Source organism: Neolamprologus brichardi, chromosome 17, assembly GCF_056152115.1.
Source record: "Neolamprologus brichardi isolate AB-2024 chromosome 17, ASM5615211v1, whole genome shotgun sequence".
NCBI classification, from domain to species: Eukaryota; Metazoa; Chordata; class Actinopteri; order Cichliformes; family Cichlidae; genus Neolamprologus; species Neolamprologus brichardi.
In genome coordinates, this window is record NC_142120.1 from 8,881,697 (window position 1) to 8,942,644 (window position 60,948).

General features: G+C 40.0%; 2 protein-coding genes across 3 annotated transcripts; one reads left to right on the forward strand and one right to left on the reverse strand.

Moving 5' to 3' along the window:
• The first annotated feature begins 8,050 nt into the window (after positions 1–8,050).
• Positions 8,051–60,571, forward strand: ccdc146 (coiled-coil domain containing 146). 2 transcript variants are annotated; one of them, XM_087830507.1, is made up of 23 exons: positions 8,051–8,143; positions 9,178–9,371; positions 26,233–26,315; positions 28,034–28,249; positions 30,720–30,777; positions 32,164–32,246; positions 32,394–32,487; positions 32,584–32,657; positions 33,421–33,648; positions 33,921–34,010; positions 35,229–35,325; positions 36,337–36,429; positions 37,306–37,473; positions 38,016–38,104; positions 39,429–39,593; positions 39,755–39,830; positions 41,336–41,484; positions 41,581–41,809; positions 52,548–52,658; positions 52,750–52,887; positions 54,369–54,494; positions 56,858–56,980; positions 59,897–60,571. In XM_087830507.1, coding segments are annotated over exons 1-23 (2,883 nt in total). In that variant the 5' UTR covers positions 8,051–8,142; the 3' UTR covers positions 60,095–60,571. The 2 variants fall into 2 exon arrangements, with proteins under 2 accessions (XP_087686633.1, XP_087686634.1); XM_087830508.1 differs by lacking the exons at positions 8,051–8,143; positions 26,233–26,315 and having other exon boundaries at positions 9,293–9,371.
• fgl2a (fibrinogen-like 2a) lies at positions 9,691–21,029 on the reverse strand. The gene is made up of 5 exons (XM_006780641.2): positions 20,228–21,029; positions 19,350–19,554; positions 14,558–14,777; positions 11,804–11,974; positions 9,691–11,698 (listed from the first exon to the last, which is right to left on the reverse strand). The coding sequence occupies exons 1-5, from the start codon at positions 20,801–20,803 to the stop codon at positions 11,383–11,385; spliced, it is 1,488 nt and encodes a 495-aa protein (XP_006780704.2). The 5' UTR covers positions 20,804–21,029; the 3' UTR covers positions 9,691–11,382.
• Positions 60,572–60,948: the final 377 nt, after the last annotated feature.

Below are 60,948 nucleotides of genomic sequence, written 5' to 3' on the forward strand. Positions count from 1 at the left end.
CAGACACCAATCTGGCCAATGAGTAGACCCAACATTCTCAGATGGTTTTTAGTGATGCATTTTGGTTTCCTTGGAGTTCAGTTGGATTTTTTTTTCTATGTGAAAACAAAACAAATGACAGGGAAAAGCTACAAGTTCTCAAATTCATCGACTGATTTGGACCAGAGTAAGTGAAGTATAGGTGTGAAAAATCATCTGAACCTGGAGGTGAATTTGGTGGGACCTCCTCTTCGGGGAATGCCTTGTGTTAACACACACCTTAAGACTGTAGACCGGCAAGCTGCCAAAACTTCTGCTTTTATAAGGATTTACTGACACAATTACTGATGATCAGTTAATCAAGTGCATTTGATTAGCAAAACCTGGCTGCTACTTCTTAATTCCTATTGAAGCAGTGCTTTGTTTTTCAAAGGACTGCATGGAGTCCTGTGAAAATTCTCTTTTTCACATGACTGCATATAATGGCATGAATTACTTTGATCTCCTGTTGTTGATAGCAGGGTTTTTTGCTACACCGTTCTCCTCTATAAAGACTTGTGACACACACAGCTCCGGTTTGTGTGAACAAAAACAGTGAGTCACTAGACTCCAGTTTTATATATAATTAGAGTGGGCATTTAAAGTGAAAGGCAATAACTGAAGTAGATTCAGCCTTTCAATTAGTGGCGAGCTAGGCCGGCATTCTTTACCCTTTCTTTACCAGAAAGATGTGTAATTATCGTTTAAACAATGCTTTTTCCATCGATTTGCTCCAGGAATTAACATTTATATGCACCAAGTACAAATACAGTCATTGTTTGATGCATTAACGGGGTAAATGAGCTGGATTATCTAATTGATGGAATTTATGTGGCGGGAGAAGGCATTTATTTATGAGTAGACACAATAGAAATCCAAAACACACAATTGCTGATGTAAAAAACAAAAAAAGTGAAAACAAATTCCAAAGTATATCAGCAAAGTGTCTAATGATAGAAGTGCATAAAAAAATTCCTACCAAGTATAAACTAACATGATGGTACGAATATATACTACAAATAACTATTTTGTTTTTCTTTGTTTTCTTGTGATATAAAATTTATACTCTTAGAACGGTGGATGCTCGATCCAAAAGGTTCCAAAAATAGGATCAGTGTATGGAATTCTTAATTGTCTCTAAAGGCTCTGTTTCAGATTTTCTTTCTAATCTAGGATATGCATCATATCATTGAGAAAGATTGTCCTACGTACAGCCATCTCTGGCACAAACGTCTGGATATTTGCCTGAAACGTCCCTCCCACTTCCTGTTCAAATCTGTTTGTTGCACAAGATCTGAGGGGCTCCACCAGGCCTGAGTAGAAGAAATATAAATGCATGTGCAAAGCGTCTCCATCCGATTCCAAGTACAAAAGTATGGCTAAAGACAGATGAGTTGATATTTGTTATACAGTGGGGCAAAAAAGTATTTAGTCAGCCACCGATTGTGCAAGTTCCCCCACTTAAAATGATGACAGAGGTCAGTAATTTGCACCAGAGGTACACTTCAACTGTGAGAGACAGAATGTGAAAAAAAAATCCATGAATTCACATGGTAGGATTTGTAAAGAATTTATTCGTAAATCAGGGTGGAAAATAAGTATTTGGTCAATAACAAAAATACAACTCAATACTTTGTAACATAACCTTTGTTGTCAATAACAGAGGTCAAACGTTTACTATAGGTCTTTACCAGGTTTGCACACACAGTAGCTGGTATTTTGGCCCATTCCTCCATGCAGATCTTCTCAAGAGCAGTGATGTTTTGGGGCTGTCGCCGAGCAACACGGACTTTCAACTCCCGCCACAGATTTTCTATGGGGTTGAGGTCTGGAGACTGGCTAGGCCACTCCAGGACTTTCAAATGCTTCTTACGGAGCCACTCCTTTGTTGCCCGGGCGGTGTGTTTTGGATCATTGTCATGTTGGAAGACCCAGCCTCGTTTCATCTTCAAAGTTCTCACTGATGGAAGGAGGTTTTGGCTCAAAATCTCACGATACTTGGCCCCATTCATTCTGTCCTTAACACGGATCAGTCGTCCTGTCCCCTTGGCAGAAAAACAGCCCCATAGCATGATGTTTCCACCCCCATGCTTCACAGTAGGTATGGTGTTCTTGGGATGCAACTCAGTATTCTTCTTCCTCCAAACACGACGAGTTGAGTTTATACCAAAAAGTTCTACTTTGGTTTCATCTGACCACATGACAGTCTCCCAATCCTCTGCTGTATCATCCATGTGCTCTCTGGCAAACTTCAGACGGGCCTGGACATGCACTGGCTTCAGCAGCGGAACACGTCTGGCACTGCGGGATTTGATTCCCTGCCGTTGTAGTGGGTTACTGATGGTGACCTTTGTTACTTTGGTCCCAGCTCTCTGCAGGTCATTCACCAGGTCCCCCCGTGTGGTTCTGGGATCTTTGCTCACCGTTCTCATGATCATTTTGACCCCACGGGACGATATCTTGTGTGGAGCCCCAGATCGAGGGAGATTATCAGTGGTCTTGTATGTCTTCCATTTTCTGATGATTGCTCCCACAGTTGATTTTTTCACACCAAGCTGCTTGCCTATTGTAGATTCACTCTTCCCAGTCTGGTGCAGGTCTACAATTCTTTTCCTGGTGTCCTTCGAAAGCTCTTTGGTCTTGGCCATGGTGGAGTTTGGAGTCTGACTGGTTGAGGCTGTGGACAGGTGTCTTTTATACAGATGATGAGGTCAAACAGGTGCCATTCATACAGGTAACGAGTGGGGGACAGAAAAGCTTCTTACAGAAGACGTTACAGGTCTGTGAGAGCCAGGGATTTTCCTTGTTTGAGGTGACCAAATACTTATTTTCCACCCTGATTTACGAATAAATTCTTTACAAATCCTACCATGTGAATTCATGGATTTTTTTTTCACATTCTGTGTCTCACAGTTGAAGTGTACCTCTGGTGCAAATTACTGACCTCTGTCATCATTTTAAGTGGGGGAACTTGCACAATCGGTGGCTGACTAAATACTTTTTTGCCCCACTGTATGCGCACCAGCAAACGTTAGCTAATTCTCTTAGAAGTGGAACAGGCTTTCTGAGGAACAGCAGCCTAAAATGGCAAAAAAAAAGACATCAAAGTAAGGAACAGACTCATACCATTAAAATTTTACTTTAACAATACCACAAAATGACCCTAAAACATGTTAAAACTAATATAATTCTATTTATAACATGTCTTTGCTTGTAGACTTTCTAAATGAGTGAATCTATGAAGACATTACTTCATCCAAAAAGCCTGCAATGGCAAGTCTCAGCAATCAAAGACCTTAAATATTTGTGATCACAAACACCAGATGTTGGTTAGTAGTATTAATAACTGAAGTATTCTATTTAAAATGAACAAGTAAAGCACTTTGACAGGTTTTAATGGTGAATGTTTTGAATATTTCGACAGCCATACAGATCCAAGTAAAGATCCAGTGCATCCTGTAAGGCAGGGGTGGGCGATTCATTTCCCCACTGGGCCACATGATAAACTGGAACTGTTGTGATGGGTTGCACCAGTAAGCTTATGAATACATCAAATTAATACTGAGCAGACTTAAGGTCAGTTTATTGGTGCGGTCCTCAACAACTGTCCAAGTTTCTCATGTGGCCCAATAGGACAATTAATGGGTGTGGTAAACTGTATTGTGTAATCCAGCATAGAAAGGTAAAGCTGTAAATGAAAAGTGGATATCTAATTGATTTGACACGATAAGGACACCACATGTAAATCTTTTGATATATTATACTTCAGAGGCTACATTTCAAAGATGCAAATGATAAAATACAAATGAATGATTAAACATTCTTTAAAGATCGTGCTTGTGTCCTAAAATGTACACAGATACTGACTCACACATATGGCCCCAATTGCCAGTTCCTGTAGACATACTGAAAACACATTTATGGTTGTACAATATAGCTGATTTTCTTTTCTTTTTTCCCCCTTTTTTATGAGAGCCAGTGGTTCAAGCTGAAGGGGGTCTTACGGTTTGCATTACAGCAGAACAGTTTTCCTTTGAGCCTTCTCTCTGTCCACTGACTCACTATGGAACAATATCCCGGAATCTCCACAGAAATCCCACCAAGACTCTGAATAATGACATCAGCCTCACCGTGTGCCAACAGCAGTTCTGAGTTCCTCAGTGATTTATGTTTTAAGTAGTCTGCTCAACCGAGATTTGATGCTGCAAAAATAGTTACACCGAATGCCAGCTCAGCAGTATGAAGTTTGATCCAACATTAAAGACAAAAGGAAGCTGGATTAAGTTTCCATCCCGGGAGTGAAGCAAATTACAGTAATCACAACATCACGTATCATCTTGTGCAATATTGTTGCATCTTATTCTATCATTAAAATTCAGGTAAAGATCTCTCATGGACACAAACTTTATTTTAAAAACGACTGTGCACAAAAGCTGGTTTCACCATCTGTTCAAAAACTGTCTCCGGTCGTTGTCTACAAGGTTATTGGACAAGAAAAAGCTAACAGCACACTAAATGTACAGACGACACACGTTGAGTCTGTGTGTGTGTGTTAATTAAGTTATTTAGAAGCTGTTTTCCAACAAGGAAAGCGAGGGTCGTGGTGGTGAAGGGTTTTGTAAGATTACACCAAATCCCCAAGTTGCATTTGTTGTGACTACAGTACTGCAATAAAACAGGGGTCTGGAGTCTGCATGTTGCATAAAAGTCACTTTTTCCTATGACCTGATTTGTACGTGAGCCCTGGAGCAAACAAACACAGATGGGACATGCATGCACATTGCGCGACACCCACGGTAACATTGGTTTTTCACCTGTTTTACAAAACGCAAGAGAGGAGAAGGAAATGCCCCCGGCACCCCGACTGTGCTCGGATTTGCTGTCAGCGTAGATTTTGTTTGAGTATTTCACATCCTAATAAGGTGGATGTTTATTTTCCTTCGCACAAGACTAGCATCGATATCCATAATCCGATCTTGATCACTTGCACGTAGTGTGTAATCCTTGTTTCTGCCTTGCTAAGTCCCCCGTGTTGCCTGACACAACATGCATCATCAACATCTGTTGTAGATTGTCGAACTTTACAGGAGTTACTTTGAACTGTGGTGAAAAAAAAAAATCTAACTCATAAATCCTCAGCCAGCAATTATGGTTAGGTTGATGAGAAGACATGGTGGAACAGACTTTTATAACATATGTAGTCAGCATATTTTGACACTTGAAAAGTTAGTTACATCAGAAAAATATGAACAAAGTCAAAGGAGCCCCCCACCCCAATGTAAAGCACTGACTTGCTCAACAACTAAAGAAATGTCAGCTTTATGCACAAATTCCCACAATACATGGCAATCCTGACTTATTCACCCGAGAACAGATTATTTTAGGGTCATGTTTTATTTACCCAAATATGGTGTACCTAGGGAGATTTTTTTAATACCAAAATAAACTAAATCCTGCCAGGACTGGAGAGATAACATATCCAGACTGTTGGAAGCTTTTCAGGGTTAATTTGGAAATGTGACTGTGTCAAACACGTTTATTCCAAAGCACTAGAAGATTTATTTAGATTTAACGAGGGGGTGGTTATTAAGTTATTGACATGTTTGCTTAGCAAGTAAGCTAAAAAGTGAATTTTGTTCTTTAAGGGGGTGTGGGTGCAATTATCCTTCCATTCTCCAGCTTTTTACTTATATGGGCTATGCTGTTGTCACTGATCCTTTCCCCTGTTTTGTTACATCTGTAGCAGAAAATAAATAAATGTCACAAATTGGAAAGATCTCATTTTAGCTGATGACTTTGAGGACAAAAAAACCTTTGAATAACCAACTTTCTATCAGTTGGTGGGACATCATGTGGAAATGAGTAACAGGCAAATTTGTTGCTGTATTGATGCCAGTGAAAAGTCTAGTACATATCTGAATGTAAGTATTACTGCACATTTGAAGGGGCAGCTTTTGTTTGTGTGCATTCACTAACCAACACTTACGGGCTGCTTCATGAGTTAGGCCTGTTCAACTGCATGTCATACCAGATATCTAATCAGCTCTGTCACATGGCAGCAACTCAGTGTGTTTGGATATGCTCAGGACAACCTGCTGAATTTCAAACTGAGCATCAGAATATGGAAGAAAGCTGATTTAAGTGACTTTGAATGTGGAATGGTTGTTGGTGCCAGATGCTGGTCTGAGGATTTCAAAAACTGCTGATCTACTGTCAATTACCTGCACAGTCCCCCCTAGGGTTTACAGAGAATGGTCTGGAAAAAAGGAAATAGCCACTGAGCAGCAGTTCTCTGGCAGAAAATCCCATTTGACTGCCAGAGATCAGAGGAGATTGCACAGACTACTTTGAGCTTGATAGGATGGCAATCAGCCAGGCTGTACTTTAGGACCAGCTCAGTTCTCGACATTCTGGCAGATTGTTAGCTGATGGTGTCATCTTTGGCCTTGGATCAGCAGTCACACTCTTCAATCATTCTCCTGATTTCCTCTGACACTGGTCTTCCTTGCCTACTGGATAACTCTCAAGCACTCTAGGCTCAAGGCTTCTGCTGCTCACTCTTCCTCGGCTGTTGGGAGCAAAAAGAAAAGGTAAGATACCTCACCTGCCTGCCCTCATGCTCACCGCCACACCCCATCAGTCTGAGAAAGAAAAGGAAATGTTGGACACTCATTCAGTCACACTCTCTGACACTCACCTGGAAAACCACACCACCCTTCAATGAAGTGTTGCTAATAAGAAAGAAACAGTCTATTAAGTCTGCTTTTGGGTTCTCTTTTGTATTCCTGCTGTCTGCCTGACACTCAGAAGTTCGCTGTACTCAAATGGTGTCCACAGTCACCAGATCTCAATCAAATATAGCACCTTTGAGATTTGAGAGATTAGCATTATGGTTATGTAGCCCACAAATCTACAGCATGTACATAATGCTATCATGTGAATTATGGACCAAAATATCTAAAGGAATGTTTCCAGCATTGAATCTGAAAGCAAAATTATGTCCAACCCTACTAGCAACATTTACCTAATAAAGTATATGTGTGTGTTGTCAGGGCTTTGATGTATGAATCTGCATCTCCACTGGGTGCACACATGGCATTGTGAATGCACATGACTGCATTACTATTCACAATTTATGACTTTTCTAGACAAAAAAAGAACTCACACTTAGAAGATGAGTTGGTTTTTGTTTTTTTTGTGGTGTGTGTGTGTGTGTGTGTGTGTGTGTGTGTGTGTGTGTGTGTGTGTAGCCAATAGACATATTGGACATGCCAAGTAAGTGTAAAATAAAATTCAACAAATAACAAATTTTTGAGGATTGCCAAGCCCCTAAAGAAATGAAGTCCAAGAAGGTTTCTCTTTCCTGGTGCCAGTAAACTCACAACTTTTGTAGTAATATCACATCCTTTCCTAATGGGACATCTTGAACGGATCACATACCAGCATGCACTGCTGAGACAACACATCTCAGCAGCTGTTGCGGGGAATAAGTTATAGGTCATGCCACCTCCCACAGTCCACTGTGGGAAAATATTTTAAACACAGGAGAACATGTCTGCCATCTTTCACCCTGGATATCATTATAAGGTTTTCAACACTCACCAGTTCAGGGTGTTCAGCCAACTGGCTGTTGTTCCATGGAGCCAGTTTCATTACACATGGCGATTAAGCGCTAGAGATAAAAAAGAAAAAGAAAAAAAATTAACCTGTAATTTAACGCCATCTGCAGGACATGCGCTGCAAGTGTAAAATGACTTTTGTTTTTTGTTTTCAATTCAAGTCCGTTGGGATTTTTGTGTATTAACAAAACAGGAGAAAACGGTAGATAAGTAGAAAAAAAAAACCATAGCTTGCGCATTACTCTTCAGTAAAGGTGAAATAATTCAAGGCTTTCTCCTTATATTAAGGTGGACGTATAGCGTCGTTGTTATGGTAACCACAACACACCACGAAAGTGAAAAGTCGGTGATTGGGTTTTGCTGAGATTGGCTGTGAAATTATTATTATTATTTTTTAAATTTTAAAGGCCTGCGAAGACTCCAGAAATATAACAGTAAGGAATGTGTTTCCTTGTTTATCTAACAAACACCAAAAAACCGGACACAGCAAGTAAACTGGCTAATAAGTAAGTTTCTGCATACTTTAAATGAACAACACACTTGCTGTACACTTGTGCTGTATTGTTATGTTGTATACACCTTTTTGTATCACATTAGCTCATTTTTTTTCCTATTTTTATGGCCTTCTCGTGTGCCTTAACAGAACTTAGAAGCAGAAACTAAGCTGGAGCCGCTTAGCACCAGTTATAGCCGATAAGTTGTCATAATTTGGTCTTTTTGCGTTTTTCGAAAAAGTACGCTTTCTGTGTGACGTTTACAGGTCTAATAATATACATGATCTTAAAATTTTCTGAATATGTTTAGGACAGTGCTCACGAATTACTTTGTGGGATCTACGTTTAAAAAGAATATTTATTGATTTTGATTTCCGGTGTTCTGGGAATCCATCCTACCTGAAAAAACATCCTACCCAATGTTTCTGCGCAGTGGAGGCGCATGCGCACAAAACCAACGCCGAATTAGCTTCTTTTTCTGTCACCCATCCGGAATACTTCTTAGGGTTATGGTTAGGGGTAGGGTTAGGTTTAGGTTTAGTCGCCAGCTGTCATAGGGCAAGAGGCGGGGTACACCCTGGACAGGTCGCCAGTGTGTCGCAGGGCTAACACACAGATAGACAACCATTCTCACCTACAGGCAATTTAGAATTACCAATTAACCTAACCCCGCTAATTGCATGTCTTTGAACTGTGGAAGGAAGTCGGAGTACCCGGAGAGAACTCACGCAAACACGGGGTGAAAACATATATAATCCACACAGAAAGGCCCCGGCCATATAGTGGAGTCAAACTCAGGACCTTTTTACTGTGAGACAACAGTGCTAGCCACTGCACCGCTGTGTTGCCCACTTTTAGTCTTATGTTTTATTTATTGGTAAGCAAGCATAGGGAAGGCCATTAAATGTTGAAACTGTGTGCCAGGACTTTGGTGTAACAAATATTTACATATTTTCGGATTCCTGTCCCACGCAGCCTGTAGGATACTAATGTTTGTTTAGTGTGTTTCTGTCCTAAATATTATTATGTTTTGATCCAATCACTAGTGAATCCATCCGAGGAGGAGACAGAATGCAGGCCTCAGAGTGCAGAAGTTGAAGTGGAAGAGCAAGATGAGGATAAGGGAATGGAGGAGGACACCCCTCTAGTGGCCGTTGCACCCGATGCTTCACTCCCAGAAAAGCAGCCCTCAGCCTCCATTGTGGTCTCTGCTAGTCCTGCATCCCAGTGTTTAGATGAGGTAACAAATCATGTGCATTGGTATGTTGTTATTTTGTGAATGGCATTTTTAAATTGTTTTCAGAAAGACAAACATCCCTATTTGATAGTTATAGTGGCAGATTTAACTGTCATGACTCAAAAGAAAAGAAAATAGTATCAAATATGATATAGATGCATTATTTGCACAAGGCTAATGTTCAGGACTATTATTTCCTCCATTCTTTTGCAGTTTAATTTCTGATATCAAAGCATTGCACATACATAATGTGCGTTAAAGTGTTTGTCATAAACATTAAGTGTGGAAAAAAAGTGACTATTTAGGACTTGAAGTCATCCTGTGAATGAGCACAACACTTTTATTAACTTTATCATCACAGACAGTAAACAGACAGTAAAGTCACAGTCCCACAGTTTTATCATCTTCTGCGAAGCCAATATGAAATCTGCCATTTATTTAGCAGCTTTATTGGTTCAACACCTCATAAACCCATTTGTTATGGGCATGCAGCACCTCATCCTGCCTTTTTTACAAGCCTCATTAAGCCTCGGACACTAGACGGCAGACACTTTCAAAGACACTCATGCGAAACTTGTACACATTTTTTGTATACATTCGTTTGAAAGGCAATGCCAGGACACAAGTGGAGCAGGCATGAAAAGGATTTTAAACCGACCGAACACTGAAATGTGCAACACAGCCATGGAATATTAATTTCATTTTTTCCCCCAATATAAAAATTGCATATCTATTGGCACAACAGCTGAATATGAATGATAGAAAAGATCAATCTGATACACACAAAGAATTCCAATTTTACACAGATATTTACTATGAATGATCACAATTATGCCTAGTCCTTGTCATTACTCAAATGTCATCAATCATTAGACTCTGTACTGCATGACCATTGTATCATATAAAAGCTATCATACCTCTCAAAGTAAAATAAATACTGTACACATCCTCATAGTCAAGCATTTCTTTCCCCAATCCTTCCCATTTACAGTGTGTATAAAATGAAATAAATGGTGCTATACAGTTTCCTAACATTAGATAGCAGTATTGTACAAGAAGAGGATTTTACAGATTATGGCATAGAGAAGTGTGCAGTAATTCGGTGCATCCAAAGCTTGGAAACACTTTTTTTTCCCTCACTGCAATGTCCTGCTTCGTGGCTGCTCTCAAGAAGAATCTAGTAAAACATCAATAATGCAGAATGCACACACATACATGACTGAATAGAAATTTATTGGATGCTGCGTATTTATACTGGGATGTCTTCTGTGGTATGGGGTAATGATATATCGGCAAGCTGCCCGAGAGCAGTGAGATAAATGCCAGAGAAGGGCCAAGTAAAGCTATGCATTTATTACTGACTGTAATTTTTCTAACAGTTTGACTCTCCAGCTTGAAGTCTTTCGTAACGATTATCGGACCCACTCAAAACTGTATCATCAGCTCTCGTATACCTCACTTGGGTGGCTGCTGTTAATTACAAAATCATTTACAGCAGAGAAAGTGATAGCTCATTAGTTTTTACTACTAGTATGTGCTGTGCTGTGTTTCTATGCTGGGTTTATGGCAGGAGGCAGCAGGACAGAAAGAGAAAAAAAATGTCAAAGACCAGTGAAAAAATCGTTTCTGGTAACCCTCAATTTAATGTTATGGCCCACGTAGGAGGCTCGCCTACACTGCATGGGAGGTTTTTTTAAAAAAAAAAAAAAAAAATTTATTAGTCCATCATTGTTCATAGTCCATTGTTCTTTATTATCATCATTTTAATCCAACATTTTGAAGGCCACACTCACTAGAGTGGAAAAGTAATAGCACACTTAAATTTTTTGCAATTATTGTTATCATTAATGCACCAAACTACTTATAGTCCTATCAGTGCACACGTATGCATGTGTAAATGTGTAAATGCATGACTACTAGTGAGTGTATGTGTGTATGAGTCCTTATGTACTTGCTCTTCCATTTTCTTTGTCTTTGCCTGCATGACTGCACTCACCAATATTTACCTGTCCTTTTAAGGACCATAGTTCTTGGGCCGTATCATCATTTTGACAGTTTTAAAGGCCTGCCTGTAGTTGGTGGGGTAGTACTCGGTCGACATGTTGTGCCACGTTCCCCAGAAGATCCCGTTCCTGACTCCCTTGTATCTCTTGTGATAGTACTTCCCGTTGAGGTTGGCAGACATGCAGGCGTCAAACCACCAGCCGGAGCTGTAGTAGCCGCCGCAGTTCCCAGAGGGGTACATGTCGTTGTCGCGGTCGGGTGTGGAGAAGAACTTCTGGTCGTGGTTGAAGTGCTTGTTGAAACTGAGGGCGTTCCCAGCCGTCCCGCTGTAATGAGACATTGATATATATAAGGTGTGCTGTTCCAGTTTAAGGTGTTCTAGCAGCAACTGCGAATGAGAAATATTGCATGTGCAGAAGTGAACCCTGTACCTGTATCCACTGACAGACAGACGGTAGCGTAGGTACTCATTGGCCACATAGAACTGATCATACTTTGCATACTCCCGGACACCCTCAAAGTCCTCTAGCTCGATACGCAGAATCATATCTTTTGCTTTTGTCAGCAAATGGATATGGTCATTGCCCAGCCAGAACTCACCTCTGCAGGATAGAAAGGAACAAAATGAGGCATGCTGATATATATATAAAGCTCACATACTGGGTTAGAATTTCAATAGGTTTTTTTTTTTTTAAGCAAAATGCATGTGTACTCCAATAGAGGAAAACAGTACAGGAGGAGAGGAGACATTCTTTTAGTGGGAGTTTAATGCTGGATATTCAGACATGCTTAGAAGGTTGTTTTGAATAATTTGTTTTATATCTGCAACTTTATGATCAGTTGAAATGGGGTCAGATCATCTACTGTGGTCATCATTTCCCTAAGGCCTAGTCCACATGTAACTTGAGTCTTCTTTTGAAAATGGTGCCTTTTCTCCTTCATTTGCTAAGTAAATAAGTCTGCACAAAAAGATAAAAATGAAATGAATGGGGTTTAAGAGCATGCCAAACCAACGGGCAGTATTACCCTGACCTCAAAGCCATAAACTCTTGTTGGCCTTATGTCACGAGCCAGAAATGTTGCTTTTGTACTTGTGATCATTCACTACTCTCTACTCCCTGTATAAAGAGTTTTATGTAGAAAGCTAAATAGCGAGCCCAATAACAAAATGGAAAAATGGCTTCTGATAATATTTGCCTCATTTTCTCTGTCTCGTTACATCAACGCTGTGACACAGTTAGAGCAGAATAGATCAACATCGGTTAGATAAGTGACTAATAACGTGCATATTTCTGATAAGTGCGTTGAACAGAGTGTAATTCCTCAAGTTGATGAATCTAAATACTTTGTGGCAGTTTATTTAGTGTTCCGCTTTCTTTTGTTTCTTTACTCTGTCTTTTTTACTTCAACACAGTGCATGATGGAATGCAGCACTTGGGTTTTCCACTTTGAATACTTTGGGTATAACAGTCCTTCCTGTACATACAACAGCACTACAAATATGGCAGACTCACAGTGTTATCATGTGGACCAAAGACCAAAACACACAGAAAAAGTTCTGATCTTTTTTAAATATCTCTATACTTCCCCTTAGTTTTATGCATGATAATCAATCACTGATAATGAAAACAGGTGTTGAACAAACAGTGATATAGAGAACAGTTGTGCATCATTAGCTCCTAAGTACTGAGGGATTAGACTCTCTCAGGTTTTGGTGAAAGTATTCTGTAGCACATGACATTAAATGAGCTCTAATTCACTGGTAAAACAACAGTATAGATGAACAATTTCCTACTAGCAAGACAAAAAATAAATACATTGAACAAACTGCTTGTTTTTGTGTATTCTTTCAAACTGTATAGCTTGCAGCTAGTTAGACGAGCATGTGGTAGGCTCTAGTGTAATGAGGGTCCAGAAAATAGTTGAGTTACACTACTTAAAGCAGTAGTGTGTAGTGCTGACTTAAAACAATGCATGCTAATTAAAAAAGTTGTCCAACCTTGGCGGGACCTGCTTAATGTCACTGTGTCACATGACATTAAAAAGAGTTTTCAGTGTCAGTCGTTGCATTTGCAACCAGATACATTATGTAAGGAGTTTGGTTGCAAGCCGGCAGCGTAAACTTTGAAGCTTCTCTGTGAACAAAGAACCTTGCTCTCACTGGCTTAAGGCTTCACTGATACACATGATGCGTGGCACATTTTGTTATTCTAAGAATGTCTTTCAAAAGGGGATGTTTGTGTTTCTTTTATCTGTTGCTTCTGACAGCTAATGCTCTTTCTATGGGAAAAGTGTATGGATTAAGCCTTTTATTGGCTTTTTAAAAGGTTTATACACATTCAGATTCAGACTGTAAACAATAACTGGACAGATTCCTGTACTAAGAAGCAGTTTTTGGGCTTAACGTCTGGTAACTTCGAGTTTAGCCCTGTGTTTTCAGTATTACAAAAGCAGTTTGTCTTACTATCACCATGGTAACTTGTGCTGCAGACCTAACCTGCTCCACAACAGGTTATGGTCAAGATAAGAGGTCCACATGTATGAAATCACCATCTACTGACCAATCAGTTCTTTGGAAAATAGGATCACCATTCCTGGAGGATCGCTTAGACCTTGGTGCACAGATAGTAAGAGGGCCTAAAGGTTTTTCAAAAGGACCTAGGCATCTAGGATCTTTTTCTTTACTCGATGAACCTCAGTAATAAATCTAGATTCTTAAAAGCAACGTTGTTCCTTCACTTTCTTTTACCTTCGCTGCAGGCCATTTTAAAACCATTTTATTGTTCTATTAGCCTTAATATATTGTTGGGGAACATGGCTCTCAGACATCTAGGCCTCCAGGTGAAAGAATAAGGCAACCACTGTAGTAGATACACATCTAAACACTAATTTGAGTGAATGCGTTCATATATTGGAAAGCTCTGGGTTTACTTATCCAGTTCATAACCACCGTTGCGTGACTGCTTAAGCTGATTGCTGATGTTTGAATAAGTGAAGCAAGATAAGGAAAAGATATCCTGAATATGCTGAGCATGCTTTGTCTTACAGACCCCAGGAGGGCTTTACCTGCCTATACGTTATCCTGATATCCGGTACAGCAGAAGCCATTGGCTGTTTCCTCTAGGAGCTAAATTATCAGAGGAATGCCCAATTGTAGAGGAGGAGGGGTAAAGAAAATAACTAACCTGAGGTTCCCAAAGCCTTTTTTATACTCAGCCCAGGTGCGGTTGAAGCTGACGGACCCATTGAGGCGTTGCTGTATCACAGTCCAGCCACCTCCGAAGGACTCCATGTCACAGAATACCTCAAACGTCCCATTGCGAGCGTCAGGTGTCACACGATATATACCGTTCCTCCTCACTTCCAGCACATTGTAGTCTGAACAGTCCCGAGGGGCTAAGATGACTGCATGGGTGGCAGAGAGAAAGAGAGAAGGGAGAGTAGTTATAAGCAGATGTTACTGGATGATATTCAGTAATATTTTCACTTTGGTCTGGCATTGTTCCCTGAGACAGTAATAGAAACAGGCCCTGAGGCTGAGGAAGGCTGGAGAAAAGAAAATGAGATAGGTTAGTAGGAAATCCAGTGTGGAATTTCTCATCCCTACTTTCATTTAAGAGGAATGCATTCAAACACAAAAACACCACTTCACCACATTCTTTTTGCCTGTCAGACGTCTTCCCGTAACCAATAACATTAAAAACAAGCTGATTGTGAAATATGTATTTCACAATATATCCATGCTTATCTGAAATATAGTATTTAGAACCATTGAAGAAACAGCCTCTGCCAGGGGATAAATTCCTTTTATCTCCCCACGTGCTACAACACAAGTCCATTTTGTATACCTTCAATGGATTCTGAGCACTTTTTTTTTACCTGGCCACTTATTCGTCTACCTATTCCTCCCATCCCTTGTGTCGCATTGCAGGCTACCAAATCAATCCAAAACCAAGGTCCAAAGACTCCTGTCAGTTAGGATTTTGGAAGTGAATGGAACAGTCTTGTTAAAACGTGGGAAAGTGTAAAACTGGATTAGAGAGCCATACCCCCTCCATGCACACTGGCACCTTGGGTCTAAATTGTCCTGACACTGGGCAGGCAGCATGTTGGACTCCTTTTGAGTGTTAGATGCGCTCCATTGATGATACAGTGTTCTCATAGTCCTTAATCTCTCTAGAGGTGCAGTAGATTATAATAGTGCTGGGGTAGGCGGTGCTCATACCCCAGCAGTAGTACTGGTATAGGAAGGAAAACAGGTGTAGGGAGTGAATAGTGTTTGTAGAGTGAAAAATGCATGTTGCTGTGGATAGTTGTATTTCTATTTTAAAAGGAACTGAACTAGCAGATGGAGCACAAACATTTATTTTTCTCACTAAATAAGTTTTCTGACAACATTACACTTGAATGCTTCAAGTGCAAAATAGCTGCAGATGGTAAATCACTCCATATGGCAGTCGATCGCAAGGTTGAAATGTATCCTTGTCACCTTAACAGCTCGGTCGGCATTTGGCAACAAAAGAATTGACCCGTAAATTCTTTCAGTGTCACACTCACTTTCAGCGTCTGACTGCAGCGTCGCCACTTTACATCTTCTTTTCTATTTGTCCCCATCTATCTGACTGGGCAGTCAGTGTCCCGAGACAGACAAGAGTGATCTTCATCTCAGTACGTCTGGCAATGTGCCTGACCTAAATAACTCTAATATCAGCCACTTACTCGTTCCTGAAAAACTCTTGGCTGATGGGCTGTCTATGTGACTGTTGAGGGAAATTAATAGCTAATTGGTCTGGGAAAAGGAAAGTGATATGTGTCATTTCTGAAAATGATCCCAAAACAGTGTATGTTTACAGTAAAAGGACAAAGCCCGCTAGGGGATGTACTCATTTCTGAGTTGTTGTTTGTGGACAGCAGAGAAACAGCGTGAGGTAAAAGCCTGACTGGTACCCACATTACTATCCTAACCTTGACAACGAAGGCCCTGTAAACTCATCGAAGCAGCAATTTTAGCCTATGTCATGACTTTTCCCCGCAAATCGCACAGCAGTCAGAAGTCAGACAAAGCACTGGAACATGACTCATATGTTGTTTTGCTCTGAGGGGAAAGTTCGAACAATTTTACCACAGCAAAGTTTCCCCATTCTTCTTCTTTCTTACTCACTTGTTTGACTGGCAAGTCGACTGACATAGGCTGATGAGTCCCACGCCATATTGACTGACATGCTTTTTATAGATGACATTTTGACAGACTGATTTGACTCTTGGCGCTTTGCCTGTTTGACTTCAGACCACACAAGTGATTCTCATAAAAGGAAGACAATTATTATCAAGAAGTAGGCCTCATGTCAACTGAGGAAATGTGTATCGAAAGCGATAGCATACTACTGCTTATACTACTTCAGTTTTGATGGAAAGAAACTAAAAAAAAACGTGCTTCCCTTATGAAGTTGCCCGACACCAAATTTCCAAACGAGCAGTTCTTGATGGAGGACTGAACATCTATTCTCATTTTGTATGATTGAGTTAATGTAGCTGAACAGGGACATGAATTTCTATGCTTCCTGCAGGAGTGAAAGTGAAGATCAGTGCTCGTTGCAAAAATGGAAATTGGCAAAATGAGCGAAAATGAACGCTTAGAGCACTTTGAGTGATAACAGCATCTTGACAAATGTAGTTTTACTCCCTATTAATGGTGAAATTGCAATTCTACATTGGGTTAAATGATGGTTACGGTCCTCACAAAGTTGGCATTTTTTAAAATTTGTCAGTGTAGTTTGTGTAAAAGGCCTACAGCGATTTTTTAACCTGCCAGAAATGCCTTATGTAGCTTTAGTTAAAATGCTAGATAGTTTATTTTTTGCTTCACTTAACACTTTTGACATTGTGGTAAATAACCAGGAAACTCTTATCAGTGAAAGTCTGTTTTACTCGGCCCATTAGGAGCTGGCAGATGAACATGATCAGCATCTGGTTCTAAAGTTTTAAGACAAGAAAAATTCTAAAAGATGTTCATTTAGCAACTTTTGGAGTAACTTTTTATCGCGATGTCTAATTTGAGTGATCTTGTGAAACACCCTAACACAACGTATTGGTCGCTTTCCTCGGTAACAGCAGCTGTTTCTTTTCTGCTACATTTGGATGGAATTCAAACACCATTAGGCACAGTTTCCTGAGCTGAAGTCGAATGCTTATCCAGTTCTTGACCTGAACAAAGCAGATAGATGTACAAAGACAAGTGCTACTGACCCTGGGTGCCATCCGTGACTACTGTAGTGTCAGGAAAGCCGCCTTCATTATTACTTGTGGTATTGGCAAGAGATAATGAGCGCTTGTCTTTTTATGCAGTAATGAGCATCCAAGAGCATGACCTCCAGAAGGAGGCAGGGAGGGAAGCAGAGAGAAGGGACTAGGAAAGAGAATTAAAGAGGGGGAGACAGTAAGAGGTAGGGCAATAGAAAAAGAAATATGAAATAGAGGAAAAATGAGGAGAGGGTATAGATGCTTTGAGGATAAATGCATAAGGGAGGGGGGAAATGATCAGGTTTGAAGGAGAAAGAAGCAAGTTGGAGAAGCAAACAGAAGAGAAAGGGATGGGATTCCCTTCACACCACTGTTCCAGCTAATCTGCTTAGAAATAAGCTCACATCTGTTTTCTACATAAAAGCCCCAATATAGTGTAACATTCATACTGAAGTACTGGATAGTATTTGCTTTCTGAAAGTGCCCTGCATTTCTACTGTGCTCGCATCCAAAATAGCTTTTGCATCAATGTAAAGTGGGGTATTTTTTTTGCTTAGCTAGTCTGCAACCCCCACTGTTTCTAGATACAATATCGCAGGCTTGTTTAAACGGTCATAAAACTTCCAAGCAGGGAAGCACTGATTAATCTGCAAAAATATCGATATCAGCTAGTGTTGGTTTGTTGGCTGATATCTCCAAGTACAACAGCATCTACTGGTGTCAGTGATATTCATCTATTTTGCTCGAATCAATTTCATGCTGGCTAATTGTTCAAAGATAGCGTGATGCTGTTACACTTTAAAGCATTTCACTGACGATCTGTATCGGCCCAGAGTTTCACTATGTGTGCATTCCTACTTTCAAGTGCGGGTCTTTTTCTGCCTTCCCTTTTTGAGTTTGTGCGTATGGAGAGTAGTGAGGGGTCACTTCGGTTAGTTATGTAAGAGTTAAAGTGAATTCTCGCTTTGAACCAAGTTCTATTGCTTCACTCCAGTGCAGTATGTGCTCAACTTAAAGCTATTTCACTCTGTCCATTTGTGCACTGGCTACTCTGAACCAGCCACTCCACTCCAGTAATGTAATGAATACAGTAACCTTTTGGTACGCATTAAGATGATGGAAAATTGCATTTCTCAAATCGAGACTACACCTAAACATATAATATTCTTCATATCAGTAATGGAGGAGACATGTTGCAACAGACCAGTGAGTGTGGTTGACAAGGACACTGGCAACATAGAAGATTTCACTTTTCATTTCCCAGGAAGAAAGGTCTTGTTGGGTGAAAGTAAACACCCTTACTCTGATTATTTTTGAAGTTGATTATAATGTCCACTCAGGAATGATTGAATACAGCCTATGCCAGAAAATATATCCCCCTGCAACCCTGAACTGCTAAACTTATTTAACCAACCAGTTTTATTACAATAATAACATTTTTTTAAGGAAATAAAAAATTTAAAAGTGCACTCTTGATCATGCTCAGAAGGATTACAAAAATGTGAGAAGAACAGAAGAGAAAAGGGGGGGCGAAACATGAAATGGCAAAGATATAACAGAATAAAACATAACAGAAAAACTCATTCTCTTTTAACTGAAAGCCCTTGTCACTGGGAAGATGGAGAGGGCAGATCACAAGATCAGACGAAAAATAACAGGACCAAAGGAATGGAGGGTTAAGTATAACAATGTAGAGAACATTATTATTATTAATTATCTTAATAAAAGCACGCTTACACTGAGGGCCAGTCTGGGCTGGACATTCGGTGGTACAGCTGGAGCTGAGCTTGTTGACCACTCCGGTGATGTTCTCCACCCGCCTGTCCACTATAGCCTGCACATTCTCCATGTTAAGGAGGTTGATTCCCTCCAGTCGACCCTGCAGAGCTGAGATTTGGTTCCTGGCATTGCGCAGGCTGGCTGACATCCTATTCAGCTTCACCTGAGAAAGGCCAGAGCAAGCGTGAAGGAAATTATTTTTGGCACGCACTACAAAGCAGGCAGATTACCGAAGTCACCAGCCTCCTTCATTGTTTCACCAGCCAATTTGAATTTTAGAATGGAAACAAAGTCTGCGTTACGATAGGCTGTCTGCCAAAGTGGCTGTGGGAGTCAATAAGCTTACCAGACGGCAGAAATTTACTGTCACTGGGCTGGTGTCTAACTCCGATTTTCCCACCCTGCTTATTGTACCAGAAATTTTCCCTGGCGGAGTGGCGCCAGGTAGGACTTTGCGTGTCTTTTAACATCTGGTCAGTTTGCATTCCAGCTGGGCGCATCTGACTGGAAGCATGAAGCGCGCTTCATATCAGCGTCCCCTAACACTTTCACAAAGCTGCTAAAGATCTGGCTTTCTGACAATCTGCAGGGTTTTAATGGAACAGAGGAAACAGAGGAAATGGTGCAGTGCTACTATTTCACATGTTGTACACACCTCTGTGCTCTACAGATGTAGCAGAAAATGCACACTGGATTGAACTATACCAAAACAATTTTAGATCAAGGTGAAAAAATGATCAATTTGAGCTCAACCAAGTGTATTTGTAAGGTAAATGATTTATTCCTTGGTTCAGTCCTATATCTTTTCCTGTAAGTGTAATAACTTTGCCTCTTACCTGCATCTCCTGCATGTTTTGGCTCGGAGCAGGTTTCCCAAAAATTGAACCCGGTCTTGCGGCATCCACAGTAGCTCCAGGAACCATCCCATCTCCCCTGTCCTCTTGGCTGGATCCACCTTGCACCTCCTGCCCCGTCACTTTTTCCCCGGCATCCCCCTGAATCGGGATCTGGTCTGCCTGCTGGTGTCCAAAAACTCCGTTGCCCCGTGCCCCACGGCACTCCTGGCACCCGCTTTTCAGTTTGTTCACTACCTCCTTCAGGCTCTGCAGCTCCTTCATCGTCTTCTCCAGCAGCCTGAACTGCTTGGGCAGCTGGATGGTGAGGGGAGGCAGAGTGATCTGGTAAGGGCAGTCCTCCCCGTCCTCTGCCCCAGAGCTCCCACACTGGCCCATAGGTCTAAGTTTGACAGGGCAAGAAGTGGGAGTACCAGACTCAAATCCCAAATGGTAGGATCCTCTAGAGTCCCATCGCTGGTGAGAGTTACCAGGAAAGTCTGCTGCCTGGCTGATTCTGAGCAATAAGGTGCCTGTAAGCAGGAGACCAGCACAAACGCAAAGTCCAATTGTCCTCATTCTTCTGTGAGATTTTTAAATAAGTGTGTGTAAAGAGAAAGCGTCTGTGTCTGCCTCTGATGTGAACTTGGAGTGTATAGTAGTGTTTTTGTATGTGTGTGCATGTGTGTGTGCCTGCAGATGTCCTGTGTAAGTGTGTGGATGTGTGTCCAGTATCTTATTTGGTGTAAGAGAGTGTGTGCATGTGTATGAGTGCAGTCTGCAGGAGGGAAAGAGCGCAGGGGAACTGCCGCTGCCTCAGATAGCTGTGTCATTAATATCAGGACAAGTGAGGGAGGGAGGAAGGGAGGGAGAGAGAGAGAGGTAGAGAAAGGGATGTGAGAGAGGGAATGTGCTGATTTTCAGAGGATGGGAGGGGCAGCACTATTGCGTAATGCAAAACACCATATCAACAGCACTGTAAAAAAAAAAGAAAGATTGGTGGTGGTTGGTAGATAGAGAAAGAGGCAGAGTCCTTTGCCTGCAGTCCATGCATGCTGCCATCCTGCCATATTCTCAAGTCAGCTCATTTCCCCGAAGAGCAGAATGACTCAGTCCACAGGAACTATTCACTCACTACTCTTTTTTTTAATGCTGTTTTTTCCCCACAGTTTTTAACATTTAAAGACCCCTCGTTGACCTGGTTCAGATTCCAAAGCCTTACTGAAAACACTTGATAACATCCACTGCGCTAAAGTCTCTCAATTGTCTCCGGATGTGCTCAATTCCTGTGTATATATGGTTTAGTACCAGAGAAAAGGTTTGTTTCAGTTTGTTTAAGCTGGCAATTTCTTTCATCTACTGAGCCTGCTTGGGATCTTGCAAATTGAGCATAACATTCATTAGGGACTTTTATAAAATGAGTTTCACCTGAATGCTGAGATTTTCTGAATATTGAGTGTGTACTGATACGCTGTCGTGATAAGATTTAATTTTTGCACTGTAATACACTTGCAGACTACAAACCTACATTAAAATGAAGAAAAACATTTCAGTTCAAATAAGACGTGGCACTAGAGAGCTTCTATAACCATATCTTAAAGGTGCCCTTTGGATTGTCCTTGGACACAAATTCAAATACATATTCATATTTAGCATTTCTTACTAAAGCCAATTGTTTGTACTTGTCCTGAGTGCTTGTTCGATGACTGGATAGCTGCAGGTCCCCCTGCCTACACAATGTTCAAAGTCGGACAGCGCGCTTTGTTTAAACTTGTTTTTCATTGTTGCACAACTATTTCTATAATTTTCCCCAGTACTCTGTTTCCACCTTTCTACCGGTTATTTATTTATTCTTTTGGTGTTCAGTTGCTGGTGATTATGAGTCTGGAGCATTTCTGACACAGTGCTTTCATGTGTCATGTCAGGAAATGTTTGGAACGGCTGTTCAATTCTTTTTCTCTAGTGTGGCGAAAATATGGTAATGAAAAGCATGTTTTATGTAACAGCAGGCACGTTACACTTGCAACACTTTACTAAGAACAAAACAGCTTTTTTTAACTGAAGTAGCTTCACTTCCAGTCAGGGTGAATGTGATTAACTGAAGGTGCTCTTTATCTGACCCACTTAATGATTCATCAGGAAGAAGGTCTAGTTTTTCAATGAAGGAAAACAGAAATGTTATAAATACAAAATCAGGAATTTGCAAGGCTTACGGTTAATGAACAATGCCTTGGCTGGCACTTCAGCAATATGTTTAGGCATTTATGTTCTCATTGAAAACTTTACCTTGTCTCCTGTAGTGGTGGTGATCACAGAATAACTTAAGATACACTCCTACCATAATACATCCCTATGATAATGATGGTGTCGCAATACAGTGATTCAGTAGAAATGGTCATTTTCATTGTCATTTTATTATTCCGTTTTGTGTACAGGGTGGGCCATTTATACGGATACACCATAATAAAATGGGAATGGTTGGTGATATTAAAGTCCTGTTTGTGGCACATTAGTATATGTGAGGGGGCAAACTCCTCAAGATGGGTGGTGACCATGGTGGCCATTTAGAAGTCGGCCATCTTGGATACAACTTTTGTTTTTTCAATAGGAAGAGGGCCATGTGACACATCAAACTTATTGGTAATGTCACAAGAAAAACAATGGTGTGCTTGGTTTCAACGTAACTTTATTCTTTCATGAGTTATTTACAAGTTTCTGACCACTTATAAAATGTGTTCAGTGTGCTGCCCATTGTGTTGGATTGTCAATGCAACCCTGTCCATGGTAACAGGTCGCTGTTACCATGGACCACAAGTCCATGGTAACAGCGTTGGATCGCTTAGTGAGGGCGAAACTTTAGAAACTTTGATACGATGACTGCACACAATTCAATTGTATTTATATAGCACCAAATCACAAGAGCAGTCGCACTAATTTATGACATTACCAAATTATCATCTACAGAGGAGACCAAACTTTTTTATTAGACACAATCATAGTTTATTCGTTTTTGTTTATTATTATTTATCTGGTGAAGCAGACAACAGCTAGCTATCGGGCTAACAAAGCTTGCATTTGTGTGAAACACCATTAGCTTGCATGCCCAGTGCATAATTCAGCAGTGTCAAAGCAGAAATTAGATTTAAGAGTTAGGTTTTATATTCCTGACAGCTGAAGAAAGCGAGTGAACTGCTATCCGTGGAGGTTTGGTGTGTTGAGTTGTATTGGGCTGTCACTTGCACTCACTAGTGAAGAATTGGACCATGTCAATAACTAGGTTATACTTTACTAGACACACACAACACTATATTATAAACTCTTTATATAAGGATTTCACTAGAGAAAACGAATTTGAAGTTCACCTCCAAAACCGAATCCCTCAAAACAGCGGTCTGTCACTCTATTACAATAAATGTACAGGATGGAGCTGAATGAATCTAACCAAACTGCAGACATCCATGAGCTTTCACATGGTTTTTGTGTTTCAAAACTGCTATGAAGTCGCCAATAATGGATTTATGAATGGGTCTATATTGTTTATTTAAATATGTAAACAGATCATGACGCCTTTCTTAATCAGCAAATGAACAATACACTTGCTTTTGTATGTAATGAAAAAGTGGCGCTGTGGTTATTTTCAGTGGTTTTTGTATGGTCATAATTAATATTGCAGTCATACTTCATCACAAACATTACTCATGAATGAGTCTCCCTCCTGGAGCATCTTATAGAAATTATTAAGCAATGAAAGGCATTAGCATGAACTCTGTAGGGCTCATAGTGACTACATGAGGCTGGATGCTTGGAGGCTTCTTTTTGTGGGTTCATGAACTTGGCACTGATTGTTTGTTTCTGGGACATAGCTATGGTTTCAATTTCTTATGTGATTCATAACCACAAAATGTGCAGTTGTTTTTGTCTTACTCATTCTGGAGCATTTTTTGCCTCGTTACATGTCTTATTTCTGCAGAAGTGATGTCACGTTTCTACAGAATAAGTTTAAAACCTGGCACTCCAGGAAGGAAAATGTTCCTGAACAAAACATCTCCTGACAAAGAGATCCAGCTTGGCCGTAGGCTCCACTCCAGTTCAGTCAGTCGATATGAGGAGATGACGGTAGAAATAGAAAGCAAGAGATCATGCCGTGGAATTCATGGCTTTGCCTCGTAGCTATTGTCATTATTTTTCTCCCTGAGGGTGCAGAGTATTAAAGTGTCTTTTTGTTACACACTCCACATACCTGCTGCACTACACACTCATATTCCTGGAACATTTTACTGCTGTTCTGCAGCACAGATCACATGCTCGCTTATGTGTGCAGAGGTTGGGGGAAAGATGGACAGCCACTGGATGTGCATCCACGTGCCTGAGTAAATATCTTCCAGTAATTGTCTCTACCTCACTTCAGAGATGCTTTGCCACATGTGAGCCTCATGCACCCACCCCCTAAAAGCCTCCAGTACCCTCCGCTGCTCAAGATAAGTCTTGGCACCAGAATCAGAGAGTCTGCCTGGAAGCGCTTCAGGCTGCTTCTCTCAGATAAATGCCCAGTTTACAGCCAGGATGTTTGTTCCATCACTGGTGTCATCTGTGCTGCTGACAACACAAATGGCTGTGTAGAATTTAGCGTCAGATCCTTTTTTTAAAGTAAATTAGTTTCAATTTCACAATTAAGTCATTATTAAAGAGTAGTTCAAGACGTATTTTGGGATGATCCACCTGCCACAGTTCTAGTTACACTGATATGACCTTGGGACTGACCCCTCCCCCTTCCAAAAAACCAGAAAAACCAGAAAAAAACAACATTGTAATAAATCATATTAACCAGAGAGTCCTAATCTAAATCATTCACAACATTCATATCTTTGTCCTTTCGGACCTTGGAACGTGGTTGGGTACTTCAAGCAATTTTGACAATAGCCAGATAAACAATTTAATAGGATGAATCTGAAAACATAATCGCCTATCCCTAATGTTTGTAGTCGAGGTGAGATATCAGCCCACGTGCGTGTATATATATGATCAGAACGTTTGTGTGTGTTCATTGCCGTTAGATTACTTGCTACACAGTCCGACCTGAGATATCCTCAGTTCTGCAGCTCTTAGATACAGACAAGGCTATCCCTCATTACTCCCTCCTCTCCACCAACCTGGCTCTAAAGATAAGCCCGGAACAACACCTGTCCTCTGTTTCTATCACCGTTACACACACACACACAACTCCCTTTGCGGGGAGAGAAATTTCACAACTCTTGCAGATTATTTCCCTTTCGCAGTGCTCTTGACCTGATATCTTCGTCTGCGCTGTGTTTTGTTTTGCTGGTTTCCAAAGTTTCACAGCTGTATATATATATTTTTTTATCTCAAACCTTTATTAATCATTCAAGGATTGATTGTCTTCAATTGCTTGTAGTTATCATCATATATGGGCCATTTTCAGTGAATGCTCTTGATCTTTTGAGATTGGCCATAGTTTGATGTTTGTTTGATTTTTCTTACTGATCTCGATAAAGTGTTCTGACTTTTTGATATCTGCTGCAGCGATAAAGGTTTATTCACCCCAACTCGGGATGAATCCTTTTACCGATATCGGGAGGTTGCGCTTTGTTGTGGTTGATCTCAGTTTTTTTCTTTTTCGTTTCATTTCGGACTATTCTGATGTTTGAAGATGGAATCTATTGATTTAGCTTTCAACTTCTTGGACTTAATTTGTCACAAGATATATTAAAGAAAACTGCTTACTGGTCAGTTAGCAGTTTTGTTTTTCTGTTTCCTAGCAGTTTTACTTTTTTGGATATTGAATCGGGGGGAAATGGAGACAAGAGGTTTCTGTAGTATATGATATTCTATTAATTTGTCCCTTTGAACAGGCAGCTCTGGGTGCAACCAGATTTTCTGTGATAATGACAGCAGGAGGGTTTGAGCCCGAACAGTCTAAAGCTCCGATATCTTTCTTCATTCTTAATTTCATGATGATGTTAAACTAATATTCTTTTTGTGTTCTTTAGTTGTTGTCAATGGGCAGAATCAGCCAGACCAAAGCTGCCAAACTGAAATCTACCTACAAGCTCCTCCATGATACCTTGAAGAGGTATGTTTGATAAACCAAGTTTTTTTGTGTTCTACTTTGGAATCATTTTTTGACTGCAGTGACATTTCCTTGGGCAAAACCAGCACTTTGTCAGATCCAGTTACGCTTCACTTGTTTACCCTTTAAAATCTTCGATGTACTTTCAGAAGAGAAGAGCAGCTTTGTTTACGTTGATAGAGAATTGTAGAATGCAGGTGAGGAAGTGTGAAGAGGTTACAGACACTACAACTGCTGTATAGGCTGAAACACTTGTCAGTGAGAGAAAAAAGTCTTCAAGACATATTTCTTTTCCACTGTTATTGTCTCCTGATTTGAACACTAGTTCTGATTCGAGTGCTGTCAGCGTTAATCTCGTTAAAATGACGTTAACGCCATAACCTCATAACGCAGCAACGCTGCACCACGTCAACGCGTTAGCGCAGTTAGCTCGTTAGCGCCGTGCAGCACCACGCACGGGGTGATCCGCGTTAACCCGCTAACGGAAATTTGCCGCGTAACGTCATTTTAACGAGATTAACGCTGACAGCACTTATTAAAACATTTCTAAGTTTAGTTTCTTGGGACAGCTGATTATGCATTTTGAACTTTATTAGCTTAACAGTAAATCAGTGACAAAACTAATTACGCCCCAGGATTCAACAGCTTGTAGACCCACCTTTAGCAGTAATAACTTGAAGCAGTCATTTTCACAATGACTTTATCAGCCCCTTACATCGTTGTGAAGGGATTTTGGCCCACTGTTCTTCACAAAATTACTTCAGGCACTGATTTATGCATAGCTCTCTAAAGGTCCCATCACAGCATTTCAGTCATGTTGAAGTCTGAACTTTGACTGGGGCTTGAGATTGTTGACCTGTTGCCCAGGCCCAGTTTAAGCAGTTTAAGCCAAGCTTTGGCTGTCAGACGGCCAAATATTTTTCTCTAGAAACCTTTTTTTTTTTTTTACAGAGGAGTTCATGGTCCACTCAATAACTACAAGGTGTCCAGTATAATGTACTGTAGCTGCAAAAAAAGCACAAATCATCACCCCTCCACCTCCATGCTTGACAGTTGGTATGAGTTTTTGCTTTTCTCCAAATGTGGCTCTGTACGTTTTGTTCTCATCTGTCCAAAGGGCATTGTTCTCATATTCTTATGATTGTTGTTCAGATTGAGCTCTACAAGCTTAAGCAATGCTGCCTATGGTGTCCTCCTGGCAAGCCTCCCAAACAAGCCATGCTTGTTCAGTCTTCTTCTAATTGTGCTGTCATGAACTTTTAACAGGCCTGCTAACTGAGGCCTGAAGCTGTTCGCCTATTTTTTTCCACTGGATTCTCTTTACAAATGATTGTGTATAATAATTTCTGATTAGACCCATTAGGTTTATAGGGATTTAAAGCTCACTTATTCACAAAGAGTCGGCACAGCAGGTTGCGTTTTGTGATTTGGCAGATACCCTTCTTGATGCAAACCTGAAAGGGATTTGTCTCTCCTTCTGTGATCAAACTGAGCCTATTTTGCTTATTAGGTGAATATGTAAACCACCGCACTATGGACCTAGGTTTAGAAGGATTTAAATGGATTTTGCTAGCTTAAAACAAACAGCATTAACTGATATTACCTGAAAGCAGAAAACTTGGCATGTCCTCGTGGAGATTATGTGATACTGAACTGAACTGATATTTACTGTTTAATGACAAAATAAAACCACACATTTAAATCACTCTTCCATACAACAGTGCCCAGGATTCTGAAATCCACCTTTTAGAAGAGGCAAAGAGGTGTCGGGCTGAGCTGAAGAGGTTTCTGGTGGAGTTGGAGAGGATAGAGGAGAAGAGCACCTCTGAGGAGCCAGGAAGTGAGGTCAATGAACTGAGGCAACAGCTCCTTCAGGCATGCAATGAACTAAAAGCAGCTGAGGAGAGAGAATACAAGGCACAACACCAGCTAAAGTGGTGAGTGTATATGTGTGTGTGAGTGTGTGTTACTGTTACTACAATCAGCGAGGCTACACATTCAATTTTCAATCAGGTATTGAATCAAAAGCCAAATGAATCAAACAAAGACACAGAAAGTTACATATGCACACCTACGCAAAATCGTGACACACTAGTAGGAAGCAAGAGGGTAAAAGGAAAAACACAGAAATGAAACTGCAGTGGTGAAGAGAGAAGTGGACACACAAACTGACTGGAGGATACACACAAACACAAGCGCGCTCACATACACACTACACACACCCGCAGTAGCACACAGTCAGGTAACTGGGGACCAAACACTGAAGTGAGCTCCATGAGGCAGCATCTTTTTATTGAATTTAGAAGGTGAAAGAGTAGAAGACACAAACACACTCAAATCAAATCGGTGCTGTGTTTGTGCAGCGCTTGGCCAACAGCGCACTTCCACACTAATAGAAATAAAAACATTGCTTTAGGACTGAACGTTATTGCATTTACATCATTTCTATTGCATTCCTCAGTGATACCGCATGGTGAAAACTTGATGTACGCAATTACTGATACAAATACCAGCCTCAAGTGGATTTGTGTTCAATCCGGATGTAAGATGTTTACTCATCTGAGCTCTGTACACTGTTAGTGTTTTTTCATTTTTTTTATTTTACACCAGTCTGGTACTTTCTGTTCCTCGTCTCTTATCCTTTTCTTTCACACCCATAAGTCTCTGTCCTTATCGCAACCAATTTTACTCTCATCCTGCTGGCGTCTCGTGGCAGGCTTTCCTCCCAACCACTCACTCACTCAGTCCAGCTCGTGCAAAAGGTCAAACACACCCATAGAAATGGAAAATACCAGACTCGCTCGAGTATCTCCCCTTCCTCTGTACACAAACTCAACTTTTTTCAAGTGGCAAAGGGAGTTTAGAGGAACATTGCTAAGCAACATGATAACACTCTCTGGTGGTTCCCAAACATTATGAGCATTAATCCTCGAAAACAATGTTAAAAATAAATGCCAGGCAAAGACATTCAGCATGATTAAAGAGCAAGAACTTACATTATACCTACATTGAAGGATAAAAGTTGACTGATTAAAAAGTTTTCTGAAAAATCTAAAGAGTTTCTAAGTTTGAAGAAATAACTGTGTGTGGTGGAGACTGTTTATAACTGGTAGTCAGATTTATAGTAGCCTCCCAGGTCGGCTTTTGGCACTGAACCCCTCACAAATACTGTTAATTGTATTTAGAAAGAACTCAAATAAAATGCAGTCAAAGGTCAGAAGAAGATGAAAAGCTTGTTGTGATTTTGCTAAAAGATCTCATTTACTCAATCCCCACACTTATCTTTCCTGCACTGCAGTGACTCCAGATCACAATATAAAACCACTCACTGCACATAAACTCACCACTCCGCGGCAAAGATACGATCTGTAGGATACAGTGATTTTTAGTGCTGACACCCAGGCAGAAAGTTGTAGTCCAGACAGTAATTGAAATATTAAATGAAAACCAATTGCAGAGCATTCTCCCAGGATGCAGTCATAGGCATTATTGCATTCTGACTGTGCATATTGTTTGTGACAGCGTTTGCTGGTGAACTCTGTTGCACTCCCACCGTCTCGGTTTCTCCTGCCACCCTTCTTTTCATCGCCTCCAGACTAAGATATTCTCTCCCCCCATACCTGCCTTTTCTCCTGCTTATTCCCCTTTCCCCTCACTTGTCTACATGGCTATCAGTCTGCATATGACAAGCAGATGCTCACCATGCAAAGATGCCTTTTAAAATCACTGCGTCCTTCATCTGTAGCCAAACAGATATGCAGGAATTCAGCACATTTTTCCGGTCACATTTTGCAGCCTTCCTGCATTTTTCTCTATAGTTTTTTTTTGTGTATAACTTAATATCCAATATATCAGCTTGTCAGGAAGATTAATATAATTTACTTTGTGAGCTGTACAGTATGTGCTTTTGTAAGGTTTTTCATTATGACAGAGCTGACTTGAAATTATTTCATACAAAACTTTAATCAACTGCTCAAAAAAAAAACATCTGCCGTGGGGAGATGAAAAATGCAAAGACATTATATTTTATATACACAGTCAAACTTTGCTGGACACAATTTATCTGTTTCTAAAGGATGAAGCATATGCTCTAAGTGTTTAGCACTGTTGGTGTATTTGCCAGTATAGAATAAAGTGTTTTATATGAATTTACTAATGCAACTTATTTGGCATGCTCTTTAATAATATGTTGATTCTGCTTCATTCGCTTTTTTGGAAACTGCACATTAGTCAAGTTTTATCAATATAAATGCAGGTTTGTGTCAGTGTGTTCCTCTTTTTGTTGAATTGAGAACTGAAAACGATTATTTATTCCTCTTGAAATTCCCGATAATTTTGTTTTCTTCTCCACATTCTCCTCGATTCTCGTGTGATCTTCACTTTTCACCTCCCCTCACCGGCCTGCAGTCTCTGGGAAGAGAAGCAGTATCTGGAGAAAGAGAATGAAATTCAGATGAAACCGGCTGTAAGTTCATTATTGCAACATCCAGTTCTAGTTTCAGAGGTGTGGATTACTATTCCAACAATGGTCTTGAAAGAGGATAAATATGAGTTTTACTTTAAGCCTCTATGCAGTAATCCCTCCATATGAAGAGCTGGAACTGTCATTTCAAGCAGTATGAAGCTAAATCATTTTTATTACAGTGAAGCAAAAAGGAGGGCAACAAGTGGAATGAGATTTAATCCTTGATAACAAATCGACCTAATAGGCCAAATTCGTATTAAAAAATTCACCATAATGTAGCATTTCCAACCCTTGGATTTTATTTTAATGATAAACCATAACAAGCAACACTTTTAGTGAAGAACATTTTATCAGATGTTGCCAAACAAGCCCGAGGGTTACTCTCAAGGAGCACTACATTTATAAATTTCATCAAACTTTCTACATTTTATTGCTGGTGCTGCTAATGTCAAAAGAGTCTGAGCTTTGCAAAATTTCCTGAATAAATTCAGCGGCAGTGCTAATAACATTTGCATGTGTTTATATGCTACCGTTTTAATTGCTGAGTGCAACACCAGATCATTACAAATTAGCCTGAACTCAAAAAGTGTTTTTAATGAGTCAAAGAGGCTCATGGGTAGTATTTAACCAACCAAACAAGTTATTAAAAAATATAATAAAACTCTAAACTCAAAGATCATCAGGGCCAAAGAAATAATCAGTTCCACTGCCGGTGGCGTGCTTGCTGTTCAGGTAATTTGTTTTCTTAAGTGCTTTCTGTCTAACACTCACACTCTGATGGATGCATTAGAGAGCAACTTGGGGTTACTATCTTGCCCAAGGGTATCTGGCTTGCCTGGCTCCCTGGAGCCAGGGATTGAACCGCCAACCTTCCAATTTACAGATGACCTGCTCTACCTCATTGGAACCAACTAGAAGAATTTAGCAATTTAAAGAATCCAAATTTAAGGCACGTCTCAACTGGCTTCACTATTTAGACCAGGGAGCTATACAGTATATGCCACATACACTGAAACCTACTGTATTGTTATTTTTATATACACTACATTGAGTCAGATGTTGAACCAGTATATTAGATTTAAAATAAATTATATTTAACAGGTAAAGTCAGAGTAATCTAGCAGTTTTAAAAAAATGTTGAATTTCAATTGGTTTGTTCTGAAAAGTTTAGATTTAAAAAATGTGGAAAAACTCTGGCTTCTTGATTTTCAGTCTGGGTCATTAACTTGAAATACTTAAAAACGCTCACTGTGTATAATAATCATTTTTATCCTTTCACCCATCCACCAGTTTGAAAAATACGAAGTGTGAGCTTCAATTCGTTATAATGTACCTGATAATTCTGTATTATCAGTCTGTGGTTTACACGGTCTATGGGTCCTCTAGGAGCAGGAGGACAAGACAGAGGTCATGCAGGATCAATATGAGGATCTGAGGAGAGAGGTGGCACAAAGACAACAAGAAATCAGGTATTATATGATGAAGTTTTAACATGCATTAGCCACTATCTGTGTTCTGTGTGAGTTTGTGTCTTACTGCAGATATTATCACTTTATTATCACGCCTTTAATGAAAATTGTTCCAGAGGTTAATGTACTTGTGTTTATACTTCACAGAAGTCTGATGGAAGATATAGAAACCCACGAAAAGCAGATATTGACAGAGCAGAATGAGCTGGAAGATAAGAAGGCTCTCGTAGAGCTCAAAGAGGTCTGTGCGAATGAGGGGGGAATAGCTTATAGGGTGCCATCAATAAAATAGCAAATCTGCCTTCTTACATGTGAACGTCTCCATATGTATTACAAGGCTGAGAAGGCCGAGCTCATCAGAATACCTGACCAGATTTTAAAGGAGACTGAAAGGAAACGCTCGACGAAGGAGTAAGTATATTAGTAAACTCCTCCTAATCTTTGCTGGGGAAGAGCAAGGAGAATATAGTTAGAAATTCCAGGAATGTCAATGAGACTGCTAGGGTGCTTCAGAGAGACAGAAAAGAAAAGACAGCTGGAGCAACTTTCGAAAAGCCACTGCTCTAACCTGCCTCCACCCCTTCATCTGGAATTCGTACACAAACAAAATAAAAGTATCTGGATGAACCTTTAAGATTCATAGTGGAAAGATTTTCTCTTTTTAATTGTTTATGCTCAGTGAAAATGTCTGTTTGGATATCAGTCCTTTTCTTTTTTTTTTCCCTACTGAAAACCATTTTTCAGTTTACATTTCTGCAGATTCTCTGGCTTTTGATCTACAGTACTACCAAATAAAGAACTGAAATGAGGGGTACTTTTTATTGTACTACCCAAATTCTCCAAAATTTTCAGGCATCAGTCTTTTTATTGTAATTCAAGTGCAGCTGCAGGATGATTCACTCGCTGCGTCACTGCAGTTCCTTTTATGTTTCTTTTAAATTAATATTTGGCTTGCGAGTATTGCGGTGGAACTGTCTGTATAAGCTGTTTGAGCGCTGACTTGTAATTTCAAATTCACAAAGCTGAGGGGTACTGTGGGGTGTATGTAAAAGATGCATGCGCATGCTGTTATTTCATAAGATATGCACTAGAGCACACTTTTATCCTGTTCTCATACTTGCGTTCGTTCTTTATTTTTTTACATTTCTTCCAATTCCTGAAACACAAATACCAGAGCTGCAATGAAGAAGATGAAAACACTAAATATGGAGATTTCAGAAATTGAGCAGCAAGTAAAAGCGGTGGATGAGCGAAACCATTCCCTCAGGATGAAGAAGGAGGAGGTGATGCGAGAGCTGGAGGGTCTGAGGGTCCAAGTAGAGGCCAGTCAGAGGATTCAGAGGCAGCTGCTGAAAGAGCAGGAGATCAAGAAGGAGGAGCTGAACGAATTTATGGGCAACAGGTACTTTTTTGTTTATTTCATTTAGTCTGAGCGACTTTGACTATTCTTAGGGAATTGAACATAGTGCTTTTCTGGCAGTGCTAACAACTCATATCCCTTTAATTGACACATTTCACCAATCGTAGGACCGGCACTAGGAGCACACTGGCTTGTGGACCCCCCCACCCCCCCCCACCCCCCACCCCCCATCGATGGGGTTTCATCATTAGATAAATAATGCATGTTCAGATAGGATTTTTGTCGTGCGTGTCACTGTGTTTTCCCATTACCAGAGGCATCTTGGAAATGAAACTGCAGAACATCATGTGTGACAGAAAGCATCTGTATGAGAGACGGTCTCTGCAGCTCAAGGAGAAAAACAGGTACAGAGTGATATCTCACCAGTAATCTTTTCCACATGGAAATTAGTCCTTACATACTGAGAACCTTGACGGTGACCTTTTTCTGAACACAGAAATGTTAGGTTTCCATTTAGCATTAGCGTTAGCGTCTTCACGTGTTATTTTAGTAGTTTAAATCAGTCTTCTCTGCTGCTGCTGGTGTCTATGTCATATATGTTCTAACATACAAGGTCTTGAATAATCAGGCCCCATCTTATCTTAAAGACCTCATAGTTCTGTATCACCCCAATAGAGCACTTAGCTCTTAGGTTACTGGCTTACTTTAGGTTCTTAAGGTATTTAAAAGTAAGGTATTCAATTTCATTTATATAGTGCAAAATCCCAACAACAGTCACCTGGAGGTGCTTTATATTTTAAGGCAAAGATCCAACAATATTAGAGAACCTGCTCTTTTAATTAACCACCTCCTAGTTTGGATTCAGGGGACAGACACCCTCTCTACTTAAGATTGCGCTTGAAACTTTCCTTTTGGTAAAGCTTATATAGGCCTGGGCTGCTGGAGGCTTCTTCTGGAGGTGTTTCTTCTTCACTCACCTTTTGTCACTAACTATGTGTTTATACACCTCTCTGCATTTAATCACGAGGTTATTATTAACCTCTGGCTCTCCTCCAGAGCATGTCTTTTGTCCTGTCTTCCTCCCCTAATCCCCAAGCATTTTTGGCAAGTGGCTGCCCCTGCCAGAGGTTTCTTCCTGTTGAAAGGGAGTTTTTCCTTCCCACTGTTACCAAGTGCTTGCTCATAGGGTGTCATCTGATTATTGGGGTTTTTCTCTGTATTATTAAAGGGTCTTTGACTTACAATATAAAGCAGCTTGAGATGGTTTGTCAGTTAGTCATGACTAGGGAAACCTAGTCATGCTATAAATCATTTAATTTAATGATACACTGTAAAGATCCTTTAAGTATAAAAAATGCATCATTTTGAACAGTGGCAGGTGTAGTTTTACAGTTTTTCAGCATCAATGTGCATCAGTGTGCAAATGTTTTAAAGTCTAACAGCTGGTTAACAAGAGGTGAGTCTTTAGCTGCATTTCAAACACGGTTCAAAACCATCATATTTGACAGCAAACCATATGCAGTGCTTTATAATTAGCTAGATGTGAAACAATAGATTTTAGTGTTGGAGAGTCGGTGTCATGATAATGAAATATTTAAAAGGGGCCTGTTTTTTATCCTCAGGCAGATGCAAGCCCTGAACAGGATGGAGCACGCATTGACCGCAGCCACGGAGCAGCTCGAACACACGCAGAATATCTACGAGAAGTTAAAGGCTCAGGTGATCTGTGAAATGTTGCTTTCACATGAAGATATCTGGTGAAGCAGTTAAAGTGTCCAGTGTGATTGCTGTGGTTCCTTTGTACATGTAACACCTGTAATTGCAACTTAAAAGCTTCACAGTACTGTATAGATTCTCTTCATCTTCTCACTGGAGTTAACAGCAGATTTGGAACATTTTCCAGGCGTTGACACAGGTGTTGTATTGTCACAGTGCCAGTAATTAGCACATAAATTGTTGATTGATATTAGACCAAGCTTCCTGTCATTTTTCTGACGTGCGCATTTTTTAACGAGAAAGTGGAAGGAAGAAGAACAAGCGGCTGATTGGAAATGCATCAGCACATCTCAAAAGGACATAATGGCATGAAAGGAAATCAATATGACACATCTGGGAATTTGCACATTGAGGAAACAAGGAAACAACGCTTCTGAACATTATGATTCACTCAGTTTGCTAATCAAGAATAGCTCACACGAACAGCCGCACGTAATGAAACTGAACTGTTTGGAGGAGTCTGTGGTTTTACCACAGAAATTCATCACATTTAAATTGAACGCGATGTGATTGATGGGTTTAATATTTTCATACTGTTGTGCTCAAACTTTACCCAGCAAGAGGGCTAATAATGAATATTTATTCCTTTATGTATGCAGATGAAACTTAATTATGGTATTGCATTATCTTTTTTGAAGTACTTGAACTTACTGATGTAGTCTTCTTCTCCCTCCAAACTTTTATAAAATATGCGGCTGCGGAGATCAAACCACTAAAAACGAGACGCTGTTATAAGATCAAATAATCTAACACTGCTGTGTTTGTTTTTTAGTAAGCCTTTTTATGGGATTGAATATTCACTGGCCGGATTAGATATTGGGTGTAGAAGGACTCAATCCTCATGGTGTTTTTTTTTCTTTACACTGTGGTCTGAAGAACATTGCATTTGAACCCAATTCAAAGGATACTTGCCAATTTATACTGAAAGAAAACTCTCATTTTCTGAATTTTCAGTTAGATGCTGTCCCCAAAACAGAAGCCAGCTTTCAGCAAAGGATGGAACTTCAGAAAGAGGTTGATGCTCTCAAAGTCAGCTTTGAAAAGCAGGTGGGCATGTATGGGCCAACCATCGATCCGTTTTCTTCTGCTCATTGAATTCAGGGTCGCAGTTTGAGCTGGAGTAGGGCGAGAGGCTGCGTATACCCTGGATACGTCTCCAGCCTATCAAAAGATATGCTTTAAATACCACATAGACTTTATTAATCCGACACTGGGGAAATTCACGTTATAGCAAGAATAAGTGTGAGCAAAAATTGGAGATATCTTGATGCATTCTCAATGCGTTTTGTGGGAGAAACGTTTCGTCACTCATCCAAGTGACTTCTTCAGTCTCAGCTGACTGCAGGTTTCCCCAAATCTTATAAACGGTACATTTGCATAATGACTGAAACCAGCCCACTGAAACGTTTCTCCCACAAAACGCTACGTCCAGATGAACAGAATCAACTTTTGGAGAATTGGAGATATATTAGAAAAAGAAAAAAATAGAACAATAAATAATAAATAGTGTTTAAATACAGAAAAAACAGACAAAAAAACTACACGAGTAATTTCTGCTATTCACAAATGGTTGCTACAGTATGAACACTCACAAAGAAATTTTCATATTTACTCTGGGAGTGATAATATTAATTATTATATGCTATAATATTAGTTATCTTTATTAGTTTTAATAAACATCTCAGGCTTTTTCCACTTTCTGGGTCTTGCAAAGTTCTCACTAAGTCGTTTTTCATGTCTTTGTATCTTAATTTCAAGAAATGAGGGACAAAATGAGATTTCTGTTTACATATTTTGTTCATGACACACAATAAGAGAAAATTTATTCCAGTGATCGCCCCGGGGATCCATAATATCCTTCGGTTTTTAATGTTTTTAAGGTGTTTTTAAACTGTGAACGGCTCCTAAATTGTTCCCAAACAGCTATTGGCGGCTGAAGAGGAAAGCGAGAGAAAGCAGCTGTATTGGGTCATTCAGGAGCTGCTCAGTGACTCAAACCGCCTCAGAGAGGAGGTCCATAATCTGAGATGTTTAATGCAAATCAAAGCAGAGGAGAGAGGCCAGAAGCACCGTGAACTGCTCAGGGTCGAGGTGAGGTTTAAACCCACAGACACGCACACAGATTTATTTACATTTTGTGTCATCATTAGTGCATTTTAGTGCATAATATAATCATTTATGCAGACACAGAGCAGTTCAACTAGACTTGTGTGAGAATCAGTGGGTTTATATTTTAGATACTTTGGGATGTTAGCATCACAGTCGAGAAACCAGCAAGCAAGAGCGCATCTGTCATCTACATTAATAATATTGGGGATATTGGGATTGAGGAAAAAACATTTTATAAATTATTACAGATTTTTTTTTAATTAATAAAAGATTCATCGACTCTTTCTTAATTAGTACATAAGAAAATCCTGGATCAACAGCAACCAGCTCGAAAATAAATGAGAAATTCTTAAAAATAAAAATTACAAAGAAAAAACAAAGACTGTTAGATCAGTTATTTGGATTTTTGTTTATCCTTCATTTACTTACAGTTTAAAAATGGAAGTTTGATACCTGGCACAAACACACACGCGTGCATACACACAGCAGATGATGATGCTGTTCCTTGTTAAATCTTCCAACAGCATCTGAACGAGCGCATCCAGCACGAGCTCAAAGAAAAAGACCTGCTCATCATGGACCATAACAAGCTCAACACTATGCTACAGCGCAGGTGCACCTGTTTTGTTTTTTTTAAAGATGTTATAGTGTTGTTAATTATGTTGTTAATTTCAGAAATAAACTGTATAGCAACAGTTTATTAAAGAAATAAACTGTTGTTACTGTCTCTGTCTGGCTCTCTCTCTGAAATAAAATCATTTTATAACATTTTTATTTCCCGATGTAAAATCCTTGATGTGTGTACTTCATTTTGCTCTATTCATCCATCTTTTCATCCGTAATTGGATGAAGTGGCATGAATTTAAATATCAGAACTTTTGCAGTGACTGCCTGAAGTCTAGAACTCATGGACATCACCATATGTGGTTTCCTCCCTTGAGATACTCTGCTTGGACTTTACTGCAGCCATCTTTAGTTGAGGCTTGTTTGTGGGCCTCTCTCTCAGTTTTATCTTCAGTAGCTGAACAACAAGCTCTGTTCGAGTTTTCTGTATGCTTTGAGTTCTTACCCATTTCTAGCTTTGTGTTTCTCCAAAAGGATCACAATGCTAGATAACATTACAACTCAGCAAAGGAAGACGCTGTTAATGTTCATATCCTCTCACATTGTCACGAGCCACAAGGATTTTGGATAAATCTGACATTTTAAGTGCCATTTACTTCCATTAAACTAAAGCAAATATCTATCTCCCAAAGCACAAAACTCACACCAAGTATGTAGATTTTGGTTTTCAGTGAAATATTCCTTTAATATAACCATTTTTCACCACTGATAATTGATTCCATTTTATATGTTTGGCTTCTCTGATCTGCAAAATATCTGCAGCCACAATTAATTCAGACATCTGTGCATGTTGTCTTGGTAGAAAACCATTTCTTTCTAATTGGTCATACTTCAGTGTTCAGACACAGACTAATGCATAAAGCACCACCCAGTATAAAAGCAGATTTTTAAACAATGCATTCATTAAGGTCAAAGCAGCAGAGTTCAGTTTGAAGTGGTTGCACTTGACATGGAATCAGACGGTGTATCTCCTCTCTGTTCTCACATTTAGCCGTCGTTCGTCACAGCACACACGCCTTAGATGCATTTTAAACCCCGTGAGACTTTGGTTCTTTCATAATTTTGTGATCCACTGATCACCTGTAATGAATATGAGTCACTGATATTAAGATTACTCTGTTGGGAGTATAGCATCTGTTGATGACAACATTTCTGCACATAGTTTATTTAACAAGCGCACATAGACCTAAAAGTCTAAGAAGTATAAATACAAAGCATTAGTGTAACGTGTAAAGAAGTTGTTCTGGATTGGGAGTTTGTGTTGTCGATAAATAATGTGTTCATTACTAATCTGTGTTTTGTTACCTTATCAGAATATTACAGTACTCTAAGATGTCCGATATGGTTATGGAAGAGAAGAAAAAGTATGTCAAGCTGAAGCAGATGGCCTCACAGACGATCACAGAATTGACGGAGCAGATTAAGGTCCTGGAAAATGAATCGGAAATCCAGCGAACCATTGCCATCAACAAGGACAGGTGTGTTTAGGATACGTGGTCATAACCAAATACTATAATAGCATTATACCAGATCCTGATTCTTTAAAAGTTACAATGTCAAGCTGTGTGCAACGAGTTATGTTTTATTGAGTTTCTGTGTGTAATTTTGATCTTTTTCCCTTTATATACGTCTATTTCAGAGGACTCTCAAAGGCTCGTATGAAGATCTCCAATACTTCGAAAACAAGGGACAAGCTACGCAATGACATTTCCAAGGTTCACAGACACACACACACACCCTTTCACTATGGCAGTATCACAATTTAGACAGTTTAAACAAACATTAAATGAGCTGCGAGACATCCAAAGTTGTGTACAGACACAAATAAGACAGGGGTGAACGCATTGCTAGCATTTTATAGTAAAACGTGTTGGGTTTTTTTTGTTTATCACTGTTGTTAGAATGATCTTACCTGAAGTGCTTTATTACTGTGCCATATATTAATCTCATATTAATCAAACTGCCATATAATCATATAGTGTAGTGTTAAGTGGACACAGCCCTGAATAATAAAGGCATTAGAATAGGTGTCCTTCAGTCGTAGACTCTCACCCATGTTTGCCTGTAGAGCAGTAGATAGTAGAGGGAACCATCTTGTAGTGGAAACTTACTGAAATGCTGTTGTTTAGACTAGAATAGGGTGCCCGGTAATAAAACTGTCAGGTGCCCGTCACCATTTTGAGATCCACGGCAACGTTCCTTGCAGGACGCACCTCCCTTCTAGAAGTATTGTGTGAAAGTGAAATAAAGTGTTAAATGGTCTACTGAGCAGTGTTTTATCTTGCATCGGCTGCCTCTGAGCAATCAAAAGAACTCTGTGAAGGGTTAGGGACAGTACCTTGCTCAGGGGTACATCAGGGTAGCCGTTCAGTGGATTCGAACCCCGACCTTCCGATCATGGGGCGACCACTCTACCTACTGAGCTATCCCTGACCACAAATTATGAAAAACGTGAAAAGATTCCTGACTTTGATTACCCAAATGACATTTTAAGAAGGTTCCTCTCCTGGATGTTATACTTGTACCATCTTTGCTGTTGCAGAATTCTCCCACAGATTTAGTGCTATGTCTGTGTTTTGTGATACCTCTGGCCCAAAAAGCCTTCATCGCAGAGCTGGCTTTGAGTTTGATGAGTGATGACCAGTGGATAACAGTGATGTGCTTTTGAAATGACCTGGGGTTTTTTAGCTTTTCGGTTAGTCTTACTTCTGGTCTTTGTTCTGGTCTTCCCTGTTTGTTTTTGTTAGATTTCGCTTCAATTGTGTGCACCACCTGTTATTTAGCTTCGTTTTGCCAGCTTGTCCCATCACTTCCAAAAGTCAAACATTCCAGCCGTTTCTTGAGTTCCTAGTGTTTTCTCCTTTTTAAACTTCCTCATGTTTTAAGAGACTTCTCCTTGCGAATGTTTTGAGGACACTGACTAAATGGTCTGTGCTTGACCATGGCCTGTTCTGCATTTCTCTCCATCACACTAAAGGACAACACAAGTATCTAAGGAAACGGCAAACATGGAAGAAATACTTTAAAGGAATGAATACATAAAATGTACTGTATTAAATCTGATACGTCCAAAGTTCTGTCACACTGAACCCCACTGACCATTAAAAAATAAAATAATTAGAACAGACTTTTCTGAGGGTCATTAAGTGCTTTGTGCCGATCTTGTTTCTGATGCTGTGAACATGCTTATTACTTTCTCTTTCTCTCTGACTTGTTGTAGGCTGCCGGGAAGCAGTGCCAGATAAATCAGGAGTGTGAGGACAACAAACTGGAACTAATGAAGCTCACACAAATGATCAGCCATCAGCAGGAGACTCTGCTGGAAATAAACAAGAATCACGAAACTGCCATACAGCGGCGCAACTTCCTGTATGTTCATAGCTTAAAGCTCAAATAATTGCTACCCGAATGCTTACATATTGACCTAAAGCTCGTATATACTATATGCACTTCTCAAATCTACAGAGGAATCCAGCTCCTGGAACATGAAGAGATTTTGTGTAACTACTATGAGAAGGTGAACATCCAGGAGGCAGCTATCACTAAAAGAAACTCGATTCTGGAGGCCCTGGAGAAGGACACGAGAGACTTGGAGTTAGCGACTAACGAGGAGAAGAGGCAGATAGACCTGAAGAAGAAAGATGTACTCCTCAAGAGGAAACTGGAGGAGGAGATTACAATGCTCCAAATAGAGGTAGAAAAACATTAGATAAACCTACACACTCATACTCACACAGACGGTCAACAGTCCTTCCACAAAGGAAGCAATTACACCAAACTTGTGGAAATGCATACTAATTACCTGAGAAGTTATAGAGTAGGAGGAAAACGTGTCTACTTATTGCATGCTTAACAGGTTTTGAGAATGCACAGATTTCCATGAAGATGTAGAAATCCTTCATTAAACTCATTTTTCTTGTGTAAACAGTGCTGACAGTGTTCCGGCAACAGTCTCACAACGCCCACTTCTCCTTTCTTACTATCTTCTTTTATTCCTTATTAACAAGAAATGAAAACTGGAAATGCATCATACTGTACAGTTCAAGACATGTTTGCATTGCTTAATGTTAGAGCCACCCATAAGGCATATACTCTTGAATGAGCGCTGCATCCTATAAAATGTCCCTGCGCTTTCCATAGTGGCATTTTGCTAATATAGCCACTAATTGGTGCCTGAAGTGCAATACGCTGCTGCCGACATTTCTCCAACAGTGCAACCATGACTATATCATGAAATGCCTTTGCTTCGTGGATTCAAAATCCTCACTGAATGTAGTTAAACCTGCCAGCTAGCATGAAAAAAAAAGAGATGCTGTGAAAGTACAGATTTTCCTGAGAATCTTCTGGCACATGTGGTGTCTGTAGGTGTGTTCGCGTTAGCATGCCTGGTCCATCTGCAAACCAGGGACTTTCTTCAACAGCACTTCCATGCGTTGTCCAGCTAGGTGTGTGTGTTCCCATTACTCCTTGTCATAAAAATAATATACGCGATTTATTTTTTATCCGTAGAGGTCTGAGGGAGTGTATGACTGCGGGTGTATGTGAGTTGAATGGTGTCAGAGATTTTACAGATTATTGCTCAACTTTTACTGTCTCTGTCAAGCCAGGGGAACTCCAGCAAGAACAGTTAAGTGCAGTGCTTTAGAATAAAACCCATAGAGCAGTGGAGACACATCACTAATGAGCAGGTCCTTGTTTTGAAACACGTTCAGCATTTTATCTCACAAAGAGACTTCTGAATTACTCTAGTAAACATGCTGTGTGGGAAGGCTTTCGCTTTACTTTAATGACAGGACTCAGTGCTCATTAAAGTGTAAACATTCGTAGTTTGACCATAATCAAGACTGATTATGCTTGAGAGGTGTCTGCTTGGACTAACTAGTGGAAGATTGCATGCATCTATTCACAATTTAAAACAAATTATTTTGAAATAGCCACACAAGGGATGAAGATTGGGGGGAATTTTCTTCCCTATTGTCAGATGAGAGCCTCATTTTGCTGAGCAGATCTTAAGGGAGTGAAATTTTAAGGATGGACACTTGCTAAATAAAGTTCAAGACACACACGGATACTCAGAAAGAAGGTAAGTATCTAAAATGAAGGGGAAAAACCCAAACGATAACACTGTGCACACAGAGACGAAGAGAAATTTGAAACAGACACACAAACATGCACCGAGTTCCCCTTCCAGCAGCTACATCATGGGATTGGGTGTGTTACCTCTCTGGATCAGAGTGATTGGCTTACAGTTGCTGCTGGACCAGACGTATGTTATCCGAGTTTTATGCTCTTTTGGATGAACATAACGTTGGATAAGACTTCAGCGTGTGCTGCTCATTTGAAAAACACCCCTCTCCTTTTTGTCCATCTGTTTGCTCCTTCTGTTGTTTATGTTTGCTACTGGGAGCCTTGATGATGCCATCTTTTTGCTTTCACTCATGTTTCATTAATTTCTTTACTCTTTCCCACACTTTGTTTTCTACAAAATTCCTGAATTTTATTGTTTCCACCAGGATTTTTCTTTCACTTGTGTTCACAACTTCAGCCTTTTGCTATGTTCTTCTTCCTCACACAAACAAACTATATATTTGGATCTTTTCATCGATGTTAGGTCTCTGACTCTGAGGATTGCAATGCAGCTTGCCTGGTCTATTTGGGCTAGACTGAAATATCTCAGCAACAGTTGGACTTAAAACTTCATACATATTTTCATGAGCCCCAGAGCAGAAATCCTGCTGACTTTACCTTGACCGGTACCATCAGGTTGGCAGTTCTGGTTGTTAGTAAAGTTTAATTCTGAACATTCTGTCTAAAACATATCTGACTTTCACTTTCAGCACTTTTAGGGCGAGGAAGGTGATCTGGATCTTTTTGTTATTCCACTGCTGTTTCAACATGATATTTATCCTATAAATATTCCTGCTGACTGTAAACCAGTTGCCTAATTAATTACATCATAATTTCCTACAAACTTGAATTCTGAATGTTCTTATTAAACTTGTTGAATTGCAGTTATGCGCTTGGGCTGTTGTCACTGGCATCCTGCTGTTAGAATGCCTGCCTATGAAGGGCTGTTCTGAAAAAAAAAATGATATGCACAGTTTGGAAGTTTTGCTGGAGATGCTATAATCGCCCAATAGAGAGGAACGGCCCCTCTTCTGTGCAGACAGACCAACCCTGACCTGACTATCATTCACACTTAAAACCTGTGACCAGCACATTACAGAGCAGGCTTATTTTCACACATTTATTGAGTCAGAACCAAAACTCCAAAAGTATGCTGCTGATGTTAATAGGTGGAACCAGCTTCCTGTCTCCCTGTCCAAAGATTTGCTAATGTGGGTACAAGAGCGTGACGCCCTGCAGGTGAGCAGAAAACAAAAATCACACCCTGAGTGTATCTAACTGAGAAAACAGGACACTGTCTGCTCATAGGTTAGCATAAGTCAGTCACAAGGTAGCCACACTGTAATGCATACCCTTCTATCTCATGTATTTGACTTAAAATGGGTCCATCATTTTACAAAACAAACTTTATTGTATCAAATAAGATTTGAAAATAGCAAGTGAGACCAATAAAGTGTTTCCTGAGGTCATGTATATGGTTTAAAAACACTCGTGCTACTTGATGGCAGATCCAGACACTAATATCCATCTTTCATATACAGTCTATGTTTGATTCCCAAGTTAATGAACAAATACTGTTTCCTTTAGCCTCAGCTGTACTTTTGCTCTTTAGCAAATGTTAACATGCTAACATATTGAAGTAAGATGAGAAACATTGTAGCGTAACTCCATTTTAGCAATGTTAATATGAGCATTTTAGCTGAAAGCCTTGCTGTAGCTGAGCACACATCCTCACAAAGCTGCTGTCGTGGCTATAGACTAGCTTTATCACGTTTGAATAGACGTGCTTCTCCTGAAACTTTTAGTATCAACAGTTATCTCCTTAATTAGTTTATCAGTCCGTGTTTGTTCCTCTCTCTTGCCATTCAGCCACCCAGTTATTTAATACTTCTCCCTCTCATCTGTGTGTAAACAGCAAATCATTTTCTAAATTACAGTTTTCACTCGTACAGCCGTCTAGCTCCCCCGGGTACAAAAAAGTGAATCATGGGGGTCTCTACTTTTGCAGGAGGCTCACCAGCTCAATTCATTCTCCCTGCAAATTCATTCTCTATGCGAATTCAATCTCCATGCAACTGCCTTGCTGTCGATTTATCATATATATTGTGTATTTGTATTCATCTGTGACCAGTTTATCTGTTCATTGCAGACAGACCCCCCCCTTTCCTTTGATGGGAAATTTTGACAAAGATAGATTGGGCCATCTGTGAAACTATTGAAGTTCAATATACTCTGAGGCTTCCATTTGCTCTGAGGAATTTTAATTGCAGCAAAATAAACAGAGGTTGGGGTCAGAATCTAAATTTGCTGCTTGTTTATGAGATGCGGGCGCGTCGACGTCTCAAACGCGTACAGGTGCACACGCATCAGTGCGCACACCGAGATCTGCGCAGAGTTTGTGAAATCTAAATGTCGATGAACAAACAGTCATCTAATGACTGGTTACACTTGTGTTATGCACAGTTGCATGAGCAATCCCACAGACATACAAAGACACAGTCAGTTGTGGATTTATAATAGGGTGGAGCTGATGACAGATAGCACTGTCCCTATAGTGGTGAGTCATATTCTGTTCCTCTTAAATCTTCGTCCAATCTGTCTGGAACCTATTACTACTGGGAAACCCTTTGCCAAAAAAATCGGTTTGACAGTATGTGTGTGGAAGTTCATGCATATTGGATGGCGGGAACAGGTAGAGAGCAAAAGGAGCAAGAAATAACTCTCAACTTTGTACAAGTTCTGGAAAAAAAAAGTCATATGATACACAAAGATAAGTTGTGAAGCAAGTACTGGATTAAAATCAACGACAAGGTATAAATCAAACGGGCACATAAACAGAATAATGTGGTGAAGGTGAATCCACTTTCTGTGAGTGTGCAAGGGGACAGAAGTGTGTTCACGTTAAATCAAACACTTGTGAATGTGAGAGAGGTAAATCACAATCAAGTATTATCAGTTCACATCTATACCATTGAAATTCATGAGGTAATTAGACTGAAATGCAGCTTTAATATAACTGCTCCATAACTTAGTTCCTTAGTTTAAAGTGTTTTAACGTCTAGGTCTGGATTGTTTAGTCTCTTGATTGGAGTATTACTTCCCAGTACTTATTAGTTTTGATATCTATGTTTCTACTTCTTTTTCATAGCCAGGCTGTCCTAGTCCCATGTCTGTTTTGTCCTTGGTGTGTCATATGTGAAGTTCACCTTTCTGTCTGCTTTGGTGGTCTTTTTACCTCTGTGCTTTCATGTCTAGTTTAATTCCCTTTGTCTCATCTTCCCTGATTATCTGGGTTCCTTGATGTCCCAGTGTCGTGGCCTTCGCTAAGTTAAGCCAGCTTCCTGTGACTTCCTGTTTCATTGTGATAACTGTTGCCTTCTGTGACTTGTGTTCATGTCTGTAGTTTTTGTAGTTTTGTCTCTGTCTCCCATTCTTTGTGTCTTGTTCCCTCTTGCTGCGTGCCCTGTATGCTCCGTGTCTCCCAAGTTAGCAAATTCCTACTGTCTGCCCAGGTTAAGTTCTTTTGTTTTTTTGATCCGCATGAGCCCATCAATAAAGTTGCATTTTGAGTTTAGCACCGCTTCAGAGTCATGTATATTTCGTTCTAATCTTGTCAGCCACACAGGAACACATGACACAGCCGTCATGAAATGCCACTCTTGAGAGTTGGGATGTAGGTTAAATGTATTTCCGGTACAGCGATACAGTAATTCAGCAGTGACATATTTTTGTGGAACCATCACGAAGTTAATTCATGGATCAAACAACAGATTTCCAGTCACAGTTTCTCCATCTGTTTTCCAGACACAATAAAAAACCCAAATTCTTTTAGTACAAATTAAATGCTTTTTGCTTTTGTAGTGTTACAATGTTATCAGGTACACGCCACTTTATTTAGTTGGTTTTGCCTGTGGTTAAACTGTGGGGTCATTAATTCTAAATAACCAGTGATTATTTTAAGTTATGACTGGTTTTGCTTCACCCTAGTTGCCGTTCTATAGCCTGAGGTTGTCTGCAGGCCTAACCCATACTTTATAACCATTGGTACATCTCACAGTGGAAAGCTGGGGCTTTTTCATTGTCAGAGTCTTCAAGGCTGTGGAATGACTTGCCTGATAAATGCATGCTGGCAGAGTTTGGATCGTCTTGTAAATCTCCCGTCAAAACGTACATCTGGCTTTTATTTCTTCCTTCCTAGTTGCATTATGTGACCCGGTCAATGTGGTGGCTATATTTCTCCATTTTGATTTCATTGTTTAGACATTTCAAAAAAAAAAAGAGAGAGAGAGACAAGAAAAAATCTCCTCTATTTGACATTGTTTTTAGTTGTAACTTGTGCTTGGTCCTCATAATATATAAATATTCCTTTGAGCTGCTCTACTCCCATATTTTTCTAATTACCCTTACATCATGGTATTATATTAATATGATTTTAACTTGTTGACCTTTATGCTTTACTGATCTGTTCCTTTGTCTCTTATCTAATTACAAGGCTTTTTGTAGACCAATTTGTGGACGTTGTATATAAATAAGGTCATTATTTGTTTTTTTTATGGTTACACTTTCAGGATTTCGGTGTAGCATCTATTATGAAGCTTTATAAGCCATCATGTTAATTTCAACCTGAGCTGAAATTATGTAAATGATATGCTAATGGTAGGCTGCTCGGATGCTGTCATATCTACAATGTTTTACTGCAGTCATGAGCCAAGAAAGCAGCTATTATTCGCGACTGTCAGATGAAGAATACAGAGGCAGGCAAGCAGGCAGAACAGAGACAGATGAATACAAAGGGAGAGACGTACGTCAGTGTGTATACGACTAGAAGGAAGAGGACGGCTATAAAAATGCTACAAGAGAGGGCACTACAGAGAAAAAAGAAGATTGATTGAGGAGTGGGGAGAGGAGAGGGAGGGTATCAAAGACACACTTTGTGCCATCCATCATGTACTGTTTAAGTGACTTAGGGTGGTTACATATGAGGGTGCAACACAGATTAATCAAGTCAGAATCGAGTACATATTTGTCGCAGTCGGAATTTGACACCTAAAGAAGTTCATTTAAAGCTCTGAGATTAAAACAAAACATTTCTTGAGTAAAAAACTTTTCTTTCATTCTTTCATTCAAGACATTTTTATAGATTAGCTTGGTGTTTGCTGTGACTTGTGGTGTATGCGCTGATTTTTTTCAATATTATTGTTGTGATTCCTGGGTTTTGATAGTTAGTTCTTTTCTGTTTACTTTCTTTGCTCTCAGTTATTCTCGACTATTACTTGAAATTTCAATGTTTACTTCAGCCATACATCTTGCCCTGTATCACCAAGTCAGTTCACCATAGTAAATCCAGATAATGGAAACATATCCTGTGATATGAACAATGCAAAGTCTCAGATGCAGTGGTGTAAAGCATGGACCTACTATATTAATAAAGTTTAGCTTATTTGAAAGCAGGAAGAAAAACTAGCAAAAATGCTCACTGTGTAAAATAACAGACTTATCCATTTCACAGCTCCACAACGAGATAATTCGATGTTATTTTTATTATTGATTGTTTTTCCATTAGTCTGTCGTGGTAGCATCCTGCAGACCAGCGTGGCTCTCAGTCTGCTGATGGACACTTTCTGTGCTTGCTTGGCCATGGGGTCTCCTGAAGCAGTAGACGGGCATCAGAGAGACTGTGGCTTTAGCACTTGTGGAAGCAAAAGCTCAGTTGTGAGAGGACTCCATGGGAGGCCGCAGAAGAGGACTGTCAGCAGGTCTTTATGAAGAAAAGCAGGGCTTTTCTGTTGAACTAGACTGGGAATATCTTTGGGCAGTGGAAAGAGCACTTGAGGAACTGTTAAACCCAGCCAAAATCTCCTGTGTGGAGGAAAAAAAGGGAAAAGCTTCACCAGTTGCACTGGCAGAGCTTGCTGGGGTAGTTAGAAAGCTCTCTGGTGGTATTACACCGCTAAGCCTCCTAGGGAAAATTTATTCCAGGGTGCTTGAAAGAATGTTCTGACTGACTGTTGAGCCTCGTATTCAGGAGGAGCAATGCTGAGTCCATCCCAGCCATGGAACAGTGGACCAGATCTTCACCCTATGAGATGCTTATGTAACCAATCAGCGCTCTCAGCTGATTCTAAACCCAAACTCTGAACACATAACCTGGTTGGGAGCAGGTTATGTGTTTATCATGAGTTACTATGGTGATGCAGCCAGATAAAAAGAGAGCCTTAAAGCTTGGTACAGTTCACTGACTCATTAATATTGCTTTATAATAAACCCCTCAGTAATCAGTGTGCATTTAAAAATTCTAATTGGACCTCTTGGTGAAATTATTCCCAATAAACACAAAATACTGATTAGTACAAAGACATTGCATCCATGAAACAAAATGCAATAGGCTGTAATAGCATCCAGCTTGCTGACAATGTGAACGCAATACTCTGTATTCTGCCTCTGTAGCCATATAGCTGTTTCTTGATTCTGACTATCTGTGTTTTATACTCCCCAAAGTCTTCTTTTTCACTTCAGTAAAAGTAACTGTTGTTAATTATTTATTAGCTCCAACTCTTAACACGATCAGCTCAGCACTGAGAAAAAAAAACCCTCAAGTGCACAGAAACCCCACCACCAATCTAGTGCTTTGTAGACGGTCTCATTGTGGATTCATCGCATGTAAAAAAAATCAAGCTTAACCCAGCAGTCAGGATCCTGCCAGTGTAGCCATCAACCGTTTCCAGTTGTACAAATCCATTCTCTCTTTTTTTGCGGTGGAGTCATTTCAATTAAAGTAAAAGTCGTCCAGCATTTATTAGCTCCAATTCCGACATGATCTGCTGAGCTCAGTTGCAATTGTTTAAAGCAGACGAAGAACTTGAGCGTAATAATACTTCTGAAACGCTATTTGGCATTGGTATACTGCAATTAAGCACTTTATTTTAAGGTTTGTTTGAGAAGCCTGACATCAGAATTGATGGATTTCTAAGTCTTACTTCAGCTCGTATTCCCTCTAGACGATTTGGTGACCTTCATTTGCATGTCGAGCAGGGAACAGAATCAGATTTGTTGCTTAATTTCAGCTTTCAGATGATGTAATCACGTATTGAACTCCTCATACCACGAACAGGCTTTTGTTGTCAAAGTCATATTCTCGGTGAGAAGTGCACATATCCCGGGTCCCTCTTGGTCAGCCCCAGTTCCTGTTTCTCAGCATCTCTTGTCTTTTTAATTCTGCCTTTCTTGTCTGCCTTCACATCCTATCGCTCGCTCCTTTTTCTGACTCTGGCCTTTCTTTTGCTTCTTCTCACTTTATCTTCCTCTGTCTGTCAGCCTTTTATCACTTTCTCCAAGTACATTTCCTTCACTCTTATCTCTGTCTTTGCTTTTCAGTAACTTTAACCCAGCTCACACCTTGGCTTATCACATGACAGCTTTAATACTAAGTTAAAACCTGACTCATATAACAGTAGGCTTTTTAATAGGCTGATCACCCATGTCTGTTTTAATCAGACTCGCTGCCCAACTGTAGGAGAGAGGCTTCATTAATCCCATCTATGAAGGACGGAATCATCACGTTGTTCCGGGCTGTCTTTCTTCGCTCACATTAGATGCAGGCGCATAAGCCTAGACTGCTGCATATATCCACACACAAACACACACACACACACCTCTATACTCAGTATGGTTGAATGGACTGAAGCTGATGTTTCATAAGGCAGGTCGTGTCAGGTCAGACCGCCTCTGTACTTTATTCCACGTGTGCTTTTTCTCTCTTCAACTCTTCTCTCTTTGCTCCGCGCTGTATAATCAATCACTTCTTCTTCTCTTATATTTGTTTCAGTGTCCCCAGGCATCTATTAATATTTCTCATGTATTTTCCTTTTCCTGTCTTCTATCAACTGATCACAGTTTTTTTTTTTCATTGTTTCTATTTTCTGCTTACATTCACTTTATTTTGCCTGTCATGGCTCCTTGATCAGCTGAGATTCATATTTTTATATATATATATATATATATATATATATATATATATCTTACCTTTATCTTGCTTTAATGGGGCCAGTGGGCATTTATATTAACTTCCCTGTTAAGATGCTACAGCTTTCTTAATTGCCCATTTCCATCTCTAGCCCCCGCTGAGGCTAGGTGGGCACCTGAGTTACTATTTATCTTTGTCTTCATAATCAGAACAGCCTTTTTCTCATGAAGTTAACTGACCAGTCGTAGGTTTGAGGTAACATTGTGTCTTTATGATTTTGTTTGGTTCCTGGCTTGATCCCTCTTTATGTGGAGTTTGCATGTTTTCTCTGTACCTGTGTGTGTTTCCTCCGGGTCCTCTGGGCTATGGATGTAAGATGCTTAAAGTGCTATGGCATTCACGTAAAATGCTTTGAGTGCTCAGTAACAAGTGCGTAATATTTTCTCCTGAATTCAGTCTGGTTTATTTGGTATTTTCCTAAACTTTCCACTGTAATTTTTTAATTCTTGTTAGCCTTTTTCTCCCCACCAGACTTTATGACATTGCTGCATTTCATAGTGCATTTCCAGTCCTGCATGTTACTGGAATAGCGTTAAACCAGTGGCACTGTGTGTCCATGTGGACTAGACCAGAAAAGCAAAGCAGGTACCCATTCATTATTCTTAGACAGGTCAAAACCTTAATTAATGTTCTATATGTTAATTTTCTGTCATTCATTTAAGCACTTTGTAGGTCATGTGCACTTTTTTTTTTTTACTCTGGCAAACCTCTAACTCCGTCTCCACTCGCTAATTGCAGCTGATTCAGAATGAGCATTAGCTAAAGACATTGATCGAACATGCCTGCCCTGCCCCTTCACTTAACTTTAACGCCTTGTCATCCTGTCTGCTTCTGAGCCTTTTGCCTCGTCTCCTTAGTGTGTTTTTTTCCTTTTGTGTGTATCCTTGCCTCCCCTTTTTTTTCTGCTGTCTTTGGGGATGTCAGAAAATAAAAACTAAATAAAAAAAAAACAGGCCCTTGGAGGGATGTTGTAGCTTTTTAAACTGTGGTTTCTCTTATCACAGTTTGCCACTGGCTTGTCATGTAGCAGGAAGTAGCTTCCATGTAGGCACTAAGTTTAGCAAAAAAAAAGCCCTTAAATCCCCAGTGCAACGAGTACCTTCCATCCATGGAGAACAAAGCACTCAGACACACACAGACTAATTCTAGATTCTTACTTTGTATTTTCCGGTTATTTACCTTTGGAAATTACTAGATACAAGTGACAATAGCTTATTGACTTCTGCCACAGTCAATTTGTTGTCTGTTTTCGTCTGTAATTCTCTTATTTTCTGTCTCTCAGCTGTCAGAAGCCAGGGACAAGACACTTGAGGGTGTGGAGCGAAAAGTTGATTACAAAGAGCTAAAGGGCAAAGACCCATCAACGGCAGAACTGGCCAAGAAAATTGAACAGGTACGCGACACTTTTAAAATACGACTTTATTGCAAACGTTTTCAAAGGGAATACAAAAAAGGTGTGTCTCCGCTCTGTCTCTGCACTGTAGCTTGAGGTGAATCTAGCTGAGCGCGAGAGGCAGTTGCTGGAAAAAGAACTCCTGGTGGACCAGGTGACCCGGCTCTCAAAGCCACTCAGCGAGCAAGCTGAGAACTGCCAAGAGGACAGACTCTCACTGGCGAAGAAGGTAGACTCTTGTATATACATAGAGAAGAAGCTCTGCTCATATAGACACACATAGGGTGATACAGAGACAAACACACACAGTCCCACACAATACAATATACTCTCAGATACAGAGAAACATATTATTCACCCGTTATCTGCAGCGTGGTCTTTTATCTCTCTCTTTGTTTCCCTCACGAACACACTGACACATTGTTTGAGGAGCATGTGCAGCCCATGTGAGGAGCGTGCAGAGTGAGCATTTGGGAGTTCACTGAGCATTACAGTTTCTTTACACTCCCACTTGCTCTTCTTTTCCTCTTCAGCTATAAATACCCTCATCAAAAGCTAGTGGAACAAGCTTCATAGCCCATAATCATTTGTAGAAATAAGTCACAGTAGCACTGAAAGGAATTTAATTTGAAATGAAGAAAATCTTGAGCTCAAATGTCCTCACACGGTAGACAGGCAACTACTCTAGTTGCAGTTTACATCCTTGCTCGAAGACCTTAAGGGGATCTATTAGGCGGAGCACAGAGATTAGTGTCATTCATTCAGCATTCATCCAAATGTGAAATAAGGTCAATGGTCCTGGGTGGTTTTGCAGAACATCATGGTGTCACATTGTAGTTAACCTAAAAGACCACCTCTTCATCATTTGTCATCTCAGACAGTGCTGTTAAATTTTGTTGAAACCAGTCTATTAATTCTTAAGTGAAGGGAAAGAATGTTTTTTGTATACGTGATATTTGACCACCAACTTCTCATCAGTTCATCCTCGAGTCAAACTAACTAGATTTAATGAAATTCCCTCCAAGTGTACTGGGATGTTGCGTTCCCAAGAACGTGACAGTAACATTCCTTTGCTAAGTAAACGTTAACATGAGAAAATCTTGGGGTGTCATGTATTACTGTATGGCATGCAAGGTAGGACCCAAACGCAGGACTTTGAGTAGCTCCTTTGCTGTGACTACTTAAACATAAGAGCACTAAAAAAGGTAAACTCATACACAAGAAACTAGGAACAAAAAACTAGAAATAAACAACTAGACATTTACCACTAAGAGTTAACAAGGGAGATGAAGGAAACATGGAAACACACAGCAAACGGGGACGGCGTGACAATGATCAGAGCAAAACCACTGAAGCAAGGAGCACAAGAGTCCAAAACAAAGACCTAGCAGTTCAGAAACACTGGGTCACAGACCCAGTACTATGACATGGGGATTTCTAATTGGTGATGTTTGAAAGTTAAAGAGAAAATTCATGAGGTCTCAGTGACCCTGTTATTTGACCGTAATCAACAATGAAAATCAGTTTTAGTTTAAACTGGTTTACTTGGATCTCTGAGAATAGGACAAATGATCTGAAAACATTATCCCAGAGGCAGGACAAAATACACTAGACCTGTACACTACATTACACTCTCTGATTAGCTTGACTCTGAACATTTATGAAGAATGATCTACTCTGTGCCTCTGTCTATATGTTCTCTGCTTCCAGCTGAATGAGCTCCGAACTAACATAATCAACACCAACCACCGTATGATGGCCATTTCTGCAGAACTTTCCATGAAGCAGGCTGCTGCTTTATCTCTACAACAACAGATCAAAGAGAAGGAGCTACAGGTCAGGGGGGATGACCACATGTAGCCACAACAAAGGGATCTAGAAATCTACACCGAGCTCTTGGATGTGCAACTCCACAGTGTCCCACTGGTTTTCTCTTTATTTTTATTTCTACTCACTGATCATGATTGAAGGGCGCACTGGCTCATCGTATCCAGTCTCAAAACAACTCGAGATTTCATAACTAGACCTTACTCATGGGTGACAATGTCCATCTTTTATTAGGAATCTGTGGAATCAACATCTAGCAGTTCAGTATTTACAGAATTTATGTATGCTTTAAACTATGGCTTTATAGTATGTTGGTTTATATAATTGCTTGGCTAACAAAAGGTTGACGGTTCAATTCCAACTAAACATTACAAATTTTGGGGGGTATATTATTGCAGGTGCCTGGTGTGAAACTGCCAAATCAAATCGACTGAATCAGACAGAACATAAAAGTTTATTGTCTATAGCCTTATCTTGCCTATGTCCTTAGAATAACCTTACGTCTTCGTAACTGAACCTCATAGATGACCAGGTTGCTCTTCTGTAAAGAATCTATGAGAACAATATTTAGAAGGAAGAAAATGCCTGAATAGATGGACGTATTTACACATTTGAAATGTGTAAATAAACCTGGTGAGCCACTTTAATTATTATTTCATTCCCTTTCAGCAATTATTCATATTTTAGACCAAAGAAGGAGGTTTTCAATCAGGCTAACTGCAAGCTAAGTGCTAACATGTAGCAGCTAGCATTACAGTGTATTCTGTAACTATAGCAACTATAGCAACCAAAGAGGCTTATTACATTTTTACGCTTCCATTAAGGGTAAGTAATGTGTATGTAGTGGCTCTGACTAACAGCAGCTTGATTATCGGTTTAGTTATGAACTGCTGCTGTTTGTCATAATTTAGCTAAATCAGTCTCTACATGTTCACCAGGTAGAGGTTAGTGTGAGTTCAACAAATGTAGAACAAAAACTATAAGCTAAAAAAGTGAGAATACTACAGAAAGCATACTCTTTTTTTATAGTAAATATTTGATCACATTATATATAATGTTGCTGCAATAGCCATCAGGACATTGTGGACTGCTACTTTGAAACCTCAACTTGACCATTTGATCATCAACATCTTGTCTACTCTAATGTATCTATTTTAGTAAAAATGGTAGAGCGGTTTACACAATTAGCAACATGTCGTATAAAATAGGAATTGAAATTTGAAACGGAGTCCATAAATTATTTAAGAAAGTGTTTATTGAGGTCTTACTAATGAGTGAAGACAGTGTGTACTGAAGATGGAAGGACTCCTTTGAGGAGCTCCTAATTGAGGAAAATGTAAGAGAACGGACAAATTGGAGGAAAGTTTGTGAATCAGGAAATGCAGAGGATTAGTAAGGATGAAATGAGGGCAGCTATGAAGAGGATGAAGAGTCCTGATAACCTACCTGTGGAGGTGAGGGGTGGACTTTCTGACCAGATTGTTTAACACGATCCTGGAGCGTGAGAGAATGCCCGAGGATGTGTACTGGTACCGATTTTCAAGAACAAGGGTGATGTGCGGAGGCGTAGTAACTAAAGAGTGTAGTCACTAATGAGCTGCCAGGCAGAAGGAGGACGACTGCAGAGACGATTCATGGGTGTAGTGAAGGAGGACACGCAGAGGGTGGGTGTGACAGTGAAGAATGCTAGAGATAGGGTGAGATATATAGAGATGATCTACCGTGTGACCGCTAAAGGAAGCAGCCGAAGTCGGAAGCCATTTACTGAGATCATAGATCGCTTCAGGGTCATTTTCTTACAAATTTCATGAGAACTGGACTTTTTTTTTTTTTTTTTTTTTTGGAAACTACAAGAGTCACTCCCTGCTGGCAATTAGGGAGAATGCAAGTTTAAGGCACTTCTTCACAGGCTTTACTTTTCATACATGCTTTAGTGACCAGGAATCAGTCCATTATCATAATTAGTATAATTGTTGAGCTTAAGTATGAAAATAATGAGGCACCATTGCATTATTCAACCAAGAAATGCTGAAAATCAGAAACTGGTCTCAACAGAAACCCCTATGCTGTGTTTCTCAGTAAAAATAAATAAATAAACAGGTAAAATGACTGGATTTCCCTCATGCCTTCTATATATTTCAGGAGATTTGTGTTAATAACCTGAAGAATCCCTGCAGTTGTCTGCCTGCAGTGCACCGCAGACACAGCTAGAAGCAGAAAATGCCAAGGCTTAATTTTGCCTGGATTCTGACACTAATACAACCATCTGTTTTTGGGTGCAGCTTAAATTGAATCAGGCCAGGAGAGTGCAGAGTGGACAAAGTGAAAGGAATACAAAGTGAATGTTCCTTCCATTTGTCCTGTGTTTCCAGATGGACAAGAGCCAGCGGCGGCTGGAGCAGGGCCTGTCACCATACCCTGAGAAAGAGGAGGAGTGGAGGAAGATGCTCCAGGACAAAAAGAGGAGACAGAGGGACAAAGAGGAGAAAGAGATGGTAAGGAAACACACAAGACTCACAAAGATCACTGGTCAGAAATTGAGTAGAGCACTGAGGGACAAGAAAAGAAGATAGAGTGGCAAAGAGAAGAGTGCAGCACATTGCAGGGGCAGGAGTCAATTAAGACTCTCCAGAGCAAAAAGGCTGTGAGTGAATGCGTGAGCGAGAGCTACCCACGCACAGACTCGAACTAGAATCTGCAAAAAAAACCAGGAAATGACAGGTTGAACGGGTGACAAACAAAACTAGCGGCTGTCTACACAAAGAAGGAGCACATACACAGATCAGCTGTCTGAAACCAGTCCAGCTGCCTGCAGCCATTTGTTTTCTCCCATTTTTTATAATAGCTACTGATCAAAAAGGACACCACAGTAAATTGCAAGCACATAGCCAAAACAAGTAACAGCAAGGAACCTGCAGATGTGGAAACATTAGAGTGTATCTGAAGAATTTTGGAGGGATGTCATTGTTAGTTTTGCATTTTAAACTTCTTAAAATGTCTGCAGATATTTCTTCTTGTTTATTTTTTGGCAGTTTCTGATATGTTTTTCGCGGTCAGAGCCATTATTTCTCGCTTTGTGCGCCCTCCTCAGATCACACGCCAGCGGATAAACTTTATGCATGAGAAAATCGCCATCTCTTTGAAGTGTCCGTGAGATTTAGGCACGGTTAATTTGCATGCTGTGGTGTGGTGAAAGTCAAAGAGAGGACTGGAGTGTCGTGAGGATGCGTGTTCACTTGAACCTTTTTTTCTCAGCAGGAGCTCACCATCGTTACAAATATACCCATCAGCCACAATAGGATCAAATCAATTTTGTCAGCCTCTTAACAGTTTCAGTGACTTCATCCTGGTGCTAGTTTTTAACACAGTATGCAAAAAACTTTTAAGGTCATGTGTCATTAACTCGAGCAGGAGGCTGTTGAATATTAACAGTACAGGCAAACAGCCTGGGTCTGTCCCAGGGAGTTATCTGAGGCTCACTAATAACACATTAAATCTTGTTGTTTAATCTGCACACAGACCCATATATAAAAATGTAACTTTTTGTGCTTTTTTCTGTTTAGCTAATAAGGTCACAGTAACAAGAAAACAGTAAGTAGCTGTGTGGTGATAAACAGTCACAGCATGCACCGTAAATCCTCCCCCCTCACAAAAAAAAGAGAGAAATAAATCTGTCCAAGTGTCCTTGAGCGAAGCAGCAGACCCCCAAAAGCTTGTGATATGTAAAATGTAAGCAGCTTTAAAGGAAATAGCTCCAAAAATATGCACAAGCATTTGCACAATTTGTTGTTTTACCAATCTGCATTTACTCATAGAAGTACTATGGGGTGAACACAGTACTATACCTAAACTAAGCCAACTCTCATTTCTTTATGTTTTGTTGGGAAAATGGGAAAAAGGTGCAGCGATTTATTAAAAAGTGTCTGAACCCTCTTAGGCAGCTTTCTTGTCTTTTCTTTAAGTAGTCTTCAGGAATAGTTCTCCAGGCTTCTTGAAGGACATTCGGGGCTATGTTTAGGTAATGAGGTAATGTTGAGGTCCGGGCTCTGCGGATGCCAATGCATGACTGATAGTGTTTTTATGTAGGTATGTATCCAGCGTGTTTGCAATCATTTTCAAAATGGAAAAATGAAACTAGCTAATCAGATGCTTTCCAGATCATATTGCATGGTGAATCACAGTACGACTGTACTGATCTGCTTTCACCTGATTTCACCAAGACCCCCGACGCCACTGGCTGAAATGCAGCCCCAAACCATAACAGAGCCTCCGCTGTGCTTTACGGATGACCTCTCTCCTGCCCTTCTCCAAACACATTGGGGATTTAAACAGTTTTTGGCATAACTTTGAAAGTGTGGAGAACTGTTACTTAAGGCTGCTTTAAAAAGAAAAAGTTACAAGAAAAAATGCAAAGAAATGATGATTGGCTCAAGACTTTTGGAAGAAAAAATGCTGCTTTGATAAGGGTGTTTGATAAGAAGTAAGGGTGGCATATTTTTATAGGAAGGTAGGTAAACTGGTCTAAATTCCTCACTGCTCTCCACACGTCAGAGCTCCAAGATGCACAACAAGCAACATCGGCAGCTATTCCTTTTTCTTTTTATTATACCTACTGTTATAAATATGATTAAAGGAGAGGTAAAGGAAGTTGTTAATAGCTTGTATATCAAAGTGACTTCCCCTAAATCCATGGTTTGGTTCACACACTGTGTGCCAGGGTGCACAGATTGCCTCATGTCAGCTGTAGTATCTGATTTAAGATGAAATTGAGCAAACCAAAATGACTGTACTTTAGTCAGCATGACCACTTTTATTCTCAAACAGGCAGGCCTTGCTTTGTTCTTTTCAGTTACATAACATTCCTTTTGGTTTTCGTCATTTGAGGAAAAGTTCACAGGAACGTGCACTCAGTATATTATGAGGCTGTCAACCTTATTAATAACCAGAAATGTGGGCTGTTTTTTTCTTGATATTTTTTTTGTTTAAAAAATAGAATAAATCATAATATAATGAGTAAAAACATTTTTTTTTAAAATGTAATAATTGCAAGTGCTGCTGTTCTCAGGATTTAATCCAAAATATGAAATTCTGCACACGTCGTGTGTGTTTTCAGTCACTGGAGGTATAATATGAAGAAAAACAGGAGGAAAAAAAACACAAATTAAACTTTTAATCAGCTTTGTTGTCCCAAGCTCATGCACTCGACTGTTCATCTTTGCTTTTGCATTCATGCTGAGATATAGAAAAAAAAAATGCAGAACTGATTATTCCATTTACTTGATTAAAATTCAGGATGATTTGAAATTGAAGTATTTACTCCAAGGTCAAGCAATCTTACATCAAATATTAAAACTGCTTCTGGTACATTCTTGCGTGTGTGTGTGTGTGTGTGTGTGTGTGTGTGTGTGCAGCTTGCTGAAAAGGAGTGGAGGCAGTTACCTAATGGAGAGTACACCACAGCCGAAGCACGTCCCAACGCGTACATCCCGCTGAACGCTCGGCTGCCTCTGCCCAAACCCTATGGAGCCCAGGCCCCCTTCAAACCCTCCCAACCAGGGGCCAACATGAGACACTTTCGCAAACCTGAGCTCAAATCCATAGAAATATAGAAGACATGTCTGTGGACAAGGACGACATATTGAACCATATGACTGTTCTGTATTTATTGGCGTACTTCAGGCACACACACACACTAAAAGAACATGTGTTTCATTGATTTGTGTTATTTATTTCCACACTCCTTCTTCCTGCTCTCACTAACATGTGCATGTCTGTGTGCTGGCTGCTCTGAGCTTGTTCTTGTGGTCTGCATCTGGTTGTAATTTTGGTTCCCTTACTGGCACTTGGTTGTTTACAGTAAAGCTAAAAAGTAAAAGAGAGTCGAAGGGAGTACAAGGAGACTCAGTAATGTATTTCTGTTTTCTTTTCTTCATCTAGCAAAAGCATCATCACACTTTTACCACCTTTCTCTAGAAGATAAATTCATTTCTCAGGGCCACTGGAATATTTCTAGGTATTCTTCACTCTTGTTGTTTCATCCCTCATGCTTGTAATCTCCGAATAAATTGCAATTGGTTTAAGCTCTATGCAAGGCTGGGAGTGTCTCCTTTAATGCCTGAAATGATAAATGTAAATACGGTGAGGAAGCTCAAGCACTGAAAGAGCATAGGGAATGACAAAGAGAGAGGAGAATTTAAATGAAGGGGGAAGGCAGCAGAGGAGAGTCAAGGGGATAAGAGAGGGGGATCTAAATTGGGTGGAGAGTTGGTGACTAGTGATCGAAAACATAGTCAACTGCCTTTGAAACTAAAAAGTTACTAGAAGCTTTTTTCGATCTTAGTTTGAGATTAAAGCAGTTCTGTTTTGCAGATTGTAAGCATGTGACTGCCCTGAAAGGGTCTAAATTGGTTGCTGGTGCCAGACGGACTGGTCTGAGTATTTCAGAAACTGCTGATCGTCTGGG

What these genes read in the sequence shown, in the direction of transcription:
- ccdc146 (XM_087830507.1), top strand. An exon ending in CAAAGACAACAAGAAATCAG is followed by an intron (nt 32,247 to 32,393) that starts GTATTATATGAT and finishes TATACTTCACAG; the next exon opens with AAGTCTGATGGAAGATATAG. An exon ending in AACGAATTTATGGGCAACAG is followed by an intron (nt 33,649 to 33,920) that starts GTACTTTTTTGT and finishes TCCCATTACCAG; the next exon opens with AGGCATCTTGGAAATGAAAC.
- fgl2a (XM_006780641.2), bottom strand. Translation starts at nt 20,803, where the DNA reads ATGAGGACAATTGGACTTTGCGTTTGTGCTGGTCTCCTGCTTACAGGC. An exon ending in AGCCCAGACTGGCCCTCAGT is followed by an intron (nt 14,778 to 19,349) that starts GTAAGCGTGCTT and finishes CCACCCATGCAG; the next exon opens with TCATCTTAGCCCCTCGGGAC. An exon ending in CTGTCTGTCAGTGGATACAG is followed by an intron (nt 11,699 to 11,803) that starts GTACAGGGTTCA and finishes GTCTCATTACAG; the next exon opens with CGGGACGGCTGGGAACGCCC.